Source organism: Diadema antillarum, unplaced genomic scaffold (genome assembly GCF_040938485.1).
Source record: "Diadema antillarum isolate AM-2024a unplaced genomic scaffold, OU_Dant_1.0 seq00000960_RagTag, whole genome shotgun sequence".
NCBI classification, from domain to species: Eukaryota; Metazoa; Echinodermata; class Echinoidea; order Diadematoida; family Diadematidae; genus Diadema; species Diadema antillarum.
In genome coordinates, this window is record NW_027271807.1 from 309,837 (window position 1) to 364,552 (window position 54,716).

The 54,716-nt window shown below is 38.9% G+C and overlaps 1 protein-coding gene across 1 annotated transcript; it reads left to right on the forward strand.

Annotated features, from left to right (window-relative positions):
* Positions 1-1,224: 1,224 nt before the first annotated feature.
* Positions 1,225-35,651, forward strand: LOC139741876 (glycerol kinase 5-like). Its single transcript, XM_071652451.1, has 16 exons — positions 1,225-1,441; positions 2,496-2,589; positions 2,957-3,126; positions 6,941-7,030; positions 9,351-9,392; positions 10,319-10,394; positions 11,100-11,161; positions 11,919-11,992; positions 12,551-12,611; positions 13,202-13,328; positions 14,730-14,834; positions 28,636-28,730; positions 29,069-29,172; positions 29,655-29,717; positions 34,392-34,525; positions 35,509-35,651. The coding sequence occupies exons 1-16, from the start codon at positions 1,337-1,339 to the stop codon at positions 35,649-35,651; spliced, it is 1,545 nt and encodes a 514-aa protein (XP_071508552.1). The 5' UTR covers positions 1,225-1,336.
* Positions 35,652-54,716: the final 19,065 nt, after the last annotated feature.

Here is a 54,716-nt window from a genome sequence, read left to right on the forward strand (position 1 = left end):
GTCGCAGAGACTCTAAATCCTCGTATAGAACGAACTGATCATTATTTTGAAGTTGAATAACGGCATATTTCGTACTTTAAATGAGCAGAAAATGCATTTTCATTATTTTTTTGAACCAGTGATCATTGGAAATTTGTGAGGCGTGACACTATTAGCTCTAGTCACTCACGTGCATATTCATGTCAACAGTTCAAGATCTGTTTTGAAATAGCGAAAGATATGTATCACCACACTATAACTTCCCTACATAAGTTGATCACAGTCATTTTCACTGTTGTGCTTAGAAAATATTCTTTTTCTTTTCAGACTAACTTTTAAAGGGTCTGGAATTCCCTTTTATATAGGAGCAATAATTACAATTGAATTTACAACAGTGAAACTTGAACTTTGGCTCGAAAGTTGATATACTTTCTAAGTTTCTATTGAATGTCAGATAGCATATCATAGCTATAAATAAACAGTAGCGGTAGTGATAGTGATAGTGATAGTAGTCACAGTATACTATTACATTGTGCCACCATCACTGGTACTGTTACTTTCTTTATCATTAATTTTGCATAGTAAATGTACTTAGCATTTCCATTTCCATAATCATAATAAGCTTTGAATTCTGGTATACATGGGCTGGATATCATTTTCGTCACTTTTCATCACTCATTATCATAGGGTCATGTAAAAGACAATAACAGCAAATACAAAGTGTCACACAATCCGACTGTCAATGCCATTTAATTCTAAGCATAAGTTAATATCAAACTTTCGACCCTTGATTAGATTCTACGCCTGAAGAGAATCCGATGTAAAATGTTGTCAGGAGCTCGACATTGCTCGGGCCTTTTCGCTGTTTTTATCATCTACGGTGGATACGGGAATTGACGGGGCCAAAGTACTTACTGGTCGAGTTACCTAGTCCTCAATCTAGAGTGGTGTCAGTCGTTTCTTCAAATCTAGCCACAGCAGGTAAACACATCGAGATGCGATTTCTAGAAAGCTTTTCAAGCTGACGGCTGTATATTATTTTGATAAATCTGGGAGCGCGCGAGGGACTATCGTTGGTGTTGGTAGGCGAGGTTTGGTAGGTAGAGTGCCCGGCGCGGCGGTGGCCCGCCGCAACACTTGCCGGAGGAAGCTGCATCACTGAGCAGCGCAGCTGCTGCTGGTGTCTTCTTCCACCGTACCGTACCATCATGCAGAAAGAGCACCGCCCATCCGGATAACCTCCACTCCACCCAGCTACCAAGCTCCGTGTTAAATGATATTGTGATGTGAAGCCGTGTCATGCTGAGAACTTCGAGGAAAAGACGACAAAATAAAAACACCTTTTTAACTTATTAGCATGATGGAGAGCCGTTACATTCTGTCAGTAGATGTTGGCACAACGACGATCAGGGGACATGTTTACAACGAAAAAGCTGAGCTGGTCGGGGAAAGCATCCGAAAGGTAAACAACAACCGAAACTTTACAGAAAGAATAACCATCGATTTATGAGTTGGGTATTGTGATTGGTAAACGGATAGAATAGACTCGTTTTGGTTGAGATGGGGAATTCAGATTTTGACTTTTTGCGAGATGATTAGAAAACGGCTATCCTGGGTTGTAGGGGTCTAAATCATTTTGAGAAACCGAAATATGAAAAAGCGTACAAGGCAAGGGGAATTCAAAGCATGAATGTTAAAAATCGTTTTTGACGTGTGTGAGTAGGATATCAAAAAACAAACAAAAAACAGTGGGTCCTGAAACAGAGTGCTTGTAAATTTTTAATTTAATAGGAAGGCTGTTCCAACCTTTTATTACAAAATTGTAGGACATCTTTGCTTTTGGATATCTCAGCTCACCCCTTTCAAAACCAATTTTCATCAAAAAATTTTTGAATTCCTCCGAAGTAGAATTGTATGCTCTTTAGTGAGACTGTTCTGATTCTTGAACAGCACACAATGTTATCTAACTCCTTAACCCCCTCTTCCGTCAGTCAGATACCATAGTTATGGGTAAACTCGGCCTTGTGGGTAAAGTCGGCCGCCAGCGCGCACAGTACATAAAATTGTACTGTGCGCACTGGCGGCCGACTTTACCCGCTAGGCCGAGTTTACCCATAACTACGGTAGTTTTAAGTCTACACACAGATTAATTATTTATTCTTAACCCGTTCCCTACAGAAACCTGGTGGCCTGTGTATTAATTCCATGGGGATGTCGGAATTCAGTACTGGTATGGAACCGGTTAAATGTGTTTAATTTATGATATACCCATATTTTCAATGCACAGTGTGGTGATGAAGTACTCATTACTATACTATTTGTTGTATTATTGTAATGATTTTATATCAGTTTACTACAACATTGTGAATAAATGAAATTTATTTTTGCAAGTCATTGGCCTGTTACAGTCTAGGCCAATACACCTTGAAAAAAAAAATGATAGATTTCTTGTGTGGTGAGATACAGATAAACGTCCTCTGCCTTTGTGTTGTAATTGTTTCACTTCAAATATCCAGTTGGACTTTATCGTGCCACAGCGTGGGTATGTGGAAATTGTTCCTGAAAGCCTCTGGGCCCAGTTTCTTGCTGTTGGAGCAGAAGCCATAACAAGTGAGTCAGAGTTTGATGTGAGTTATGATTAGCTTCAAGACTAAATTCATAATTCAGTTACTTCAATTCTTCTACCATAAGTATAAGCCAATGATATTCAAGGCACTCTGTTAAAATATTTCAATAATTAAATCATTTTATTGGAAACAAAGTCATATAGTGGCTGAAACTTTCCTCTTGATCCGAAAGTAAATATAATTTTTTTTATTTCTTTTCTATGAAATGACACCATAAAAAGAATTATCAGCAGACACAATGGCAATTTTTTTTTCTTTATAACAGCTATTTTTTTTTAAAGAGTAGATGGTAGCATACAGTGAACAGATGAACACAGCAATCTTGTATGAAACTGGTTTCAAAATTCCAGATTCCAAAGTTCCTGCATCAAAGATTGACGCACTAGGCATATCCGTACAGAGGGCGACGTTCACCACGTGGAACAAACACACCATGGCGCACTATCACAACTTCATCTCGTGGAATGACACAAGGTCTGCGCAGTACACAGATTCGGTGAACAGGGCATACACGTTCAGGGTACGCTGTCTCCATTAATAGAAAAATATATATTATACATTTTGTGACCTTTATCAGTTTTTAATCAATAGACCTGGATATTATCACAATCTCTACTTTCCATCCATATTAGTGTATGAACTGAAAGTGTCATACAAGATATTGATATACACCTAGATATCAAACATGTCCATTATAGATCCAATCTAGCAATATGAATGTGCTTGATTTCTCTTGGAACTCCACTTTCTGTTGTGCATCCATGCATAACCATTTGTTTTGGGTTTTTTTATCTCCATGGCACTCGTGACTTTGTTCAAATAAAGGTGCATCAATTGAAATGATACACAAAAATAAGAGTAGAATTAATTCTGGTGCACATTGCATGATGTCAAATCCAACTGTAGAAAGAAAGCAAAGACACAAAAAATAGTGCAGTTGGCCTTTCACATGTAAAACAGGAACTGTGGAGCATTTTTTTTTTTTTCTTTTGGGGGGGGGGGGGGCTGCGGGTAATTCCTGCAGCCCCAGCCCCCCTCCCCGTTTAGCAGCTCCTGTAATACAAATTGCATCAGACGATAAAATTCACACCCCACATGCAAGTGTAAAGCCAGATTAGCACTGTGCTATAAACGTTAATTCAATCATATTGCACATCATGGTGTCAGATTGGGTGATTTCAAGTTCGGTGCTAGTGCTAGTGCTAGTGCTAGCCCCCGAATAACAGCGTTAAATCGAGCTCCAACACCGACGGTCAGATTAATGAGGCGATACCGATCAAAATTATCGATCACCAGCACTAGGTGTTGGAATCACAGCACCGCGAGCTCCGCGGGAATTGCGCGACGAAAAAAGTGATAGCGCATAGTTCAAGTCAAATATAAAAAGATGTAGCGATGACTGTTTAGTTTTAGAAACATAACGAGGAAGAATGATTAAAATGCCACAAATTTCATCCCTTCTTTAAAACACATTTATCCTAATTTTGCTCATAGACTTAGATTTATAAAGCCATGTCGATGGTGTTCGTTTACGTTACGTGGGCGACCACTGCATTAGCATAGACTTTGCACGTAAAACGTGTAACTACTTATGGACGTAAATATGAGTGCACGGCAACGCTAACACCAGCACCGAACTTGAAATGACGAAAATGATAATCCCTAGGGGCTAGTGTTAGTCAATGGAGAAAAAGCATGTAAATCGCTAACACAAACGGCGGAGCTCGGTTCAGCAGACGACATTCAACGCCGAGCCCAGCACCAGCAACCGGAAATACGTCATAATTTTGAGGTCAACTCCCGACACCGACGTGATTTCAAGTTCGGTTTTATCGCCGGTGCTAGTGCTATCTCAGCACTAGCACTAGCACTAGCACCGAACTTGAAATCACCCATTGTATCAAAGGGAAAGGGAAGGGGAGAACTGTAGATTGATTTGTGCCTATCACACATGAAATGCTTTGACCAAGGATATTCTCACCCACACTCTAAAGCTGTGTGGATGTCTCTTAAGCAGGTGTCCACTTACAATGCTCGGACAGCTGTGCCATTCCCACACAGAGTGATTTCGTAACAATTCCTGCCCCTTGCCCCCCCCCCCCCCCCCTTTGCACATTTACACATGCTTGCACAGATACTTCAAAATACAAAACAAAAACAAGCATATGGATACTTAATACCTAAATTTCTACAGAAAATTGATATATTAAACATACTCCTGCACTATACACACACAAACACACAGACATGCACACTTATGTAGGCCTACTTGTGTGTACACTCAAAGAATACACGTAGACCCACTCACTCACTCACATACTCACAAAATCATTAACACAGACATGCTTGTCATGCAATAATGAATTACACACTAAATATGAACCCTAACCAGGCCGGGCTTTTTTGGGTGTTCTGAGGCCGGGGAGGGGTTGATTCAACCACCCCCCCCCCCCCCCCCCCCCCCCGAGATCTCGGCCGTCGATCGCGCAATCGCCATGAAATTTGGCACGTGCGTTACTTGTGGCGTAATCTACCAAGCTATACAAAAAGAAATGGAAATTTTCGTCCTAATAATTAATTATGCTAATATATGCACAAAATCATACATTTTGCTCTAAATCAGAAATTAAAGCTCCTAGAATCCTAATTTGTGGTGAAAACATTCTTTGTAGCATTCCAAACAATGTAACTGAAAAAAAATTTGGTATCAAAATCAATTTCTTATGTATTTTATTGTTTTATGAATTTCTTATTATTTCTTTGTTTTTTCGACCTTTTGTTTTATCATTTTTTTTTCGCAAAATTTATGACAGAACCTATTTCAAGCATAATTATGCTAAAATTAATTAGTTTCAGCCTATGAAAGTGAAAATAATCATATCTTTATGAATAAGAAGAGAAAACTCCATTTGCATAGACTTTATACACGAAATCACGTTTTTGAGCCATTTTCGGTCTGACAGGCATGTATAAAACGTTATGCAGCGTCGTAACGGTATGCGCAATTTTTGCAAAAATAGTGTCAAAAGATGCGCGAGACTTGAAAGTAAAAAGTCAGCGAACGGCATGATCAACAAATTTCGCGTGGTGGAGTAGTCGCGAAAAATGTCCAGGGGGGGTTGATTCAAACCCCCCCCCCCCCCCCCCCCCCGGCCTTTTTTTAAGAGAAAATTTTTTGCAGTATTGAAATTTTATGTACTTCACGTAAGCAGAAGCCAGTGCAAAAATAAAAGTATGCAAATATTTCTGCATTCCATTTTTTCCTGTAATTAATGTCCCGATTCCACGGAATTAAAAACATGGGAAATTCATCTTACTCCGGCGGCTGATTGCAAAAAATTATTCACATGAAAATTTCCACTTTTACAGTAATACCACCTGAATACTTTTTATAATGAGGGAGATGATATTTCTTTATGACTCAGGCATACATTATTACCGTATTTTGTTCATTTCAAAATTGTTAAAGCAATGAAATAAAAGCACTTTTGAAGATCATTTGTCAAACATTTTTCATTCACACTTGCAGCGACAGATGGAGAACGAAGAATTCTGCTGGTTACACTTGTGGCAGTTAGATGTATTACACTTGAGGGAACTACCTAAAGTTTGTTCTGAATATAATTATATTTCACCTGTGAAATTCAAAACCTTTGAATCTTTTTGACCGGGAAAATAATTGTCCTGTAAAATTTACAAATTTACTGAAAGATATACATGACAATTGATGAAGATATTACATGTATTCTTTTAACAAGTGAAATGATGGTTTTGTAGATAAAAACAGAGCGTGAGATGTGTAATTGCCAAAAATTGTATCTCAAAGCTCCTTTGCCCGTCAAAACAGTGCTTTTTCACGTGCTATGATACTGTTTACTTTGGTACAAATTCAAAAAAAGTATGTAGAAATGTGTGACATGCAGGTTGCACATAATTTTCTATAGGTTTTCTGGGGAGCAAAACAAAATAGCCGTGGCTCTCTCATCTTCAAAATTGTGTGAGCAATGTGTCAGCGATATTAGGTATGATAATTCATTCAGATCATTTGTATTCTGACACTTGAGGAACAATGGCTTTGCAGGTGACCTCATTTCTTTGCAGGCCACAACTTAGGGATTATGACATCATGCACACAACTTAGGGATTATGACATCATGCATGCACTTTTTTTGAAAGATACAAATCCACGGTAGTTCATCCAGCTGTGGTGAAATTTTGCCGAGATTTTGACAGCTAGAAAGAGACATTTCCCACCCAAATACTTGGCTTCAGTTTCCTTGCATTTCCAGATATCCATCCTCTTGACAGTTGAAGCGATTGTTTTAATCCTGCAGGGTCTGAAGGGAGGTGCGAAAATTCTGAAATGGATAACGGGAAGCAGGCGATACGAGGCAGCGAGCGTTTTCTCCTTCACTGCACAACTGGCAAGTATTGACCGAAAAACCTTCTACCTGTGGTCAGGTTTTGTAAAAGGTGCAGAGACATGGTTGTATTTGAGAGGTGTGGTTGTGTTGGTGATAACACACAGCTCATCATTTGATCACAAAAACAGATATAAAATGTAATCTTTAATCAATCTAACATGATTAACCTACCATGCCATGTTTCTCCTTTGAAGAGAATGGCTATCCAGTGAGATCTACATGTACCTTGGTCCAGGTGTCTTTTATTGATAGCACTTAGCTAAAATTGCTTTCAAACAATGGAGATGGTATTCACACACTGCAGGCAGAGATACATTATGTATATTATTTCAAGGTCAAGTAGCAAATGCTTGACCCTTGTCCCAATCAAGGGATTATTATCCCCATTGTCATCGTCTTTGTCATCAACATGATCTGTCTCTGTCAAGAGATGTACTTGTAATTTGATCTCGAATTCAGGTCACGCCATTCTCACACAAATGCTGTTATCAGCTCATCATGCACCATGACAGTAGCACAAAGTTTACCACAAGGTGCTACTGTAGTTGTTTTAGGTGTTGTTCATCAGTGCTAGTTTCCTCTCCTGTTTGTAGTACGTTTCACTTTGCAGTGTTCAGGAAGAAAGCTGGCTTCGATAATAAAGAGACACTGCCACACAAAATGATCTAAAGCTTTTTTGTGTGTGCACTAGGTTTACCAAGTGCATGGACTTTTCATTATGGGGAAAACCTGCAGATCAGATATGGAATTGTAGTAACAACTTTCATTTGACAAGTGAAATATTCAAACCACACACTATAATATGAGCTCAAGAGTTTCTAAATCACTTCAAAATGTAGATATTTGAATGCTATTCTCCTGTATTGTTTGATTGATTAAATATGCTGCACAATATCACACGTGCAGACCACGACATGATAGTGCTGGCAAAAAGTTTACTCTAGTCACATGACAAGACATACAGTAGATCGGTTGTTAGTTGTGTGTCGGTTTTGGTCATCAAAGAATGTATGATCATAGCACATGAGTTCTGTGGTATCACACACATTTCCTGTTTGTTCCATTCACCACATGACATTGGGGATCATGTTGTGATTGTGCAGCTCTCCCCCCCCCCCCCCCCCCCCTTTAACCTATTGATGACGGACTGGTTATGCTACAACACGCTTAACACGCATTTCCCATAGACACCTGCCCGAGTATACTTGGGATTCGTCCTCAATGGGTCAAACTAAGAGCAAAGAGAACTCACAGATGCATCTAGGGAAGCCTGCAACTGCAATGATCCTGCATTTCCCTTAGACTTGCATTTGTTAAATGTTTTTTTATGAAGGCAACATTGCTATTCTGCCCCCTTCTGATTATACTTTATATTCCCCAGTGAAACTTAATCAAAAGTGTTATAAATTGCACTCTTTGTCGTAACATTCTAAAATGCTGGTACATCAGTCAGTTATAGCGGCATTGTTACTCATGCAGTCATTATGATAATTCTGCACTCATCTGTACAAGGGAATACTTATATGTATCATAGTGTTCCCTGACGTGGCGAGACTTTACAAACTCGGGGTGTCTTGCCACCGTCAGCCAGTTACCCAAATCTGTTCAGGATTAGTATCTACCATCAAAAGGACCGCCTCACTGGACGTTGCTGTCACTGTGTTTAACCCATTGTGGATGAGTCCCAAGTATACTTGGGCAAGTGTCTGTGGGAAACGCATGTTGTCGCAAAATCAGCCTGTTCTCAACATGGTTACTAATGATCTTCACTGTCCTTCAAGCTTAATTGTGAGACCAGATCTACTATAAAGTGCATGGTAGCAGAAGAGATTGAATAATTCTTTTTATCATTACTGACTGGTTCTCCTCGGAAGTCATAAGTGCAGATCACACATATTAGTATACATATATTTACTGCTTTGAAGGTCATAGTATACAAATATTGACTGGTAAGATGGTCATAGTAAGTATACCAATATTGACTGTTAGTGGAAAAACTTGTTAGGGTCATAGATATTGACTGTTGAAGGTGTAGAGTGAATTCTCAAACCTAGTAGGTCCTAAGAGTACAGAAACTTGATGTGGAGGCGAAGGTCAAAGCGTGTCATTGAAATTCAACGCTTGTCAAAGACTTGCACCAGTAACCAAATGATAAAGCAGTCAATATTTGGCTAATAGACTGACTAACACTGAATGTTTCATTGCGAATGGTGTTGAGGCATTATCAAAAATTATATACTATTATCAAGATGTAGACCAGCAATGTTCTCTCAGTATTATATTTGTTTGAATGTGTGTATTTGTATTTCTCTTCTTCCAGGTCATTATGAGATTGTGTTGGGTTCTTGACAACATCAAAGGTGTAAGTCTGAGCATTATGCTATTTTTGTTTAAAGGACAAGTTCACCTTCATAAACATAAGGATTGAGAGAATGCAACAATATTAGTAGAACACATCAGTGAAAGTTTGAGGAAAATTGGACAATCGATGCAAAAGTTATGAATTTCTAAAATTTTTGTGTTGGAACTGCTGGACGAGGAGACTACTACAGCTTGTGATGTCATATGAGTACAACAGTATAAAGAAAATGTAAAGAAAATTCAACATATTTTCAATTTTTTTCACATAACAAAAGAGCATAAGACTTGCCTCTTTCTAAAGGCAGGGGGAATAATATTACCCATAACATATGTCGGTAATGAGTCAAGGGAATTTGTACTTTTTTTCAAAAGATGAAATTTTGTGAAATTCTCTTTATATTTTCCTTATTTTGTTGTACGCATGTGACATCGTACACTGCAGTAGTCTTCTCATCCAGCAGTTACTGCACAAAAACTTCAAAAAATCATAACTTTTGAACGGATTGTCCGATTTTCCTCAAACTTTCAATGATGTGTTCTACTAATATTGCTACATTTTCTCAATCCTTATGTTTATGAAGGTGAACTTGTCCTTTAAAGAGAACTGTCCTAAGCTCTTAACCCCTCCCCAAAGCAAGGCATTCTAAATAGCTTTAAAAATGTATGATATATTTCTAAGAAATGCAAATCTTTTCCAGTCATAGAAAAAGACAATTATTTCTCACATGAGATAAGAATACATGAAAAGTCTTAAAGCTGTAATGAAGATAGTGAAACAGATGATCAGGATTGGTCGTGAAACAAGTACAACCTGCACAACTTCACTGGAGGTTGCTATGCAACTCCCCAACAGTTGTATATAATCTCATATACACATTAGATGATATGATAATAATTTTGACCCCTCTATCATGCCACTGCTCACAGATTCGAGAGGATCTTGCCAACGGTGATGTTCTCTTTGGTACGATCGAAACGTGGCTGGTGTGGAAATTGACTAAAGGTACGTTCCATGAAAACTGGCGCCACGTATTGCTCGTTGTGTTGTTTGTAGACATGACAAGTGATTTATGAGTTTTGGCTGGGTCAGCCACAATAAACTCATCTCATAACCTCTCTTATTTTCTGGTATCACAAACAAATGTAGTTTCTACCGGGAGCATCTATATTCATACATTTTGAAACTTTTGAATTCACTGGGTCAGTGGATAGTTAAGCCTTGAAACATATTTCTCTTGTGTCTTTGCAAGGAAGCACTGTGCTCTGAAGTACATTTTTGAATTGACTTTAATTTGCATCTCCAAACAATAAAAACAGTAAAGAGAAACTCCAAATTGCTTAAATTGCTAAAATTTCTGCTTTTACGGTACAGTCAGATGGAGAGCTATTAGTCCATCAGAGCATGTTTGTTGTAGTTGGCTTCAAGAATAAATGGGACAAAAAACAACAAAGAATCCATGTGGGATGCAAGGTTACTTTGTATATAAAGAATCAAAGAAAAATGTGTAAGAGACATGTAAAATATCATAGCACACTTTGTACAATTATGCTGTATGTTATAATTGTATATATGTTCATTATCCAGTGATGGCAAGGTTGTATGAAAGGCACAAAGTACATAAAATTTGATTGCTGAGATTGTAGATACATAGTTCTACAATTTCAGTGAATTCAAATCCAACAATATCTGTCTCTTTTGTGACTTCAGGAAAAGTCCATGCCACGGATCCATCAAACTTAAGTGCAACAGGACTCTACGACCTATTCATTGTAAGTATAAACAAAGATGACAGAATATACAGAGTGCAGGAATTTATTTCCTGGATTTTAATGAAAACAATAAATGTGTCTTGTGTCTCCAGCAGCAGCAAAAAAGCTTTTTTCTGTGTGAAGAGACCTTAGTTATTCCATCTGGTGTGTGTGTGTGTGGGGGGGGGGGGGGGGGGGGGGGATGAAGTGACATGCGTGTAATGCAGGTACGAGATATTTCATTACACAATGTAGATTAATTCATCTGTTTTAGATGTAATAATAACAGATTTGCTGTGAATTGAATTTTTTTTTTGACATGTGTAATATAGATATAATATTGATAAAAACATTCACACTTAAATTTCAGGACTGTCATTATGATATCCATGAAGCTTAAGCACTTTTCACGTAGTTGGCCTCGTTTTTCGCACTGAAATACAGAATAGCAGATGTTGCTCAGCTTATCATGACACCTAGTTTCTCAATTCTGATATGTCACAAATGTTGGCCTGACCCAATGGAATGATCTTGATACAAAACAGATGGCAAGTGTACAAGATTCCTGTCTAGATGTATCACCTTTTGCAACCAATAAGAACCATGGTTTAACTGGGTCTTGTGATACATTTGTAGAAAATGGCTGTGTCATTAGAGTGGAATGAAAGTGCTTGTACATGAATTCTCTTGCTCTCTCTCTCTCTCTAATGCTCTCATGAATAGTCAATATCTATAAAGTGGTTCCTTCTGATCCTCTTTCTGCATTATCGCACAACAGGCAAACTGGAACAGTATTCACATGAACTACCTCGGCCTGCCGCGATCGCTGCTCCCAGAAATCAGAGACACGAGGTGAGCGAGTTGTGTTGATCTGGGGATGGGGCTGTTAGGAGTGATTAGCACCTCCGAACAGGCTTAATGTTCTTTGCGTTAAAGGACAAATTCACCTTAATATTTGCGAGAATTGAGTGAATGTAACAATACTAGTAGAAGACATCACTGACAATTATGGGAAAATTGAACAATCTGTTCAAAAGTTTTTAACATTCAAAGTTTCAGGATATTGCTGGACTAGAAGACTAATACAGTTTGTGATGTCACATGCATAGAACAATATAAAGAAAATATGAAGAGAATTCCACAATTTTTTTTTTCTTAAAAGTACACATTCCCTCAACCTGTTACTAACAATGTTAGGGGTAATATTATTTCCCCTGCCTTCTGGAAGAGGCAAGTCAAGTGCTCTTTTATTGTGCATTAAAAGTGAAAATATGTTGAACTTTCTTAATGTTTTGTATTCTTATATGGCTTTGTGACAGTCAAACTAGAAACTCGCGCAAGTAGAAGGAGGGTGAGAACAAAGACAGTTAATTATGGTAATTGTATTTTGTCATCATATTGCCTTCACAGTGGTGACTTTGGTATATGCTCTGAGGAGTTCTTTGGGGCAGACATTCCGATACGAGCCTTGGTGAGTTGCAAGCATTTTTTTTTTTACTCCATTATTTCCTGTATCTCAGAAATGATCTGTTCTCATTGGGAAAATAATTACCTTTTTTTAAAAGCATTATTTTGGGTGTATCACAGATGTGAAGCATGTAAAAACTAGACAGGGGTGTTTGGTGTGTAAACTTGCTTCCTGTCACATCACCAACATCAATAGGTAAACATCAAATTGTCCTTCTGGGCGGTGAGGTAGCCCAGCTGGTAACGTGTCTGACTTACAATCCAAAGGACCGGGGTTTGATTCCTGCGTCCCACTGAGCAATGTTGTGTGTAATCATACCATCCCCTCTAGTAAGAGGCAAAACACTCTGTCCCTCAGATAGGTAATACAATGGAAGTCCCGTGTGAGAGAGAGTCACAACTCATGCACGTAAAAGATATCGCTTCATTTATTCATCACAAAGAGCAGGGTGCTTAACCCGGTGAAGTGGTCCCGCCAAACATCCAACTGAACCCCATGGAAGACCAGCTAGTGCAGCTGAATATGGGCTATCCGGCCATCTTCTAAGATGGAAATAAAACAAACAATCAAACAAACTTTCATTTATTTTTCAGGTTGGGGATCAACAGGGCGCCCTCTTTGGCCAGTGCTGCTTTGACAGCGGGGATGTCAAGCTGACCCTCGGTACCGGTGCCTTCATGGTGGTCAACACGGGGAAGATGCCCTCTGTCCCTGCTCGTGGTATGTTCATTGTGTGCTGAGATGAGATTGGAAAAAAACAAAGAAAATGAAAATTCATCATCACATACTGTTAAAGGGATAGTATAGTATTGGTGGAGATGAGAATTGGGTTTTTAACTTTTTGTGAGATACCAAGAAAACACTTATGAAATAGTACAGAGCATACCATTTTAAGAGGAATCCAAAGTTTATTTGATGAAAAATCGGGTTTGGAATGACTGAAACATCCAAGAACAAAGTAAAACAAAGCGATCGTAATAAAATGTGGGTCTCACACTTTATTGAATCGCTCTGTTTTGGATATCGCAGCCATTTCAAAACCAATTTTCATCAAATAAACGTTGAATTCCTCATGGAATTACATGCTCTTTCATATTTCATAAGAGGTTTCTCATTATCTCACCAAAAAATGTTAGAAACCTGAAATTAGGTCTCAACCAAAACTATACGATCCCTTTAAAGGGGCGATACAGTTTTTGTTAAGATGAGGCTTCAGGTTTCCAACGTTTGTTGATGATGATTTTTATAAGAAAATGAGATACCTCTTATGAAATAAGAAAGAATATATAATTTTAAAAGAAATTCAGAATTTTATTTGATGAAAATTGGTTTTGAATTGGCTGACATATCCAAAACAAAGCCGTCCTAAGAAAAGATGGGACCCACCTTTTATTAGGATCGCTTTGTTTTACTTTGTTTCTTGATGTCTCAGATATTTCAAAATCGATTTTCATCAAATAAACGTTGAATTCCTCTTACAATAGTACCGGTATGCTCTTTAATATTTCATTAAGTGGTTTCTAAGTATCTCACAAAAAAGTTAAAAGCTGAATCGTCACCCCAGCAAATACTATACTATCCCTTTAAAGCAAAATTTATGGTGCTCGACCAGGTACGATGAATTTTTGTTATGTTATATTTGCATTTTCAGTGCAGAATACTGTTGCTTGCTAGAAAGAACGAAAACCAAGATTAAAGGTGTATTTCACTCATTTCCCACTTAAGTTCCACATTATTTGAATTATGAAACATGCAAGTATAACATGTCATTTATCACAGTGAAAATACATTGATATTGCCTCATGTATAACATTTCCAACAGAACTTGCTGTGTAATAAAAGTGTCATGCTTGAGCATACCTCATTTATCAGGCCATATCATTTATATGGATGGGTGCCGACCCCGACATGACCGGATAACTGGGGTTAGACTCTGTTTAGTAAACTGGTTCATTGAGTTACATTGTATTTATATATTTTGAACAATCTATGTTGATAGGTCGTCTGTATTAGTAAATTAGTCAGTTGAGTTATACTGTATATCCCGTTAGCGGCCTGGGTGGACAAGTTTCATTGTTTAAGAGTTGAATGGTGACATTACTTCTATTTGTCACACTTCAGGTGCCTATCCCCTTGTGGCCTGGCGAATTAAAGGGGAGATCTGCTACGCCATGGAGTGTAACCAGTCCGACTGTGGCACGGTCGTAGAGTGGGGGGCAGCCATGGGTGAGTACCTTTAAATCATGTTACAAATTGGGAGGCAAGACACACTGTTTCTCAGGAATAATTTAGGGGGGGTCTGCAATATGAGAAAGTCATTACTAGTTGCATTCACACAAGTTACAAAACTTTGCGAAGTTTGAGTTCTTGAAGGTTTGCCAGCGTGACAGCAAACTTCCCATAAACTTGTCACGAAGCTTCTTGTGAAACTTCCAGCTCAAACTAAGGAAGTTTGGGTCTTCTCAGGAAGCAATGCAATCTGAATGCTTACAACTGAACTTTTTGTCCCCTGACAAGTCCACTGTTTGTTTGCAGTGGTGCCTCTTTTTATTGGGGTGTGCATGTGAAGAGTTTGTTCGCAAAAACCGATAAGTCCATTTTTGAAGATTTTGAAGTATGGTCTCTGTCATAAAGTACAAAATAATACCTTTTAAACGATATATTGGTCACTACATAAAGGTATATTTATACCCCCGCCAAACGAAGTTTGAAGGGGGTATATAGGAATCAGCGGACGGTCGGGCGGTCGGTCGGGCGGTCGGGCGGGCGGTCGGGCGGTCGGTCCGTTACAAATCTTGCGTCGCGAACTACTTCCTCAGTTTTCAACCAATTCCCATAAAACTTGGCACAGATGTGTGCCTTTGGTTGTAGATGTGCAAGACGTATTTTTTGACAGTACCCAAAAGTACGTTGCCATGGTAACGGCATATTATGGGCAAAAATGGGTACAAATCTTGCGTCGCGAACTCCTCCCACAGTTTTGATCAATTTTTATGAAATTAGGTACACATGTTCATCTGAATATGTTAATGTGCAAGACACATATTTCCGCAGTGGCAAAAAGTGCGTTGCCATGGTAACGGCATGTTATTGGTAAAATATAGGGCAAAATGCTTCATGGCAAAACTGCTTCATCAGTGTTCTTCCAATTCTCATGGAATTCATATTGAATATTTGTCTTAGGATATAGGTCAGCGTGACACATTTCTTGACAGTGACAAAAAGTATGTTGCCATGGTAACAGCTCACATATTATGAGCCAAAATGATGGAAAATTTTGTGTTGCAACTACTTCCTCAGTTTTTGCCCAATTTCCATGAAACTTGGTACAGATGTGTGCCTTTGGTTGTAGATGTGCAAGACGCGTTTTTTGACAGTACCCGAAAGTACGATGCCATGGTAACGGCATATTAATGGCAGAAGATCAAGGAAAGATCTTGCGGATTTAACTACTTCCTCAGTTTTTTTACCAAAGCTTGTGAAATGTGGCACACACCTTGATCTTGGTGGGAAGATGTGGAAGACATATTTTTCGGACGTGTCGGAAGCTGCATTGCCATGGTAACGGCATATAAATGGCAGAAGATCAAGGAAAGATCTTGCGGATTGAACTACTTCCTCTGTATTCGACTGAAGCTCATGAAATGTGGCACACACATTGGTCTTGGTGGGAAGATGTGCAAGACATATTTTTTGGACGTGTCGGAAGCTGCGTTGCCTTGGTAACGGCATATTAATGGTGGAAGATCAAGGAAAGATCTTGTGGATTGAACTACTTCCTCAGTTTTTGACAAAAGCTTATGAAATGTGGCACACACAATAGCCTTGGTGGGAAGATGTGCAAGACATATTTTTCGGACGTGTCGGAAGCTGCGTTGCCATGGTAACGGCATTTAAATGGCAGAAGATCAAGGAAAGATCATTCCTTGGGTAAGACTGTCGTCACGGGGCGGGGGTATTAATCACCTTCAGTGATATTTCTAGTTTTGAAGTTAAGGTCAGAAGAAGCCAAAATTTTCTTATTATTCTCTTTAATTTTCTTGACCTTTAATCGCAAATATCTCCATTTGACAAATATGGACTTATCGGTTTTTGCAAACAAACTCTTAATGTGTGCATTGTTTTCATAACAATCAACAGCTGTCAGGCAGTGTGCACTTTCTTCTTCGTTGTGCATGTGCACAAGTGACCCAGACTTTGAGAACTGAAAGTTTGGCAACCAGTGTTGACAAGCAAAATTTTTTGTGAAGAGCTTTCGAAATTAAACTTTGCGAAGTTTTGCCAGTGTGACCGCAGCTAATATGCATGGAAATATTTCTGTGTCTGGTGATATAGAGAGAAAGCAGAATTGCCACACGGCCGTGATTTGGCAAAACAACGTATCTGCATTTTGGTATTTTCGAGATATTCGCGATTTTAGATTTTGAAGCCGCAATTTCATTCCAACATTTATTGCACAACAGAAATATATGTATTATTGTATCATTAAACAAATAACATGAGGAGCACAATTACGAATTTAATTGTAGCAAATTAATAATCAAACTGACTTTCACACAAAATTCCCTTTTCCAAATCATTTTTTTCCTTTAAATAGTTTTTGTTATTGGTACAGTTTGTAACCTTTGCTTGCCAGCATATAACATTCAAGCAATTTCATTCAAATATCAATTGCAAACAAGGTATAATCGCAAAGAAATTTTAGTTACCTTTTGTCAAAATTCTCCAAAAAGTGTGAACATCTGAATCTTACTTTACTATTATAATTTATTTTGCTTCATTTATACATGTAGTACATTTGAATCAATACATGAAGTTCATTGACATAATGGATTCATCAAAATTTGCGGTTTTGCATAAACAAACCGATATATCTGAAGTCTGAACGCAGCTAGGCGGCCATATGATATAATAACATACCAGGCCGACACATTCAAAGTGTGTCTTTATACCATGGAGGGCTTCAAATAGATGACTTCAGCATTGCAGCTGACATTGGGTATTTCCATCACAAATGTTTACATTTTACTGCGATGACAACTGATAAACCTTATTATTTAGAGTGTAATTCCATCAATAAATTGGGTGTGCATTTATAGAAGATTTGATATGAATTACGGTCATTCTTGGTGGATGTCAAAATCTGGCTCCTGTCGAAAATTTGTGACCAAATGGTACTTTTTTACAAAGTCTTTGAGATCATAGAGGCAGGCTTGTTTGTTGAGTGCAATTGTGATTGAGCCGTGAACACTATCCGCCGTCATGTACGTGTGGCCAATTTCTAGATACTTTAGGGTAATTGTGTGTGTGGCAGTTTTTGTGTCGTTAACGTATCGAAGCAAAGATGCAAACAGGCATCGGTTCTTATTTTGGGCAGTACTGTTATCTATGTATATGATTACATGCTCTTTTTCGGGATGAAGTTGCAGAAACTCGATGTATGCATTTGTCACATCACTTGCCGAACGGCCAGCCTCCCTCTCGTGCCACACAATACACTCAGATAGCCCATTACTTCCAGGAGTGGCAAAAGTCATTTTGAAGATGACAACTTTGCGTGAAAAGTAAATTACTCTTTTGTACACAGTTTGGGCATCAACAATGCTTTTTGCATATCTGCTGTAGTTGTGATACATGAATCATTATGGTTTTGCTGTAAGTCTTCATGAAATGCCTGTCTTGCTTCAGCAGCATTCTGTCTGTGAGCAGGGTACATTTTACACTTCTCACATTCACAGTCTTTACAATCGTGGTTTTCCTCGGGACGTTCCATTCTGTGATTTGTGCAGAATGTACAATCATCACAAGATGGCACTGAGAATGAAATGTTCAATTCGCCGAAAATTTTCCTGAACATTGAATAAGAGACTTTGGTGTTAGTAAAAACATTCTTGTAATCTCTATGCAACTTCTGAATGGAAAGAGATGATGGTAAGTATCGCCTGTTTGGCGCATGCTCGCGCCGGTAGTGGGATACACATGGCCTATGAGATTCTGTAAAGTCTTTTATATTCTGGACTTGATCTTCTGGCAATTTGTTGGAAGGAGGATGTGTGCCCCTCTTGTCCTTGCTGCCTTTTTTGAGGGCAACTCTGACAAAGGAGTCACTTGTGAGTCCAAGAGTGTGTAAAAAGTAGGTCTTGCACACTTCCTTATTATTCATTTTATACTTGAATGTAATACTGTTTTCTCTTTGATTGCCGTTCACCTCCTGTGGCACTGGTTTTGGACCTTTTCTCAACATTTGTCTTGACCCAAAATCTTCGGTCTCTATAGTCCAAACTCCAAAATTCGTTCCAAATTTCTTGCCTTTCCTCTTGTTCATGCAGGTCTTTGCAATTTCAGTGACAGCCACATGGAGCCAATGATAATGACAATGACAATGACAATGAATTTTATTCTTGAACGGCCCCGCCAGGGGGCATGGAAGAATAACAAACAGGTAAATGTTTTTGTGACAAAACAAAGCCATTAATAAAGATGTGATACAAAAAGCATATTATATATACTATGTACATATCATTAACTTCATAAGGCAAACAACGACAGTTAAAAAAAAAGGATCAAATAAGTGAAACAATCGGTACTTAATGGCAAACAGTGGCAGTAGTATCTTACAATATATACAATGTAAAAGGAAAGTAATGACGAGACATCAAAATCTGGCCATTATGATCTGACAGAAATGTGACAATTTCTTTAAAACTCTTATGTTCTTAGAATTAAAAAGCTGCTTCATTTTCAAGACATTCGGTCGGCGAGCATAATAGGTCTTAATTAAAACTTTCCAATCTGTTTCAAAGAACGGACATTTAAACAAAAAATGAAACTCGTCACCTGGATCATTCATTTTACACAAGGTGCAGGATTTAACTTCTTGATTAGGGAGATAACGTCCCTCACTAACAGGTAATCTGTGATTTCCACATCTAAATCTACATAATGCTAACCATTCAAAATAATCAAGTTTAATCAAATATTCCTAAAAAATGTAGCTTTCTTTAAATATCCTATAGTTAGTGCAAAGGCGGTTTCTATTTACTTCCGCACACCAATTCTGCTGACCAATATCATTTAAACGAAGACTGACGGCTGATTCAACCCATTTTAGATTGAGGATAATGGCTCGATCGGACCAAATATTTAATACCGCATTTGTCGAGAATATCTTTCACCTTTACTATCCACTTTGACCTAAAGATTTCTTTATCGTGCAATTGACATATAAAGGTTATAAATAATACAAGACAGTTTCGATCTCCATTTATATTTCCATTTAATCTAAGCCAAAAGTTCACCATGCACTTCTCAATGTTGTAAGTCAGGCTTACCTCCCCTAGCTCACCAAACGCCATACGGTTAACGCTTCAAACCTAAAAGACTCTTAAGAAATTTCTTATAAAACATTTCAATACATTCTAAATTTTCATGACCCCAAACCTCACTTCCATACAGTAAAATTGGAGCAACAAGGACATCAAACAGCTCACATTGCACATCGACTGGCAATAGCGGATGTTTGGTCTTGTCTCTAGCAGTCCAGTTGGCAGCCTGTCTGTATCTCCTCCTACCTGATTCCACTTTACCTGTCATACCAACTGATGTCCCTCCATTATGATGTTCAGCCTGCTCATCTAGCTATGGTGTTTCAATGAGTTGAGGCTGGCTGCTATGTGTGCATTGGTTTGATTTGGCCTGCTCATCTTGCTGTGGTGTTGGAAGAAGGAGAGTCTGGCTGCTACGTGTAGCTTGGTTAGGTACAGCCTGCTCATCTCGCTGTGGTGTTGGAAGGAGTTGAGACTGGGTTCTATGGGTAGCCTTGTCGGGTTCAGCTTCCTCATCTTGCCGTGGTGTCTGGACGAGTTGAGACTGGCTACGTGTAGCTTGGTTAGGTTCAGCTTGCTTGTCTAGCTGTGATGTTTGAAGGAGCCGAGATTGGCTAAGTGTTGCTTGGTTAGGTTCAGCTTGCTTATCTAGCTGTGATGATTGAAGGAGCCGAGATTGGCTAAGTGTTGCTTGGTTAGTTTCAGTTTGCTTATCTTGCTGTAGTGTTGGAAGGAGCTGAGATTGGCCTTGTGGAGCTTGGTGAGGTGCAGCCTGACCATCCCACTGTCGCATTGGAAGGAGTTGAGGTTGGCTCCTATGTATAGCTTGGTTACATTCAGCCTTCTCATCTTCCTGTGGTGTTGGAAGAAGTTGAGTCTGGCTGCTATGTGTAGGTGCTGTTGTAGAGGTAGTGGCTTTCATTGGTGTATTTCCTATTGCGGAGGAAAAGAAAAATTCATATCATACCTCCATGAAATTTAATAATAATTTTGATTTAAGAGACAGTTTAAGAATATGGTGGATGGATTAATAAAAGGCATTTTCCAAAATATGTCACCGCCATTTGCGTACAAAAGCCCTTGGCTGAAGGATAAATTCACAAAATTAATGAAGATCATGCATTTAAACAAGATATCTCTGAATTTGCTAAACTGATGGTACATATAACCAGTTACACTTTATACTTTGATGTTATTTTAAGTTTCCAGTTTTTTGAAGCACTAAGTGATAATCATGAAGTATAATTTTCTCCAGGTTCATTTTCACATTCCATCACACATTCTGAATGCATGCAGGGCCATGCAGCTCAGATATTTAAAATCTCGGTGATGTTAGATTATGCCTATAAACATATCCTATCATATATGCATTAAAGTATGTATGTATTTTTATATTTACTTTATTTATTTTGTCACTTATTTGTTGCCAATTAAATATCGACTAAACAATTAAGTGAAGTTCGTTCAATATCTAAAAGATTTTTAATTATGAACTTAAGTACGAAAAAAACAAAACTTCAAAGAATCAAACCAGTCAAACTTTGAATAAGTTACAAACAGTCAATTAACTTGATTTTTAATATAATATACCTTTTCCCATCAAATATTCAAATACATGTATTATAAATGCAATAATCAAAGTCAAATGTACTGTTTTGGTTTACAAACATTAACAGTATTTTAATTATAAATTTGATGGTTTTGTGGTTTTGCAACAGTTTCAATATTCAAAATTCTTGCAATATATTTTTGTTAACTTGACCTAAAAACCCTAAGGTGCACCAATAAAATAATACCAACTTTACATGGGGATGGAAATATAAAGCCCCGCGATGAGGGAGATCACGCGTGAGTAATCATGTTGATAAAGAGTTCGTCGGCAAGTGGTAATCAATGACGAGGTCGTTGTCGGAGAAAATCAATGTCGTTCGAGACCAATTTGCAGAAAGCGTGGAGTTCGAGGAGTTAACAGTCTTGGCCAATGGCCGGTGTCTACGAAGAAGACATGGAGCTTACTTAGCCCAGCTAAGTTTGCATTAAGACGAGGAACGGGATGACTGTATAAAAATATACCAAAATGCCTTCTAAAAAGTGTTCTTAACATTATCAAATACAATTACTGTTGCTTTAAAAGGAAACCGATTAACCATCAATATGTAATTATGAACAATTCACTTTACGGTCATTTAATGTGTCTGTATAACAATTGGGTTTTTTTTTGAAAGGCAATTGCCAAATACAAGCATAAAAAGTGGACTCAATCTGAAGTGTCAATTTGCATAAAAAGCAGACACATTTTGAAGTGTCAAATAGCATAAAAACTATTGTTTACACAGATTATATTCAATTGATACACGCAAAAGAAACCTCATAATTGCAACCGTATAGACAAATGCAAAACTATACGATAATACTTATACTGAGCAATTAATGTCATTTTGTCTTATCACAAAATGAAAATAATGATTTCATCTGCCATACTTCCAGAGCTCTGTACAAAAGACTAACAAACGTTTTAACAAGAAATGTAATTAATGTAGTAGCACTTATCAACAACACTATTGTAATTGCTTTCCATAAAGTATCCAAAATTCATAACAGTTTGAAATTGTAAATGTTAAATCTACTGCAATGTGACAAAGATTTTTGAGCATTAAAACAATTCCTTTTTGTGCTGTCAAATTACACAATCTATATCATTACAGCTGCTTAACAAATACATAAAATGTCAACTTACGGAAATCTCTGTGGTCTTGGGTTTGGAGATGTGCTTTGGTGTGCTGTGGCAGCCAAAAGGAAGTCCCGAAAATTGCAAGTCTGAAAATTACTCGCTAGTGGGGGTATCCAAGTCGAGGCTTTTTCACACCCAGAATTCACACAAATCCAGTCACACCACTGTGAGGATGAAGAGCTCAACCTCTCAACTCAAAGGTTCAATATGGAGTGCACCGATTTTCCCTCACACAACTCTCTCCTAAACACAGGACTGCACACACCCAAAAACTTAACCAATTATCTCCTACCCTGCCAAGTAACCTAGCAACTGAAAAACAATTTAATTACCGCATTCCTATGCCTATATAAACTGTGCACAGCCCCAGCACAGCTAGCTAAAACACCTGACTGAGGCTTTGTTAAAATTAGCCAAGTGCGGAGACCTACTACAGCACTAGTCCGAATAAAAGAGAATGCAAATGAGTATGCCTTGCCAGAGTGAGTTTAAGAAAAAGAAATGCAAATGCAAATGAGTTTCCCTTGCCAGAATGAGCTTAGGGAACAGGGTGACATATTTATTATATTTTATATTATATCTTTGGTGGTGTTCATTTATTGTCGTTTACTGAGGTCAATTATAAAAAATTCCCCTTAAACCTAATCCCACGGGGAGGGGGGGGGGGGCTATTTTGGCCCCACCTCGACGTTTCGCATGATTATTTCGTGAGATGTTTTCACCGCAGCATTTTATGACTTTTTTCTTTCAAGTATCGCGCAACTTTTGAGACATAATTTGTTGCTCCCGGGCATACCGTTTTGAAGCCACGCCCCTTAGAAAAAAATTTGTCTACCCCAAAATTGCTCAAAAACTTGATTTTGTGTACAAATCCAATGTAAATTATGTATTTGCAAATAATTCGTATTCAAATTTATATTTGTATTTTCAATGGCTGATAATGATTTATTTTAGTTTGATTATGCTTTAAAAAGTTTATGCGAGAAATTTCGATGAAAAAACAACAAAAACAAAAAGTCAAAAAACAAAGAAATAAATGAGAAATTCAGGAAACAATGAAATACATAAGAAATAATTATGAAGCAGAATTTTCGCTTCAATATTATTGTCAATGATACTGAAAAGAATATTTTCACCAAAAATTAGAAGTCTTGGAGCTGTATTTTGTGATTTAAAGGCAAAACATTATTTTGGCATAAATTAGCATAAATTAATCAATATAACATACAAAAATAATAACCCGGTGGGATTGGGGTTAGTTAATATTTAACACATATTATTTCAATTTAGATGAATTCTAAATGAGATAACATTGCAGTGACATCAAGGCTTGTCCCACCTTTTACATCTGGTGCATGTAACATCTGGTATAGTTCTGCTATGACTTCGGCAGTACTTCCAGTTCTGACGCTGTCTATGTTATAGCTCCAAAGTGACCCTGTCAGGTAAAACGAAGAAAAAAAAAATCACTGTTAATATTCCTGTACATATCACTGAATGAAGGTCAGCTGACATCCCACATACACTTCCAGTAGAATCTCTTCTAATGATGTTCGTTCAATAACATGAATTAGAACAAGGCAAGTGCCATAATGTGTTTCACTCATAAACATACAATAGAAATTGAGCCATAATACTTAATATTTAGCCCTAAAGGTTCATTGACCCCTGCCTGTGATCTTTGACCTCCTGGTAAGATTTGTAAGATTTGTAAGATTTGTAAGATTTGTAAGATTTGTAAGATTGTATTGACTCTATCGACCCCCTCTCGGGGTATGAGAGTACAAACATATTTACAATATATGAATACAAAAATATAAGTGATAATGTACATGTACAGATGTACATGTGAAAATAACTGATATAAATAAATATGTTTAAAAAACAAGGCGTAAAGGACGTTTAACTACTCTACCACTATGTGTACAAACATTCACATCTACTTTGCTTTCTACAAAACTACTGTCTTTTTTCTTTGGTATTGAAGAGAACTGAAACATAATCTGACAAATTTGGCTAGTTTTTTTTTCAAATGGCAAGCATTAGTTGAATTGAATACTAGTAATTTGGCCATATGTAATGCACTTGGTCTACTGGCCCTCAAGCTATTGTACTTGGTAAATACAATAATCTCTCTTTGTTGAAAAAGGGACAAACAAAAATATAATGAAATTCATCCCCTATATCGTCGGATGAACATAATAGTAAAATGCAATTCATCTGTCAGGCTTGCATCAAACCTGCCCTTATTAACAGGTAATCCATTAGATCTACATCTAAATTTACTTAATGTAATGTAATCTTTCTTACACAAGACCTGTAAATACTTCTCTAACATTAGATTATCCTTAAACATTCTATAATTTGTACAGATTCTATTTGACCATGTTGCTGCTCTCCACTCTTGAATAAACATTATATCTAACTTTTAAGGTGTGTGAAACCCATGCAGCACTAAATCCACCCCCTTGTGCTAACCACACATTCCCTAGCCCTGCATAATAAAATATATTTGCGATGAATAATAACTATTGTGATTATGACGGGGAGTGTATGTCTCCTTGAAATGCAGAAGAAATTTGAAAATTGTACATGAGTGTTTGGTTTCTTTTCCCTTGACTAATCTCAACCAGAATCCAATCATTCAACATTTAATATAGTTCAAAATTACTCCTCATCCAATTTCCCCATAAACCATACAATCAGGAGTACATTCGTTCACAAGCAAAATTTTTCTTAAGAATTTCCTATGGAAGATTTCAATTTGGTCTATGCACTCATAACCCCAAACTTCACAACCATAGAGTAAAACAGGTAAAACAAGATGATCAAATAGATGGCACCGTGTGTCCACAGAGAGCTGTAACTTTTTAGCCTTGACCAACATGCTATAAAGTGCTTTTCTAGCTTGTGTGACTTGTTTAGAAATTGCCTTTTTAAAACTACCATTATAATTGAATTTAACTCCAAGGTACACAAAGTCATCTACAACCTCAAGTGGATCACCAGCATAAACGAATTCAGGAATTCTTCTAACCTTCCCACGGGAGAAAATAACAATTTTAGTCTTGCTTGCATTTACAGTCAAGCGCCATGTCTGACAATAACTATCTACAGCATCAAGAGCTTTTTGCAACTCCTCCGGAGTTTCTGCTAAATTATTGTGTCATCTGCATAAAGTAAACAAGAAAGATTTAAAGCTTTTTTGACATTATCAGAATCCAGGTGGTAAGAAATCTCACTTTCCAAATATTTAAGGCCACCATAAACAAGGCTGGAAAAAAAATTTCTAATGTATTCTTGAAAATCATTCAGATAAATGGTAAATAAAAGCGGGGAAAGGTTTTCACCCTGTCGTACACCAGTGCTACAAGTAAAAAACTCTGACATCTCCCCCTAACCGCCACACATGATTTAGCACTAACTCCCCATGGGACATTAACCATCCAAGTGTGGTCATAAATGGACCTATGGATAAAAAATTATGAGCCATAATAGAAACGTGCCACAAAAACTGAACATTTGGCCCTTAAAGTGTGTTGACCCCTGCCTGTGACCTTTGACCTTGTGGTGACCATCAACTCCCCAAGGGACATCTTCAACCAAGTTTGTTCACAAACGGACCTATGGATCAAAAGTTATGAACCATAATAGAAATGCGCCACAAAAACTTAAAGCCAGTGGTTAACATTGTGGTTGATCGACTTAACAAATTCTAAAACTGAGCTGCATGACCTAGCTGTCTGATTCCGTTCAGTTGGATGAAACAAGAGCCCCAGGGGCACGACGCTCACCCGAGTTATCGCAGTCAATACACTTGATGCAATTTCCCATTGTATTATAAGGTTCCTTCTCCCTTTTGCTAGGAGGAGCCACCCCCCCCCCCCCCAACATACAAAGAAGGATGATTCCCAGCAATTTGGTTGAAATCATGTTTGGGTAAAATCTGCCCAGTAGTTTTGAAAAAGATGAAAATGTGCCCCCCCCCCCCAAGTGGGTATTGCTATAAGTAACTTACATATATATTCTTCAGCTATATGAAGATATCCACGTACAACATATCTTGACGGTAATGCTTTATGGTCTGGAACACAAATTTCTCCTATTTCCCCACCCCCAAGGATGATCCTCATCCAGTTTGGTTGAAATCAGCCCACTGGGTCTTGCCATGGTCAAACTATATTCTTCATATATAAAGGTATCAATCTACACACAGAAAATCTTGTTTGTACTGCTTTGGGGTCTGGAGAAGCAGATTTTTAAAATTTATCCCCTTCAGGGCCCTCCCCCTTGGCCCCCCCCCCCCCCCCCCCCCCTGGGGGCCACATGCTCCTCATGACATCAACTTGCTTATTAAAAAATTAATGATCAAGAAATGTAAAAAAAAAAAGAATAAATATTTCAAACCGTAATAACTTCCATATTTACAGAGGAAAATCTTTTGAGAATTAAAAAGGTGACAAATAGATATCATGTGTATACTCACCCAAGCAGTTATTTGTGATTTCGTCGATGAAATTAACGAGCTCGCGTTCGTCTGTCTTCTCGTCTCCCTGTGGTGTTGGACAGAGTTGAGACTTGCTGATTTGTGTCGCTTGGTATAATTCAGGCTGGTCGTCTAGCTGTACATGTGGCGTTGAAAGGAGTTGAGACTGCCTGCTATGTGTAGCTTGGCTGGGTTCAGTTTGCTCGTCTAGCAGTGATGTTTGGATGAGTTGAGACTGGCTACGTGTAGCTTGGTTAGGTTCAGTTTGCTCATCTAGCAGTGATGTTTGAAGGAGCTGAGACTGGCTATGTGAAGCTTGGTTAGGTTCAGTTTGCTTATCTAGCAGTGATGTTTGAAGGAGCTGAGACTGGCTATGTGAAGCTTGGTTAGGTTCAGTTTGCTCATCTAGCAGTGATGTTTGAAGGAGCTGAGACTGGCTATGTGAAGCTTGGTTAGGTTCAGTTTGCTTATCTAGCAGTGATGTTTGAAGGAGCTGAGACTGGCTATGTGAAGCTTGGTTAGGTTCAGCTTGCTCATCTAGCAGTGATGTTTGAAGGAGCTGAGACTGGCTACGTGTAGCTTGGTTAGGTTCAGTTTGCTCATCTAGCTGTGATGTTTGAAGGAGTTGAGACTGGCTATGTGTAGCTTGGTTAGGTTCAGCTTGCTCATCTAGATGTGATGTTTGAAGGAGTTGAGACTGGCTACGTGTAGCTTGGTTAGGTTCAGCTTGCTCATCTAGCAGTGATGTTTGAAGGAGCTGAGACTGGCTACGTGTAGCTTGGTTAGGTTCAGTTTGCTCATCTAGCTGTGATGTTTGAAGGAGTTGAGACTGGCTATGTGTAGCTTGGTTAGGTTCAGCTTGCTCATCTAGATGTGATGTTTGAAGGAGTTGAGACTGGCTACGTGTAGCTTGGTTAGGTTCAGCTTGCTCATCTAGCAGTGATGTTTGAAGGAGCTGAGACTGGCTACGTGTAGCTTGGTTAGGTTCAGTTTGCTCATCTAGCAGTGATGTTTGAAGGAGTTGAGACTGGCTATGTGTAGCTTAATTGGCTGGGTTCAGCTTGCTCATCTAGCTGTACAGATGTTTGAAGGAGCTGAGACTTGCTACATGTAGTTTGGTTAAGTTCAGCCTGCTCATCCATCCATGGCATTGAAAGTAATTAAGACTGGCTGCTATGCGTCCCTTGGTTAGGTTCAGTCTGCCCATCATGGTGTGTTGGTGGGTGATGGGGCAGGCCAGGACACAAATCTATAAAATTTACATTTTGATTATCTCATGTAAAGTTTTTCATTTTTCTCAGATCAAATGATCCCTATTTTCTAGTTCAAAGACCAGTCATTTCTGGCTAAATGACCCTTGAACATGGGTATGGGTTTAGAGGCTTCGGCCGCACACCCCCGTCAGAACGCAATCTAACCTACAAATGTATCTTTTTTTTTCTTCTTGCTCATCCTTCACTCTCTTTCTCTTTCTCCACCACAAAGGCTACTACAAAAGTCCTGCCGAGTCGGAGGAGCTGGCTAAATCAGTTGATAGCAGCGGGGGTGTCTACTTTGTCCCGGCATTCAAGGGGTTACTGGTGAGTTGACGCTGCCACCCTAGATCTCATCCTAGCGTGCGTTCCAGCACTCTCCCTAAACATACCTCCATAACTCGCAGGTACACTTTCTTCACAGAGCATTCAAATGTTCCAAATCTAGCATACTGTAGTATGGTACATGTACAGTACACATTAGATTGGTTCAATTTGGTTTGCTTTTGAGCACTCAAACGTGGCCCGAGAATGGGAGATGCTTTTTAGATGCTTTGCTTTTGCTTCATGATATATTTCACTTGGACTGTGTCCAGACATTTCTGAATACTTTGTTCATGTCCATCTATGCTACTCATTGCTACTTGACCTTTGACCTCCCACAGGCCCCCGTCAATGATCTTTGTGCTTGTGCCTGCCTGGTAGGCCTGACGCCCAAAACCAGACCCGCCCATGTGACCAGGGCCATGCTGGAGTCAATTATGTTTAGGTAAAGAAAGCCTTACCTACCTCTTGTCAATCTCTTGCACCAGGTCAGTTTAAGTACTCTTTTTCTTGTTCTCCTTGAAAATCAGTCCAGTTTAATTTTTTTTTTTCAAACACTTGCAATAATGTCATCCTGCACCGCATGTGTGAATGGCATGTGGAGAAATTTTTTTATCCCATAATGCAACTCGTCAAGGTTAGGTCGGCACACTCAGGTGCCTGGGGTCATGATTTGGTAATTGTTCAGACATTTACAGGGTGGAGATTCAAAGCGATTCATTTGTAGTCGAGTGATATATATATTTTTTTTTTTTTGGGGGGGGGATGTGTGAACAGTACCAAGGAACATTGATTTTTTGCGTCATGATGCAAAAACCGATGACTCCTGTGTGTGAATGCGTCTACTGAGTCAAGAAGGTCCCAACTCATGAATAGCTTTCTTTTTACTTTGTGGTGATGCTCGTGTTCTTGTGTATTTTATTCTAGGTGTAAACAGCTGTATGAACTCCAGAAGGTGGTGAGCAGGGTTAAACTCAATCCAACTATCAGGTGAGTCATTTTTTCATTTCATTTCATTCATTTATTTATACACGGCACATACTTCAGTCCGAAGACTGTTCTTCCGCAGGTCCGTGCGGATAAAAAATACAACATAGATATACATTTTATACAGAAATGAAAAAAGAAACCAAACAAACAAAAAACAAAACTCATACATAAAAACAACAAAAAACATATAGAAAAAAAACACAACAACATGGTGGTGAAACTGCGACACACATTTCGACAGAAACAAACATGATCAATCAGAGATAACCGTGTACAATTATTATACAAGTACATCGCCGTAGTTTAAAATGAAAGAGGCGAAAACAAATGAGAGTTCAGGAGAGAGAGAGAATGAGGGAGACAGACAGAAAGAGAAACAGAGAGAGAGAGAGAGAGAGAGAGAGGAGAGATAAGGAGAGAGTAGCCCATACAAAGGGGGAAAACTGAAAAAGTTGTCAATTAACAGTTTCGGTCAAGTGCATTTTTAAAGCTTACAAACGTTGGTTTTTGTTTCAATTCCAATGATAACTTATTCCAATGCATTGACCCAGAATATGTCAAACTTTTATGTTTGAAACAAGTCTTAATCAAAGGTAACACAAAATTTAACGATGAATTCCTTACGTTATAGCTGAAAACTTTAAGTCAGACTGAACCTTCTCCTCCGCTTTGATTCGTTTAACCCTTCAAATACTGTGCTTTGTTTGCAGAGTGCCACACGTATTGGAGCACTTTTTTTTGCCAGTTGGTTCAGATGTCTGGAAATGAATTGCCATGATTAGAGATTACCTAATCCCCCTTATCACTATTGCAGGGTTCGATATCAACTGTGACCCACTGGCCCAGGGCCACTAAAAAATTGGTGTAGGGCTACCAAATTTATCTTTTGATGGCACGATTGGGCGACAAAGATTCCAAATGAATTGTCACTCTTGCTTTCATTTGAGGCCACTGCATATCTTCTTCGGGCCACCAAAATTTCAGATTTAAAGATTTCAGTGGCCCGAACAGGCCACCAGACTAAAAAAGTTAGAGTCGAGCCCTGCCTATTATGTCACCGTGGCCTTCCTATTGGACTGTGGCACATTGCTATTACAGAGCTGCCAACTATTACGGATTTCCCGTAATTGTTACGGGAAATGATCACGATTACGGGAGTACGGAATGTCGCCTCAAAATTACGGTTTTTGGAAATTCCGATAATGCCCTATCGCCTATGCAGCAACTGCAATATACTAGCAGACTACACACTGTACATGTTTCATTCATTCTCCATTGCCTGGTTGCCCGCATTTGTGTGTGTCGGTGTCTGTGTACTCGACGTGTGTGTTCGTAGCTTCCATTATAGAAAAGTGTGCGCACACGCAATTCGCTGCTTGCGTACTGTGTACACCGAACGGAAATTCGCGCGCGTGAATCCCTGTCGCCTACGGACCCTGGATGTTTCCATCGATCGCCATGGGATCCCCATGTGTGGCCGGCCGGCTGGGGACCGGAGCGCGAGTACTTAGTTTAGCTACACACTGTAGCCAGCTGCCACTCTAGACAGTACCCTATTTCGTTTTCAGTCGGGGTAGAAGCGCTCCGTTGTGCAATGTCTGCTTCTTTTTCTCTACTTCTTCCGTTTTTCCCTTGCCTCCCAAGTACGAAATGATTTTTAGAGTGTTGTGTGTGTTTTTTGTAACGTTATTGCATCATTTTTTTCTGCAAGGAAGAGGTGAGTTTCTGTTCGTGTACTGATGATGTGCACTGCAGTATGTGCAGATGAAAAGCGTTCGAACTTTCTTTCCCCGAGTATCGTGGAAACTCGATGTATTTCTAGGCCTATAAAAGGAGATCTCATGTAACAGAATACTTATAACAAACTATTTTCCGGTCAAAGTGAATTAATTTCCCTTGTTTTGTATCGTTTATTGACGATCTCAAGGATCTCGTCGTAATACCGAATTTCCAATGTGTAGATCTATTTGATTTTCGCGTAGCTTTCGGTGCTGCAAACTTTTGCTAGGGCCTATAAATCTTACTACAAAACTTATCGTTCTATTTCTGTTGTTTCTCACACCTCGTTTGGTACGATTTCTTCCATTTTATATCACTTTATCCGTTCTCTTTATGCTTTGAAATATTTAAACGTAATTCTTTCAAGTGTCTCGCACTGTAATTTTCGTAACGGCGATTTCTCCGCTTTCGTGCTATACTTTTTCGAATCGAAGCGACGTGTGTTATCTTTTCTAAATATTTGTGTTGTTGGGAGGTGTTGATACTTTGTACTTGTTATACTTATTCATTTTCCTCGGTGTTAATCTCGAGGGACTATGCGTGTTTCTTAATGTTAATAGGAAAAGGCTAAAATGATATGAGTGATGTCTGATGGTGATGATGAAAACCGTATGCTGGTACAAAAAGACGTCTACTGTGAATGCTGAGCGTACGTGCCGTTCGTTTTATTTCACTTCCCTCTTAGTCTTATTCTTCTTTCCCCCTTACTCTTCTTTCCCTCCAAAGAATGATAAAAAAGAAATTACATACACCTCACAACAAAAAGATTCACGATCTACCAACCTTCGTAAAGTTAAATCTAAATGTTCAATATCAGCAAAGAATAAGGGGAAAGCACGAATGACAATAAATTAGAGCGAAGAGATTGTGAAATACTGAATACACGCAGTCTCTTCGGCTCGAAGAAACTTGACACCCACCCGGCCTCTCCCCTTGTGGAAATTTCCAGAAAAACAGATGCCACACCCAGGTGCATGCCAGACGAAAGAATGCGCGCACTGGAATAAACAGCGTGTTAGTATCCTGGAAATATCGATCGAAGAACCAGCTCATTAGTTGAATTAAAGGAATCATTGCAAAGATATCGTGATTCTATATCCTTTCTTTTGGCGCATAGTAGGAAACATCAAACAGTCGAATATATTGTACTTAATCGAATATCTTATGTTCCCTGAACAATAAAAAAGGATCGATTAATCAGTCAATTAAAAATGCAATCACGGAAATACTTAGAAGATCTCGTATGCCCAGACAAATTCACTACGATTAGGTCCAATGAGATGCAGTCATCACCTGGTTAGACAGCAAAATCATGACAATTAATTTCAGTTCACGCTCATCATAACTGCTTATTACTTTTCAAAGTCTTGGCTATCAACATTCGTTCGTAGGTGTTTTTTTGTTTGTTTGTTTGTTTTGTATGTTTTTCCTCGTGAAAGACGTAATGACTTTTTCGTATCGAATTTAAACTCCATGTTTACCGTAAACAAGCCATTCAGCTCAGCTATGGCGCATTCGATCCATCGAACTTGCAGTAACCTCTTAGGCAGGAGCACATGGGTCTTTCCTTTAAACTTGAAAGTGAAACCACGTGTTTGCACATTGGCGCAGCCACACACAGCGCGGCATTTTTGCGATCATCTATAGCAGAGTTTCCGATTCCAGTCAGGGTAAAAGAAATTGGAATACATCGGAAAATACTGATGTTTAAAATCCAGTAAAATGATAAAGCCTGAAAACAACGCGTGATTATGTTTTATAGTAAACAATAGTTGGAAACACCGAAGAGAGTTTTGCATTCGCTCACACAGAAGCTTTCTTGAGAAGATGAAAGCATCCCCCCTCCCCTGCTAGATAGTGGAAGCTTCCATAACCAGCCCAGCAAGTTTCTGGAGGTACATACATGCACTTGTACACATGCATTGCGCGAGAAAGCAATCAATCAACGCTGAACATTGCGTAGCTTGGATTCTTTATCGTGCTGGTGTCCAGCTCGATACTTCGGCATGTGTCGTAATGTTTTGTTTAGAGCCTGTAGGCCTCATATGTCGACGAGTTTAATTCAAAATAGCAAAAAGAGGGAGATGGAAAAATTACGGATTCTGGTGGAAAAATACGGATTTTGGAGCTGCTGAGTCCGGATTCGTGCTTCCAAAGGTTGGCAGCTCTGCTATTATACCTTTGGCTTTGCTAACTTTACAAATAGGTCAAGTTATGGATTGATTACAGAATGCTGATGAAAAATCTTAGCGAGCTTAGCGAAGTGCCCTTGCAGGTCAAGGGTCAAAGCATATTACCAGACATTGCTGAGTGTCCAGTTACACTGTTCTGTTCTTGTTCTACTTTTATCAGTATGAGGATGATAATGGCCTATAATCTAGCCGGGGGATACCGCTATTGTCTATGCTGTTGCGCTAAACATCTGATACAGCGAGACTGTTGTCTTTACTAAGCAATACCTCTGATACGGTGAGACTACCTACAGTGGATGCGCGCGGAGCATCCACGGCCTCGTGTATATCCAATCATCTTGCTTTAGTCATTGTTTTCTTAATATGGATTATGAATCAGTGGCAGTTTTTTGTACAAAAACTTCCACCGATTCATAATCAATGATAAGAAAACAATGAAGTCCTATAAAAGCAAGACAAGTCGACAAAGGCAGATGCTTCATGCGCATCCACTGTTCATCGTCTTGCCACATCAGACGTATCGCTTAGCAAAGACAACAGTCTCGCCGTATCAGATGTTAAGCGCAACAGCATAGACAATAGCTGCATCCTCCACCTAGAATGTAAGGGTGGATGATGAGAGAAAAATTTCCAAGTCTGAGTGATCTGTATTTTTTCTCTTGCCTAAGTTCTGATGTCCATCTATCACTACTCTCATCCAAAGGGTCAACGGCGGTGCGAGTCAGAACAACTTTCTCCTGCAGCTAGCGGCGAATCTCTTGAAGAATCCCATAGAGAGGGCAAGCAATCTGGACATGTCGTGCCTCGGGGCCGCCTTCCTAGCTGGACTCTCTGCTGGTATGCATCTCCCCCCTTTTGTCTTTGACTGCCCCTGCAAAAATGTTGCACCAGATATGGTGTCATTTCTGATAAAAACTAGTGAACCGTGAGCATGTGAGAATCTTGGCAAAATCTAGTTGAATGTCACTTGATTATTGATAGTACATCATATGATCTCTTAACCCGTTGGGGACGAGTCCCGAGTATACTCAGGAAGGGGTCTATGGGAAATACGTGTTGTGGCAAAATCAGTCCGTCCCAAACGGGTTAACAACAGCTAAAAATTGTTTGTCTTAGGTTTTGTGACTGCGAAATTTATTGAAAAGCCCTCACGTCATGATGATTGCATCTTTAAAAGAATTTTACATTTGTGACAGTATATGAGCAAGTGAAATAAATCAAGAAAGTCACTATCATTTTGAGATCTTTTCATTTCAGTTTGATTTATTCATATCACTTTTCATTTCCCTTAAGAGATTTGAAGGGGCTGGATTGTCACAATGGGTAAACAATGATGCTACACACAACATCACAAGGTGTGACCAATTCAGTCATTTTCTTCTTTTTAAGAAAAGTATAATGGAATATAATATGCTGACTCTTGGATATTGGCAACAATAGTGAAAGTTTTTCCCTCAAGTACTGTAAAAGTGGAAATTTTCGCAGTGTTCAAATTTTCGCGGTGTTCAAATTTTCGCGCATTTTGCGCAACCAGAAACTAGCACGAAAATAAAAGCACGCGAATATTTTTGCTTGCCATACGTGCCTGTGCGTGATGTCTTGATTCCGCGGAATTAAAAACACGCGAAACTCTTCCGACCCGGCCAAGCGCGAAAAATTAGTCACGCGAAAATATCCACTTTTACAGTAGTCAAATTATGTCTCTGAGGATGCTGACTATAGGACCCTATACCTGATTTGAGAGAGGGCTGTATGGAATATGAAAAACCACAGAAACAGAAATTGAGAAGCAAGATGCTCTGAATTTCCATTCTCTGCAGGGGTGTGGAAGGACAAGGAGGAACTAAAACGTCTGAGGAAGACGGACGTCACCTTTCAGCCGCAGCCAATCACGGGCGAGGAGCGGGAATTCGGGATGTGGGAGCGGGCGTTGCAGAGGGGCGCAAAGTGGTACACAGACTGACGGGGCCTGGCCACCTCCAAGCGTCTGTGGCTGTCCACACAGGTTCCCATGATGGCTTCAACAATTAGGGATTTTTGTGAGTGCCTTAAAAAAAATGCAGTTATCATGTGATAGCGATTCTCTCACTTGAAGTAAGTGGAAATGAAACAAAATTATGATGGGAAAAATGAGTGAAAGTTATTATCAAGTGGAAAAAAATTGTTTTAAACTGAGATTTAGGGAAATAGCATGTCTTTCTCAAAAAGAGTGTTGCAGTTGATATGGTGAGGTGTCTTAATTGCAGGTGCAAACCAGGAAACGACCAAGCTGACGCAAGTGCATTTATTGTTTGCTCAGTAGCTACAGTCATTGTAATCGACAATCATTCCAAACATCCAAAGCCATGGGAATTCCACAGATATTCTTGAGGGAAAAACACCTTTGAGTTTGACTGACACCTTCAGTGTACCTTTCTCGAGGAGTCTTTGCGTAGAATTGATTGTAGCATGATCGTCGGACTAGAGAAACCTTTTGAATAAGGTGCAGCACTGTTGGCTGTGGAAAGGTTAACTACTCACTGTACTTAAACCCTTAGTGTGCCAAGGTGGCACCAAGCAAATATTCGCCACACTTTTTACCAGTATTTACATGTAGTTAATTTCTTCAAACTTGTCCGAATCTTGAGTTATCCAACCCACTTGGGCCTAACAATAGGCTCATTCACACACATTGAAAAAGCATGAGTCAAAGCGCGATTTGAATTACGTTTTTTGCGCTCTCGTTCACACATCCAAAATTGTGATCTATATCACACTAGTTCATGAAAAAAAATTTATGTCTACAATGACTGGAGTTTACTTAATATTCTTTTGTTTTGAGAAAAATTGCATATGCTTGTAGTACAAAACTGCCGAGTGGTATCTTTTTACCATTTTCGGTGCATTTTTTTTTTAATTAGGAAAATGCACCTTGAGATGAATGATAATTTTTTTCTGAAAATTTTGGGACCTTTTTACAGATAGATGAATATATTCTCTTAATGGAAAAAAAGAAATGCTTGCCTTATACATATACCTCTGCAATGGCTTTTTGCTTGGCGATTCTGAAATACAGGTTGTTAAGGTTTGACCGTCGGTTACTGTGCCGTGCCCTTGGAGTTAGTTTGTCCTGCCCTTAATACTGCACATTGAGTACTTCAAGCCTCATTAGGTAGGCATTATTGTAAATCAGGTATTTTCAATGCAGTAGCTTTTCATATTCTTTTGTTTTGTTATGTTTTATAGAGAAATCAAAACCAAAGTTAGTTTACTGGGTATTGAAATTGAGATTATGCATTGCATTATTTCTTAATCTTGCTGAAAGAATTCAGTTGTAGATGATTTATATGTGCTTGCTTCGTAGTGCCAATGTTCATCTAGATGTGAATACTGCATAAATGTTGTATAAGAAGGCTACTTCACCTTTTGAACATTGTATTATGCCTCAGGAAATTCTCGTTTGATGTCGATCCAATGCAGCTCAGATTTAGGGCAGCTGATGTCATCTGATAACAATGAAATAAGTGAAGATACTGCCTTCCTTCTTTTTTTCTTTCTTGTATTCATATAGACATTCATATACCTGCATAGCAAGTTTTTTGAGGGGCTTTTCATATAGATAACAAAGGCCACGTAAGCTTTGGATTAAAAAAGAATGAAGAGTTTGAGGGCAGGAAATATGTAGACGGGATCTTGGTGGATGCAACACTGCTAACATCACACAAAGACTTTGCAGCGGAGGTCTGTGTAGGTGGAGTATAATTGCTTGTAGGAAATACAAACTTCTCCCTAGAAGTCTTGGTTTATGAAGACACAGACTTCTCTGCACAGGTCTTGGTAGATTGAGTTTTGCTCAACAGAAGATGAAGACTTCTCTGCAGAGGTCTTAGTAGATTGAGCACTGCTAACAGAAAACTGCAGACTTCTCAGTAGAGGTCTTGGTAGACTGAGCTCTGCTATTAACAGAAAATGCAGTGCCACTGCTTTCAGCCCTTCATCAACATAAAAGTCTTACTGAATGAACTTGGCTGCATTCTGACTGATGACCTCTGCCATGTCCTTGTTGGGTACTCCTTCCAGTAAAACTCCTCATCATCCTCGTGAAGAGGACCGGTGCGTTGACCATTCCAAAAGGGAGAACCTTGAACTCAATGGCCCGAATTCACGAAGGCGGTACAAATGAAACCATGGTTTAAGCCATGGACAAAAACCACGGAGCGCCACGTGTCGCATGGAATATTTCGTTACGAAATCAGCCATTTCGTTGATGAAATAATTATTTTGTAACGAAATGACAACATTTTGTAACTAAATTAACATTTCGTCCACGAAATGATAATTTCGTTAACGAAACGGTCATTTTGTTAACGAAATGACCAATTTCGTAACGAAATATTCCGTGCAACACTTGGCGCTCCATGGTTTTTGTCCATGGTTTAAACCATGGTTTCATTTGTACCACCTTCATGAATTCGGGCCATACTGTCCATCTTTGTTACGAATGCAGTTTTGGCTCTGCCTTCTTCTTTCACTGGTATCTGCCAGTATCCCTTGCAGCGATCAATTTTTTAGAAGACTGTCGCCCCTCCGACATCCGCGATGACTTCCTCCATGTTCGGGATTGGCTCCTTGTCGATTACGGTTGCAGCATTTAGCTTTCGATAGTCCACACAGAATCGGTTTTTACCGTCGTCCTTCTTGACAATTACTACAGGTGACGCGTATGGAGAGTTTGTTTTCTCGATTATGCCCTTCTTCATCATTGTGTTAACTTCTTTTCTGATCGTCTTCCGTAACGACTGTGGGACTTGATATGCCTTCGACCGTATGTGAGTTGGAGTGTTCAGTTCCACTGTGTGATTTATGATGTCTGTTTGTCGGGACTCATCCGTAAGAACCGAAAGGACTATATCAGCGATATGCATATGCCGACATCTAATTTGCATATATGGCCATGGTAACACGCACCATGAAAGGATAAATTAGAAGGGGGTAGGTTCCAGGTGATCGCCGCTTAAGCATGCAGTACACCTGTGCTAGCTGTCACGCACGAAAACAAAATAAAACAGATTTAAACATCTTTTACTGGGGAAAACTCAAATAAAGCTGGGGGGGGGGTAAAATGAATGGCAATTTCCAACTTACTTGTGACACCTATCACGAGCAAAATCAACTTTCAGAAGGTGAACAACATGAAGTGGGGCTTTTTTTCCCCTTCATCTTGGCTGGATGTGCGTTCATCTCTTCCAGTCAATGTCCCTTTAGCCGTACATCCTCAGACACCAATTTTACTGTCGTGTGATGGCTCATACTTCTTCTGTCGTATGATGCAATACAGCAGGGTGGGTTGGGGGGGGGGGGGTAGCCTTATAGATTGATATCCAAGCTGCATAACCAGTCAAGGGCAGCACCACCTGCCTGAGCATCTAGCTCCTCAAGCCCACCTGGGAACTTCCACAGGTGGCAGTCTTCCACGATGTGATGCAGGGTTTGGTCAGGATGGCCACAGTCACATGCCGGGCTAGCCAAGAACCCCCATGTGTTTAGATGGTGGCCCCTCCTTGCATGGATGCTTGAGCATCTAGCTTATGAGATATCACAGTAAAGTTTCCCTTCACTTTTCCACATTTTGTGATGTATAATGGTTATGCACTACACTGCTTGATATCGGTGCTAACATGTTGGCTTTTATACAGGCTGAACCATGCTTTAACCAACTGTAAAGTTAACAGGACCCCCCCCCCCCCCCCACACCAGATTACTACTGTGCACTTGGCTTTGATCTACAGAAAAGCTATATCAAACTAACAATCCATACAACAGAATATATGGTCTTCGTAAATTTCTTTTCAATCGCGAATGTCGCAAACCAGTGGCATATTACATTATCACATTCATGTATTTCTTTCCTCATTATTTAATGATAGAAAGAATAAACCGCATCTTAGAGTTGATATATTTTACCTAACATAGTCTTCAAAGTGAAAATTGGTCCCTCATTTTCCTAAACAATATATCATTATGATAACATCCTACCACTCATGAGATGCTACTTTCCAGTTTTGTGAAAATCAGGCATATGGGATTTCAAGAAGTGAAAATGTATTAAAAGTCATCACAAATCATATGAACAATGGATGACTGATCTTCTTGATACTGATGAATGATTGCAACACCTGCTCTAAGCCTTCAAAGCAACAAAAAGAAAAGGCTGCTGGTATAAAAATGACTCCCTCATGTTACCATGAGGAGCTGCCTGTATGCTTCCTCCTCCCTAACTTTCCTGGATTTATTTTTGTCTCTGCCAAACAGGCATGAGTATCTGGTGTGCGATTCAAGCCTGAAGGGCATGCCTGTTTCAGGCACAGCCGCATCACGAATGTCCTTAAATCTGATCCTGTTCTGCATGTTATTACCTGACGTGTAATAATGAAAGTAAAACAAATGAATAAATATAAACAATTCAAGCAAAAATCATATCATTATCATAATTATGTTGCATTTTTAAAGCAACCTGTTATGTCATTTTTTGGATAAAATCGCATTTTGATATTCTGAAATCATCAATCACGAATTACAAGATTGACAAGTGGTAAGAACATACATATACTGGGATGATTATCGATGACGGTATCGAAGGACTGGAATGGGAATTTGATGCATGTGATTTGGACTCCACATCTTTGTTGCTTCCTTCTTTGTTAGTAGCATCCTGCTGTCTCATCTCCTTCCATTCATGATCTTGGAGAGCGGTGGGATGCCTTCCTTTGCACAAGGAGCGTGAATTTCTCACTTTACGGCTCTTCGATAAGTGCCCCTTCCTAAGGCAGCCAAAGCAAGAGTCTGTTGTCCCTAACAGCCTGCATTGTCGTCTGCATCATCTCATGCTGTGTGCTTTAATCACAGCCCTGCTACTTACTGACCAGTTCAGTTCGCATCTTACACTGCTTGCACTGCCTGCCAGAAGGCAGAGCTATTATATGTACTTTCACCACATGCATATCTCTCCACATAAGTCTTGGTAGCTGGGTACTATTGGTACTTGGCATACTCATATTTTGGTTGGGTTTTTATTTTTTTTTTGCCTCTTTGGATAACTCGGGTCACCAGCAGTGTCGCCTTTCCTCTTCTGTTCTATTGCTTGGCTCCCTGTTTAGCTGCCTGGTGTAGCCGGTGGCAAAAGCGGCCACTGATGAACGTATCAGTGTTGGCTTTCCTCACAAGAGAAGCAGTACCAGAAACTGCCCCCATCATCTCAATTGTGTTGTCCTCCGTGAAACACATGACTTTTTGCCGTGGAATACCACTTTCTTTGAGCACATTGTCAAGGAGGAGAAATATGTTCTGTCCAGCGGATCTCTCTTTAGTTGTTGCAATTTTGTAAGAGCACACTGATCACAAGCTGAACTTCAGTGTCAAAGTATCGAATGACAATTGGATATAGCAATTCATCCGCACCACGGTCACTGCCCTCATCAGTAGATAGGAAGAAGGACACCTCACTTATCTTCTTGATGATATTCTCTGATGAAATGAAGATAAAAATCTTCCATATCACAAAATAAAATTTGTACAACAGGACATGTACCTAATGTGCCACCTACACTTGAATTAAGATCAAAATTCTGTTAGAAATATAAAAGAATAAATTACTTTGATTCATGTGACATAGGTCATGTGTCTGACATGCCATCTTAGCTAGAACAATAAGTATTGATAAACTTAATAGTTTGATTCATGTGACACAGGTCATGATCTTGTATGTTCTCAACATGCCACCTACACTGAATAAAGACTTCATTTATGATTTATTTGATGTGTGGATCCTATAGCCGACTTACCACCTAACTTTTAAAACACTCAAAATACGACATTTTTTAGGCAAAAAAAATACACACACTTTCAAATGTGACATGTCCTGACACATTTATTTAGAATGTGCCACCAAATTTTTAATGATACGCAGGCCAAGTTAGCCTAATCCCCTAAGTCAGTTCACTCATGTTTGTTTCAGTCTGTCACATCAACTTCATCAGAGAGAAACAAACTCTGAACATAAATTCCAATTATTTAAAGTTACAAGTAGATTCTACATGCACACTGTATTAAAAGGTACCAGCAGTAATCACTACTGCAGTACTGGTACTAACTTCACTGGAATTCTCAATCTAAGTGCACATACATTTTGCATCTTGTCCAAGTGTACGGGCAATTGATGCGCTTTTGTTCTGAATCTGTTTTGATGTAAACTTTGATTCAATGTTACTGTCAGGAAACATCTTATTAAGCAAATCACTCAAATGATCTGCGATGAAAATAGCAGGGTTATGCTCTATCAAAAAAAAATTGTCATCAAAGTCGTTTGCTCTTATGACTGATTTATCTGACTGCTGATTAAACAGAGATGTAGCGATACTGGCCGTGCCTTTGTAGGCAGCAGTGGCTGTTTGATGCTTGATCCTGCCAATGTGCAGCTGTGTATCTGTTGCCCTTCCATGGGCAATGTTGAAATCACTTCCAAGAATTATGCAAGTCACGGAATGATTGTCCTTTTTCAACGGCAAATACACTGTACATGGCCACTTTTTCCTGTATTCCTTTCTGTATGATTGCTTTCTACCTTTCAATGTCATGGTAGATGTCAGATATTTATATAATATTGACTGGCCCTGAGGGAAATACCAGAAAATATTCTTTCAGTGCGGGCAATATTTATCTGGTATATCCCAAAAGAAAGGCCAGTCAATATCGTAATTATTACCCATACCCGAAGTAAATTGGGAAAATATGAATACGGCTATAAACTATGATATAGATCTAGCCACATTTGATTTACCTATAGCTCATCACCAACATATCGAATAGCTGCATCCAACTGACTGGATGGTTGAAACAAGCGAACAGGCGAACTTTAAACATCCAGACGCATTTACAGGCGAACTTGAAACATCTGAACGTATTTACAGGCGAATTTGAACATCAGTTTGGAGAGTTGTAATAATTGATGGTGACTGTGCAGTTATTAAGCGCAAATGGACTCACTGTTTGCCGCGAAGTGGTCGACCTTGTTGTATGAGTTGATCTGTTGGCGATATTGACGGCTTGAGCTCTGTTGTCATTGTCTCCATTCATAATTGGCTGCAACATATTTGTGACAACGTGCTCATCCTCAACAACTTCCTCACATGAAACCGATACCTCGCTTAATAATTGGGAAGCTGATAAACCCAAGTTTAAGGTTACGTCTTCTTCCACGACAGACGCTGTTGCAGGTGCGACAGTCTTGCTCTGAGTAGTCGCGACAGTCTTGCTCTGAGTAATCGTAGTAGTACTACTAGATCTGGCAGGAGTTGATGTTTGTCGGGGCACTTTTTGTCCAATGGCCCGCAAAAGAGCATCTGACCTTTGTTGTTTTCTGTTGTCACTGACTTGTTCTCTGTAGGATGCCAAGCTGCTTTCATTACTATGCCCCGAAATCTGACAAATATCTCTGTTTTCAAATCCTTCATTATCAAGAATGGATATGCATATGGCCCTAATGCAATGGTTTGTGTAGATCTTGGATAAGCCTGCTTTCTTTGAGAGCGTGGCCATTGCATTGCCCAGATTATTTTTGCCTATAGGGCAGTGCGATCGTCTGCTCAGTCATTGACATTGCACTGTTTTTCACACATTGTTTTGTGCACGGTGTGTGTAACCGACACACAGCGACGTCCTTGAATGTCTTCTCTTTGTGGTCGACCGGAATGTTTACATGTAAAGTGAATGGCGAGACCTGGATGCTCGTGATATGCTCTAATATCGCCTGCTGACCTCCACAACCCTGCAAATACCAACTGCAATTGCCTCGCAAAACTACCTCGTATGGGTAGTAATAAATAAAATTTCCAGAGTCAGAGTTGATTCAAGTTCGAGCCCATCATGCTATTGTTGACACGACATTTGCTCCTGTGACAGCTGCTCCCGTCTTATTTTCTCCAAGGACTTAGGGTTATGGTTGTGATAGGGTTTACAGCTATAGGTTTGGTGTGATGTGAGGATTAGGAGTAGGATTGGAGTTATGTATGTGGGTAGAATTTATGTTTGGCTTCACTTGCATATATTTAATGGGAGCAATTGTCACAGGAGCAAAAGTCGTGGAACCCATGCTATGAGCTACAACTGTACAACTGATGTATTGGTAGGTGTATCAACACAGTACATGTGGATAACACTAGTCTTGCTCTTCATTCAGCTGTTGTAATAGCTTCAATGCATGCCATACATTACACTTCTACAGTAGGACCGCTGGCCACTGGACCTGCTGCGAGGCACGGTGCTTTCAATAGCAGCTGCGGTACTGCTCATTCCGCATATTTCCTACCCATTTAGGCTCATTGTTCAAAGTTCTTGTAGGACAGTGGCGGATCCAGGGGGAAGCGCACCTGGCCTGCACCCCCATTATTTTTTGTTAAAGCAAAAGAAATAAAAAGAAAAAATATGGGGGAGGGGTGCGTGTGCCCCCCGCCCTTTAATTTTGTAAGGCACCCCCTCTTTACAGAATTCCTGGATCCGCCCCTGTAGGGGTTGTGAGCATTCACTTGTACATCTTTTTATGTGATGATGCAGTTTTCAGTGATTTATATCAGTTTTTTTTCTTATTTGAAAGATGAAAAGTCATATTTTCAATAGGTGATATCATATAATCGTATTTCACTCTGTTTATTGTTCTACTATGATAAAATCATACTATTTGACATCTTGACATGTCCCTTTCATTCTAATTATGTTTGATGAACCAAAAGCTGGAAAAAGAAAAGAAATGAAGAAGTGAAATTAAATATTGGCATGCTTGTTTTCTGACAATAGACGAAACTAACTGAACATATCTTACGATGTCACGAGTGCAATACGTTCTGAATGCATTGAAATATCAAATGACCTCATATAAATTTAGATGTTGTGATGAACTGAGTGTAGATAACACGATAAGGAGCATGTTTTCTGCTGATAGGTGAAGGCAACACAACTTATCTTCTTTATTTTTTTATTTTAAGGTAAACCTATTCCTCCACCTCTCTTAACTTGTGAAGTGGTGAATTGTACAAGTAGTATTACTTGAAGCTATCTGTATGGCATCGAGTGAAATGTACCATAGGCTTTCAATCTGCCAAACGAGGGAACCATTTGCCATCTTGTGGAATAGCATGCTGTGTAAGCTATGTGGGATACATTATATGCCTGCATGGTTTTCTCCTAGCTGTGAGTGATGATACTGATTTGTATAAATTTTTGCAGTCCAATGTTTTGGTTTGTAGAATATGGCGTATTGGATGTATATAATGTATTGCAACACTTTTCATAAATTTATATTCCATTTCTAATCATGCAACCAAATTTTTTCATATATCTCAGGTCTTTCATGAGTGGTAGCTAGCAGAAAATTTGTGCGTACTGTAAAAGCGATGGTAAAATGGTGGTAAAATGATCGTGGTAAAAAAAAGATGGTAAAAATCTGTTGTTTGTTTTCTGTGTTTTATATGTAAAGTAATATATCGGAACAAGATCAGAGATGAGAAATTATGTGATTTGTTTCATGGATTCAATATCTTACAGGATGTACCCTGAAGAAATATTCCTTTTGCGTGTCACATGTAGTTGAAAAAGGACCAGTTGCATAGAGAGTTCCAATCAATTGCAACTCAATTTTTTTATGCAATAGTCCCCAGAGCTTCAGCTTGTCAGAAACTTCCATCAAAATCACTTGAGAAAGTTACAGCAATTTGAACAGTAAATTAGCTTCCTATTGTTTTATGTGTCACTGATTGAACTTACTGTACACATCAGTGTATCATCCAATTATGCGATGTCTCACAAGTCTCTGATTTTACATTTCCCCAAGATACATTGTAAATGTTCTACTCATAAAGCTGCATTTTTGATATGCCGTTACATACCAGAATTTCTGTTAATTATTTACTTCTTTTTGCTGTAATATTATATTATGTAGTAAATGACTGAAGAGTAACATTGTGGGAGACAGACTGGTCATGTGACCAAGATGGCCATGTTATTGACCAATCAGATGCCACATAATAGATGACTCAATGACATTCAAACTACAGTACGTGTAGTATTATTTTCTTCTTTTTGTTGTAATGTTGTATCATGCAGTAAATGATTGAATTACATTGTGGGAGACAGACTGGTCATGTGACCAAGATGGTCACGTGACTAAGATGGCCATGTTATTGACCAATCAGATGCCACATTAGATGACTCAGTTGAATTCAAACTTGTAATTTTCTAGTTCATATCTGATTTCACCTAGACTTCCACTATATCACTTTATTCAATTTAATCCATTGGCTTTCCTCTCCGAGACACGTTATCCTTGAAAGGGGCAGCTTCCGTAGATGTATTGGACTGAAGTCTCTTATTTTGTGAGGGATCGAGTTTATGCAGAAAAAAAGTATCAGGGTTTTGTTTGTGTGTAGATTCTTGTGGAATACAACTAGTTCTAGAGGGACGTAATTTGAAGTGATAGCATATCCTTCCAATTATTTTGGACTTAATCGATAGCTACGAGACATTTTTGTTTCATTGTCAAAATGTCCATTCAGAATATCTACCCATAGGTAGGTGCATGTATGTACATGATGTAGATGAAATGTGTGTACTTAATGACGAATGGACAGTAATATTAGGACACGATATCGAATTGAGTAGTCTTAGTGGCACAGGAATTCAGTACTACATTGTACAATCTTTTGAGGTTCACAAAGCCACTCATGGATGAAACAAAGTTTGATAGCCAAAATGTGTTACCAGAAGTCCTTTTGCAAGTAGTTTTTACATTTTTTATACAACTGTATATGCTTTTGTGTTTGCTTGTTTATATGTTTGTTTGTTTGTGAGGGGTATAGAGACTTACAATTTGCCTTAAACAAACTAAATATTGGTGTGATAAAACATGATCATCTCATGCAAGATGTTTATGCAATCTGTAAACATAGACATCTGCTGCTTACCAGTAGTTCAAACGCAATTGATCCATCGTAGAGCATGTGTATAACTGCGTGACATATGTACTTGCTTCCTATTAATCATGACAGGGTTTTTGATAACAGTATTAAAGCAATTACTGTATTTATGAAATCACAAGTTTGGCCATCATTTGCATTTTCTCTGTGTGTGTATGTGTGTGTGTGTGTGTGTGTGTGTGTGTATATATATATATGCAACAGTAGTTTCAATATGAAATATGGAGACATTTGCGATTAAAGGTCAAGAAAAATAAAGAGAATAATAAGAAAAATGTTGCTTCTTTTTACCATAACTTCAAAAATGTACCTTTATATGTAGTGACCAATATATCATTTAAAAGGTATTATTTTGTACTTTATGACAGAGACCGTACTTCAAAATCTTCAAAAATGGACTCGTCTGTTTTTGCGAACAAACTCTTCATATATATTTATACTCTCTTGTTCTAAGATTTTTTCATGATTGAATCACTTTGGTCTTCTGTGTCATATGGCAATCTTAAAGGTCAAATTCACCTTGAATATACATGTGAATTCAAGTAAATGCAGCAATATTAGTAGAAGACATCAGTGAAAGTTATGAGGAATATCATTTAAGGAAAGTGTCAGTGCTGCCATTGCTGGATGAGAAGATTACTACAGTTTGTGATGTCACATGCATAGAACGATATAAGGAAAATGTAAAGAAAAATTCAAAATCTTCTCACTTTTCGTGCATTAAAACAAACAAACGTGAATGATATTACCCCTAATATACCACATCAGTAAAAAGTCAAGAGAATGTGTTTTTGTTTTGTTTTGTTTTGTTTTGTTTTGTTTTTTAATTCTGTGGAATTCTCTTTATGATTTCTTTATATCATTCTATGCATGTGACATCACAAATTCTGGTAGTCTTCTCATCCAACAATAACTGTACAGAAACTTTAAAAACTCATAACTTTTGAACAGACTGTCCAATTTTCCTCAAACTTTCAATGATGTGTTCTAACTAATATTGCTACATTTACTCAATCCACATCTTTACTAAGGTGAACTTGTCCTTTAATGAAGTATAACTTTGTTCAGTAACACGAAAGGGGTATAGGTACCAATAAATTCTTGACAGCTTTGGTCCAGATACACCAGGAGAGAATGAAATAAAACAACATTTATCGATTGCCAACGTTGCTGCATTCGAAGCTGCATTCAAACTTTATCACTGTAATATCACAAGCCGTTACAAGAAATCTGTGAAATTAAAGACTTGAACACGATACACAATTTCCTTATACATATATACAATGTACATGATATATATAAAAGTTGATCTTTGAAAAGAAATTCTTCTTTTTTTGTCAATCATAAAAATAGAGTACTGAAATCTCATTATTTACTCCATGTTCTCCTTTGTACATGCATGATCAATTTTCTACAGATCAAAATACAAATAATTTAAACACACCTTCGTTCGCAATGAATTCTGACCTTCACAAGCAGAAGCAGGCGGCAAGAAAAGTTATGGGGTGTGGCGTCCCATACGGGGACAATGGGTGACATCTTGTTTGGATACATACAAGAAAATGTGCATGCGGGACTAAGCTTGATGAAGATACTGATACGAAAAGTTTGCATCCTCTTGACTCAACTATCTGTGCTAAAGATTACAAAGCCAACGAATGAAGGTACTCTTGAATAACTGACGGAAGGATACCAAACGGTAAATGGTGAATATACATTTATAAACTTGCAATATTCAAGAAGCACGGACTCAGAAATGCAAAAAGATGATCGGTGGTACATATACTGTACCAGCATGCCCAGTGAATACCGGCACACAAGGTTATCACACCATTGTATGTGGGCATTTGGCTACTTCGATTGAGGCAGAGAGTGTGAGGGGAAAATGAAAATCTTTTCCTATGCAGCACACTGCTACACTGCTAACAATAATGTCTTTTACACAACTCACGTTTGGTCTAACATGCATGAAAGCACAAACTGAATTTTAACAACATCAGCAACACAGGCCATGACATGTGGGCCTATTTGGATTATCCCATCAGTTAACAGTACCACTGAGATAAAGCCATAGATGAACAGATTACCAAAAACGGATGGTAGATTCCCATTATTTTTTTTTACCTTTGTGGAATAATGATACTTGAATAACATTTTAATACACAAGTGGAAAATTCACCTACATGCATCGGAGGCAGCTGTGACACAAATCAGGATTTTCTGACAATACCTCGCAATGGTGGCACTTTCTTAACATTTTAAACAGATCTGTTGACCTCCATTTTCATCATAATTTTGAAATGGCAACAACATATTCTACAGACTTTGAAGAATTTGATGTGGCGAGAATCCAGCCAAGTACAATGTATCACCTCTTTTGTCTCAAAACTGGGTACGGAAGCAACGGAAGACGAAAAGTTTGAGGAGTCAGTCAATTCCTGTACATGCCATGTGCTTCAGTATATGGGACTAACAGAACAGTTTCATGAGTGATTAATTTGCGATCAAGAATCCCAGCAACAGAATAATTTGTATCATCCCTTCCAACAAAGCAAAGATGATAGCACAGAACACTTGAATGAAGGAAGGCAATATTTGGGGATGTTAGTTTTTTGAATGTCAGTTGAAATTCACAAGGAATAAAACCTGTGTGAAATGTATGGCATGTACAGGACAACTGTATGGGATTTCTTTCCACTATATTCCAGACTGATTAAGCATTGCTATTCAGCAGTAAAGATAAAGAACTTAAAAATGGACAAATTTGGGGTAAGCTTGTACAGGGTTTTTTCAGACATACACATTGTATATGCACTGGCTACAGAGTGATTCAGAGCTAGGTTGGAGTAAGGTACCTACGTACTAGCCTCACCTTCATTAGGATTGACAACGTATGGTTGATGATACAATTTCAGTTTGTGGGGAAAAGTTTCTCCAATGAGTACGAGCACAAGGGCATTTTGGTTTTATCATCGCCTTTTTTTTTTCTCAACAAAAACTAAAAAGACAGAATTTACTCTGGCAACACAAGTTGTTTTTGCCTATTGCCAGGTTGGTCTCAAAAGAACATTTAAGTACATGAATGACACCCTACACATTTCCTATTGAGCACAACTTTGCAGGTACGTCATCATCCAACAGCAACGACTAATCCAATTCCATAGTCGCCACCTCACTCATACATTCCACATTTACAGCTTGACTCATCTCTAACACGCTCAGAAAATGGACAATTGTGAGGGAAAAACTAATACACTGTACGAGAGAGCGAGCACACTTTCTGTTGTTATATTTCTACTATTGACAGTGAAAGAAAAATTGTTAACCTTCAAATTTGATCATATTTCATCTAATTTTCAACCATCTCAAAAGCATGCCTTTTTTCAGCATTCTTTCCTTCCCTCTCTATCTATCTCTCCATCTATCCTTCTATCTAATTTCTCAATCTTCCCTTCAATTTTCCTTTCTTATAAAAGGTGCACTGTACAGAGTCACGACAGTTCTTTGATTACATCAATATAACCCAGTATGCTAACCAAAAGGTAGCAGCTGATATTCTAAAGTCCTCCTACAATAAATCCATCATGGACATTTGGTATACAGAAGAAACACTGACGGAATTTCAACCCACACAGAGTACCCAGGCTGCTGTTCAAAAGTAATCTTGTCGTTTTCTTTAGCAATTCAAGAAGGTACAAACTAAGTCCTTGTTGCCTTAAAACAAGATGATCTACTGTACACCAAAGCTTCTCAACCAGTGGGCCGCGATGCCAGCCAGAAATAAAATAAAAATGATTCATTTCTCATCTAACTATGGGCCTTGACAACATTTGTACAGCGTATGAGTCATAGTGGGCAATGTCAGCCAGAAATGAAATAAAAAAGACTTGTATTTCATCGAACTATGAGCCTTGAACACATCCACAGGAGCCAAAGTAGGTTTCAGGTTGAAAAAGATTGAGAAGCATGGCCGTACGCCATAAATTCAGATAGCATATGATTTCATGATTTTTTTGAGTGGGTAGATTTACAATCCAGCACCACAACTATGGAATGATTCGGAAGTATTACCCCATTTTGAGTAGCAAAAGTTGTAGATTTTTCTTCACAGAGACAATACAAAATTAATTTGTGTCATGGATCTTGCCATGTTATCAATTTTGCCAAGAACCAGACGTGAGTTGATTTCGCAAAAATGGTAAAAAAATAGAACCACTACAAATATATACTGTGTATACAGTACAGTTGCTGAAAAAAAAAGGAAAGAAAGAAATATACAGGACTATAGATATCTCTAACACTGACCAGATATTGAGTTTTACGATACATCTCCCACAACAGTGACTATCCAGCCGCCACAAATCCATTTCTGTTTGAAATTTCCCTCATTTCTGAAATAAACACAACTTCTTTTGCAGTCTGCATAAATTCATGCCATTAAAACAAAGAAAAAAATAATAAAAATAATCACAAAACCTAACATCTGAGACAGGGAAGAATGTGCAGTAAAAAGTCTTTTCCTCAACTATGAGGACTTTGGTCATGGACTCTTCCTTTAAAAAGAATTAAAAAAATACTAAATCATGTCTTTAAAATCAGGGATAGTCTCTCTGCAAACCCTCTTCATTCTCACAACTTATATTTTGTAAGGAGCAATTTGCAGGATAGAAATAAAAGTGGAAGTTTACAAACACAGTATTTGCCACTTTGCTAATAACAATAATAAGATAAAAAGCATCAGTTATCAAATGGACAATACCTCTGTCATAACGATACATATTTTTTTCTCTCTCATGTTTTTTTAATCATGAATTACAGTCAAACCTGCCTTAGCGGCCACCTCTCTATAGCGGCCACCTGTCTATAGCGGCCACTGAAAAATCCCCCCGAGAGAAAAGCCATGTTAAAGACCCTGTATATAGCGGCCACCTGTCTAACGCGGCCAGCGGCCACAAATTTTGTTTCCCGCGGTAGATTTTAACCTGTCTATAGCGGCCAAAAACCCGATGGAGCCGTAGCCGAGCTGATAATTCAGGGTGTTTTTCTGCTTTTTAGCTGTGCCAGTCATTTCTGGGCAACATTCAGTGATCGCCACCGTTGCATTCATCACTTATTCAGTCACAATAATGCACTAATTCATGACTGTGCACATGCTACATCTAGTGTACTGTGCAACAATTTCATAAACACCGGCATTGTGCTATGCATGATACACACGTGTGCATACGTACACACATAAATGTACATGTATACAACGATGATACATGTACATGTAAGCAATGCACACAAAGTTGGATTACCTGTCTATAGCGGCCACCTGTCTATAACGGCCACTTTTTCCGTATCCCTTGGGTGGCCGCTATAGACAGGTTTGACTGTATAGCAAAAGGACTCTGGAGAAAAGAAAAGAAAAATATTAAAATACTACTACATGTAGCTTACACATACAAGACCAATGCTTCCCTCGGAAAACTTTTACAATGTATGTGTACAGTACAGACTAACCTAAAAGTTTAAAGACAGAAGTGGCATACTTGGGTACTAGTCTGTACAGCTAATGATATACACCTCATATTCACATAATATGATCTGTGCTGTTCCTAAGATCAACCCAAATATTGTAGGGGGAATACAAGAAGAAACAAACTAAAACACAAAAGTGCAGAATAGCTTACAAAAAAGACAGAGCAACAGATGTATACTGGTACAGAAAAGGCCTATTTGCTCATTGCCATGACATAAACATAGACATAGGGAAACGATTATCAAATACTGTTAAAGGGATGGTATAGTTTCAGTTGAGATGGGGTTTGAAAACCACGACTAGCGCCTGTCAGCGAAACTATGCATCGAAGCATACACTCATTGAAAACAGTCGGATATCTTCAAAAATCCCTGTAATGAATTTTATACAACTTTTTCACTGGTCTCGGTGTGAGTTCACACATGGCCGAAGAATCTCCACTGGAGGCGACAGTTATCAATGAGCCAGTGGAGACTCTTCGGCCACGTGTGAACTTACACAGAGATGAGTGATAAAGCTGTAGACAAATTAATTACAAGGATTCTCAATTATATCCCAGCCAGACCAGGGGGTGTTTCATAAAGCTGTTCATAAAGTTACGAACAACTTACGAGCGACGGGTGATCAGTTCTATGTGCTATACTTACCAGAATTTCCATAATTCAGCACAAGAACTGATCACCAGTCGCTCGTAAGTCATTCGTAACTTTACGAACAGCTTTATGAAACACCCCCTAGCCTTTCCACTCCATGGAATCCACATGCTACTGGGTCTTTAATAAGATAATTAGGTAGCCAGCAATTATGGTAAATGCCTTCCACCACAGATGAAGGAAAGCTGTGATGAGTTTTTCGATGCATAGTGAAATTCTCGCAAAAAAATCTGTGAATCTCTCACGCACAATGAAGTGTTCAGTTGTGCCGGTGTGAAATCAAGTAAATTCAGCAGCCCAACATTGATTTCATCTTTACAGCCACCATACTGGGCTCCAGAACATATTCAGGCCTCATTATGCATGTGTGCTATATGTTCTGCATACATGAATAAATTCTAGGTCAAAGGTTCGTTTTGAGAGAATTTTCTTTCTTCTTTTTGTTTTTATGGACCACACCATGAAAAAGTCATAGTTGTAAAGAAAAAAAAATCAGAGCAGAATAGAGTGAAAATGTCTTGATTTATGACAAGGCCAGTGTTTCCTGTTAGAAAGGCAAAAAAATCATAACAGAATGTCTAAGAATACCCAAGACATTGTACTGTTGGCAGCATAAATGAAAAGCCCAAGCCTGGCTGTGGAAACACTAGTTCCTAACCCATTACATCAATGTCGTGCGATCCTTGATTTTATAAATCATATCTTTCGGTCCAAGAGGGTAGAGCTAAAATGCTGCTCTGAGAATCAAGCCAGAGGGGCCCATTCGCACCAGAAAATTCATACCAAAGAGGATATCTTCAACTCAAACAATTGCAATCATATTGTTTGGTTGCATCCATGCATATGTTAAGGGGAACAAATCTTGCTTATCTGCAGCACAACACCTTCCAGAAATCTCAAGCTTTGCACATACACCATTCCGTGTTTCTAGTTCATTGCAGGCCCCGCACAGGGTATGGCAATCAATCGTCTTCTCTGCCTCTACCCCATGCAAAGACCACAGATCACATTATCAAGACCATATCATTTTCCACAAATCTGCTGAGTGTGATAGTAGCACTATCATAAATGCATGGTGAATGGGTAACATTTCAGTGTTGTCCATTCGTACAGTAATCCATCATCAATTTGAGATGGAGATCGGTGGTCTCGTTAGCATTCAAAACAAAACATCATTGTCTGAACATTATGTGAACTGGTCCATGGGTGCCGACCGAGTCCATGTCCCCTTCACACTGTGCATTAGCACGGCCTGTACTCTCAGACACTGATAATGGGTGCTACCCGGCGCAAATTCCGATCATCGTCGACTCTCAGAAGTCGGCCCATAGGATGACGGTCTTGGAGCGGTCGCAGCTGAGGAGCTGTCGGCCAGTGGGGTGCCATGACACGCACATCACTGGAGCTCTGGTAATGAAAGAAAGAAATAGAGGAGAAGCTTGGTCAGGGGACCGTTTCATGAAACTTTTTGTCAGTGATTTACACTGACAACTGTTAAAAGCTACTGAAATCCTTGCGTCTGACTGGCCGATAGCATATTTGTCGGTGAAAACCTCCGACGAATTCATTGATGAAACGCCCCCCAGAACATTCTATTACATGTATCACCACATTGTCAAAATAAGGCATCCTCAAATGACTTGGTATTGTATCCGCAGCCATGCCAACATGCACTGTAATTATGATGATGGTAATAACTACCACCAGTACTATTTGAACTTAAGATGAGGAGGATGGGGACAAAGAAGAAGAAGGAGAAGAAAGAGGAAGAGGAAGAGGAGGAAGAGGAGGAGGAGGAGGAGGAGGAGGAGGAGGGGGAAGAGGAGGAGGAGGAGGAAGAGGGGGAAGCG

Coding starts and splice junctions, on each gene's coding strand:
- LOC139741876 (XM_071652451.1), top strand. CDS start 1,337: ATGATGGAGAGCCGTTACATTCTGTCAGTAGATGTTGGCACAACGACG. Junction 7,031..9,350: donor TCTCCTTCACTGCACAACTG/GCAAGTATTGAC, acceptor CTCTTCTTCCAG/GTCATTATGAGATTGTGTTG. Junction 12,612..13,201: donor ACATTCCGATACGAGCCTTG/GTGAGTTGCAAG, acceptor TTTATTTTTCAG/GTTGGGGATCAACAGGGCGC.